At 39.8% G+C, this 72,089-nt stretch overlaps 1 protein-coding gene across 1 annotated transcript; it reads right to left on the reverse strand.

Moving 5' to 3' along the window:
* Window positions 1–4,441: 4,441 nt before the first annotated feature.
* On the reverse strand, window positions 4,442–58,935 carry arhgef39 (Rho guanine nucleotide exchange factor (GEF) 39). Its single transcript, XM_066669146.1, has 12 exons — window positions 58,856–58,935; window positions 52,600–52,782; window positions 50,806–50,900; window positions 44,788–44,908; window positions 39,877–39,995; window positions 29,152–29,222; window positions 23,228–23,356; window positions 18,200–18,429; window positions 11,983–12,071; window positions 6,767–6,896; window positions 6,119–6,246; window positions 4,442–5,402 (listed from the first exon to the last, which is right to left on the reverse strand). The coding sequence occupies exons 2-12, from the start codon at window positions 52,747–52,749 to the stop codon at window positions 5,363–5,365; spliced, it is 1,302 nt and encodes a 433-aa protein (XP_066525243.1). The 5' UTR covers window positions 52,750–52,782; window positions 58,856–58,935; the 3' UTR covers window positions 4,442–5,362.
* Between the last annotated feature and the right edge of the window lie 13,154 nt (window positions 58,936–72,089).

A 72,089-nucleotide genomic window follows, 5' to 3' on the forward strand; every position in this document is an offset into this window, starting at 1 on the left:
GGTGACCACAGCCAGTTGAGTGTTGTGTACAGGCAGAATGCCCTAAACTTCCACTTGCAAAACTTTAACAATGAGTAGTTTCAATTAAAAGCAAAGGTGAGGTGATAAACATGCTTGCGTTCCAACTTTGAGAGTGTTGCAGACATAAATATAAACGGATTTGCAAATTTAACAAACAGACATAAGTTTGTCATCAGGAAAGCTAAAAATTGTTTTTGTTCTTTTGTCAGTGAAAAAGAAGTTCGAGTAAAATAACACTTTTCTGGATATGAGGTTTGCACATCTTAAACATCCTGCTTAACGTGAGTTTTAATCTGTGTTTATGGGTACCTTTCATTTACTGAATTTTCTGTCGAACGTTCCCAGGCCACTGTGTACAAGTCAATTTAAATACGACATAATTTGCAGAGACCAGAAAATCAGGAGCAAAATATGGAAAAAAAAATGGTCTGAAGATGGCCCGTAAATCAAGACCCAAAGACCTACCAAAACTTTCCTCATAAGATAAACACAAAGGTAGGCCATTAACAAGCACCTCTTGCTTTAGATGTGGAAATAATTACCAGGTAATTCATCAATTTTCAACTGGAGGAAAAAAAAATAAAACAATCAGTGTAACATTCAGACTATGGCCTGAAAGTATGTTCAGCTGCAAAGAAGAAATAGACAAAAATCATTTGCAAAAAAAGAAACGAATCTGCTGGTGTTCTCAAAAAATCAGAACCCAGAAATCACTAAGTGTTCGGGATTACGAAACAGAAGACACATTTAAGCTTCTAAAACTGAGCTTTGGAGGTGTGGAACATTATCTCTTCAGATTTATTTTTAAAACTAGAGTCCGTTATAAGCCACGGACACTGGAATAGTTTGTAGAGGTGCCGTAGGACTGTTCTTTCCGTTATGTGGTGCTGCCACCTCATGGTCAATATAATTAGGACAACAACGTAATTTAATTCAAAGTAGATGCCCTTTTTAAGAAGTGAGTTCAGCTAGTTTAAGGCAAACCCCCCGTGTAAACACACAGCTTGTGAAATCTCTTGGCTGGAACACTATTCAGTATCTTTGGGGCAACATTAGTACCTAATTAGTACCTCACTAATATTTATTCGGCTGAATACTGTTGAAACCTGACAGCAACATTTCCAGCATCTAGTCGTAAGGTGTCCCAAGATTAGCCACTGCTGCAGCAAACAATATATTTTGCTTTCTGTGTAAGACAGTTGCACCATGGGAACTTCCAGATTGTAATTCGCCAACACCTGCAAACAAAAGCAAGCTGTATATGTCTACTGTCGGCTTCGCTTACCACAAATGAGAGCTAACAGGTGTGGAAGAGTTTGAGGATATAAAACACTAAAGCAAACAAAACATGTTTGTCGAGGGAAATTGATCTAACAGTAGGATATTGCAGTCAAACAAACACTACACACCTCAAAAGACTAAGATCAACATCACAAAGACATTATTATTGTCTTTACATTGACACACATCCAAATAACCCGCTTCAATGGAAAATAACAGCCTTCTGTAATTTCAGGATAAAAACTCAACCAGGAACAGTCCTGCACCTTCACATTCAGTCAGTATTCACAGCTCTATGAATATGAAATTACTCCCTGCCTTTATCCACACTTACCCCTCTGTCTGCTATTCCAGAACCTCAGTCCACAAGTTGGCAGCATTGGTTCCTTGGGTTTATGACATAAGAGACCCTGGGTGTCTGAATTTGCCTGTTTGAGGCAGAAATGTTTCAAATCAGAAATGCTCACCCTGCCATTAAGCACTTATTTCTCTCATGAGACGTCTACGCCCGCAGCCCTGCACCTTTTAGTGTTTTCCCCACTCCCAACAAACCTGAACCAGTTAATAAGTTTAAGAAAATATAATAGAATAAGGACCTGCATGTGCTACTTCAGGGCGGCACGGTGGTGCAGAAGGTAGTGTCTCAGTCACACAGCCCCAGGGGCCTGGAGGTTGTGGGTTCGATTCCCGCTCCGGGTGACTGTCTGTGAGGAGTTGGTGTGTTCTCCCCGTGTCCGCGTGGGTTTCCTCCGGGTACTCCGGTTTCCTCCCACAGTCCAAAAACACACGTTGCAAGTGGATTGGTGACTCGAAAGTGGCCGTAGGTGTGAGTGAATGTGTGTGTGTCTGTGCTGCCCTGTGAAGGACTGGCGTCCCCTCCAGGGTGTATTCCCGCCTTGCGCCCGATGATTCCAGGTAGGCTCTGGACCCCCGCGACCCTAAATTGGATAAGCGGTTACAGATAATGGATGGAATGGATGTGCTACTTCAGATTAAAGGGATGGTTCATCATCTGTTTACAGTCTCAATTATATATTTTTAAAACTGAAATAATGAAAGTAACTGTATTTAAAAAAAATAAAACAAAAACAGTTCTTCAGTCAAATATTCAGAAAATATGAGAACACCTACTGTCACTGTGACTCTAAACAAGGAACACCAGTGTAAAGACTGGATGGTAAATATCAGAAAGTGTTCATTAAAGGTTTTGTTGGCAAATAAAATAACTTCAACCTGCTTGCTGCTGTAGCATCGAGGTACATATACAGATATAAACAACAGCTATGACTTCCTTCTCAAAAGCGATGATGACAATACAGAGATGACGACTTTGGATTGGTGGAAAAAGACCAGGAACTGCTGTTTTCTTGAAGGACCAATAAATAAGTAACCCCCCCCCAAATCTACACAATTCATGTGAAAGGCCTACCATTCAAAAAGCAGATTTTCACCAAAAGCTTCCATTGAGTGTGTTGCAGACATAAGTATAAACGAATTTGCAAATTTAACCAACAGACATATGGTGCATGGTGTAAACGACAGTGATTGGTCATCAATGTCCTAGAAGAAATGAGTCATGGATGTCTATGACTTATGATACATGGCTAAAAGTTTGTTAACACACGTTTATCCAGGATTTCTACTAGGATAAAGATTATGAATAACAAAGTCTAAGGTAACAAGGGTTTACCATAGATACCGGGACATTGTTATGATGATTTGATAGCATTCATTAGCATAAATCAGTGAGGGATAGTACTGATATTAGATGATTAGTTCTGGATCATAAGCAACAATCCAGCTCATCCCATAATTATTGGTTGACGTTCCATCACTCAAGAGAATGCAGAACCACTGCGTCACAGCCCAGTGCCGGGGGTGATTTATGTTCCTTAAGCTGATGTCTGGAATTGGGCAGTGAACTTTGGCTCATCTGCTTCTATTCTACTGACTATGCTTTTCTGTGGCGTTAGTAAGGGCAGTGAGCGTAGGGTCGAATACACTGTTACCCCGGCAACAGTGGGTTCTCGACAAATAGCTGAAGTCTACATAGACATACAGTGTATAATGAAAAACATAATAGTGTATGGTGTAAATCAGACTCCGAGGTTCGAAGCCTGCCTGAAGTACCTGCTTTGACCAAAAGAGGGCACTCTTGCACATGTAATGCATCTCAAGACACAAACTGATTCTTTTACGGAAGAATGCGGTTTCTGGGTCACGTGGAGTAAACAGGACCACACTGTATACCTACAACACGGTAACAAGGTGAACTCCCCCCACCATCTTAAGTCAATATAAACAGCTTAGCAGTGTGCAAAATTTGAAATAGTTTTTATTGTTGAGTATAACCAACCAAATAATCAAACCAGCATGGTAAAGCATTAGCCAGGAATTAACAATGATTTTTTTGGTCATTTTTAATACCACTAATCATTAACCAAGTCATCACATCAAGAGAAGTCTGTGAACTCTCCCCATTATTAACTAGTGTAACAATCATCATTAGCTATAAGACTCCTAATACAAAATGGAAGGAGTGTGCATTAAAAACAGGGGAGTACGTTAAAAACAGCAGCATGTTATAAACATTAATATGAGAAAACACATAGGATGTAAAATTTATGTTGGAAAATCATAAGCAGCAATGCATTTGGAGTATTATCATCATAATTAAATGAGTAACAAAATTAGCCAAGCTTGCTCATAACAAATCAGTAGCAATTATCAGAGACCACCCCATTCCAGTAGTAAAATAAAGAATATTAGTATCTTCACATACATATTGCACTATATGTCCCACACTACACTGTAAATACATGATATACTGCTTGGTGTTATATAGTTACGTGAATGTAGAGTTGACGTATTAGTTTGCCATAAGAAAATAAGAGAGAAAAAAAAAGTTAACTGAATACACATTGATAGGCGAAAAACATTAACATTACAGCTGGACAAATGAATATTTATCGTAGAAATAAGGATGCACTTATAGGGACACTGTAGTTCTGCAATTACAGAGTGTAGTCTATTTGTTGCCCTGCAGACATTATGAGTCCCCTTTCTCCCTGTTTTCAATGGTCAGTACCCCCACAGGGCAGCTATAATTAGGGTGGTGGATCATTCTTAGTGACACTGATGTGGTGGTGGCATGTTAGTGTGTTTTGTGCTGGTATGAGTGGATCAGACACAGCAGTGCTGCTGGAGATTTTAAAAGCCCTCAGTGTCACTACTGGACACCTGTATGCAGTGCCCTGTGTCCACTGATGAAGGGCTAAAGGATGACCAATACCAGCTGTGCAGCAACAGATCAGTACTGTTTCTGACTTTACATCTACAAGGTGAAACATCAAGGAGGGTGTGTCTAAGAGTGGGCAGTGTGTGGACATACTGTTTAAAAACTCCTGTGTCTGATCCACTTGTACCAACGCAACACACACTAACACACCACTACCACATCGGTGTCACTGAGAGTGAACCATTACCCAAATAATATTTGCAATGTGGTGGTCCTGGTCATGGAAGAACAGGGTGAAAGGGGACTAACAATGTATGCAGAGTAACTGACGGACTACAATCTGTAATTGCCAAACTGCAAAGTGCACCTATATGGCAAGTGGAGCTGATAAAATTGACACAGAGTGTAGAAAAAAAGATGATGACTTTAATTTTATGGATGATCAGTGTAAATGTTACGTTATATGCAATTTTTAAGGTTTAATGTTTTCGGCACTTAAACGAGTCATGTCACTATGATTGAACACACTATACTTGAAGAACCACATACTAGAAATAATGGGTTAAATAAGGGTTAAAGAACCCTTAGTTTGGTTTCTGTTCTTTGGCATTCTGAAAAAGATCTAAAATAATAATAATAATAATAATACATTTCAGAGGAAATCACTCTTAAAATGTCACAAATAAGCCCCTGCTTTTTTCATGTAAAATGAAGGGCAGTTGTAACGTTACGCATTTTGCCATGCCTCAGCTTAATCCCCAGCTCTTTCACTTTCAGTCTAGAGCCTCTTGCGGTAAATGATGAAGCAGTTTCTCAATCCCCTCAAAGAATGACACAACTCGAGCCGGAGGACTCCTGGCATCTGTTTCAAAGGTGAAAGATTCATGACAGATTATGCTCCAAGAAGCCTTACATCAGACATGATGGGCAAAGAAGAAGATGAAGGAAATGGTACAATTAAGAGCACTGTATTATGTGCAAAAGATAAATACATTTAAAGAAAATAAAAATAAATTAAAAAAGTAAGTGATACTAAAGTAATAATCAAAATAGTTATTGGAGAGATGTCTGTATGAATAATACAACTCAACTTGTTTCTAGACAGGCTAAATTTTTCAAGCCTTATTTGTTTGTGTTTACCTGGCATTTAATGTTGATTACATTCAAGATATAATACATTTTTTTAATAATTAACAGTTATATATATATATATATATATTTGAAAAAGCGCAACGTTTATGATGATGAGTCTGTTATAATGTGCATTTTGTTAAAGCGAAGTGAATCCTCCTGCCGATATCTCTTACAGAACTAAGCCTGACAAACACATGTTTGCCAAAATAATGTTATCATATATTTTTTAAAAGATTTTCTTGATCATCTTTTGCTTATGGACCACTATGGCATTTGTTGTTATCAGTTAATGTCTTTTTCTTTTTAAGAAGGACGATTATTATCTCCACCACTTGATTTATCACCACTATAATAAACAGATTGCTGGATTAATAAAATAACATATCTTAATAATAGGAATATAACTCCAAAAGTTAATATGACACTTGAAAAGCAAATGTTTACCTTTCAGTAGGAGCCTCAGATAGCTTTAACTTCTTGGAGGAGCTGGCAGCACTGTCTCCAGCCAGGGGTCTGGAGGTGCTGCTGCAAGGTCTCTCACTGCTTTCTGGCATCTCCTCTCCCACCTGCACCTGTCACACATACACATGTCCAAAAGTTAATAGACACTCCGAAATTAGTGACTTTAAGGTGCACTCTTAATTGTGTTCAAACAGTTTGTTTACTCCCTATGGAAAAGTATTTATTGACATGGGATGCTCTGAAACAGCTGCACATGAGACTAATATCACTGTGCTCAAGCCCAAGTGTCTGTCAGAGGGATAAAATGCCAGCCAGCACTGCTGTGGACCCAGTATTTTTGGGACGAACTGAAAAGTCTTTTGTGATCCAGGGCTAATCATCCAAAGTCAGAACAAGACCACACTATATGCCATAGATTCCTCAGAGTTACTGTCCAAATATCTAACTGACTGCTTATTAATATTTTTATTTACAGAAGGAATGTTGGTTGAGATGTGTACACAGTTTATTGGCCAACACAGGCTACATTTTAACTAATAACAGAGGAATCTATTGAAAAAGTAGCTTTAAAATACAGCATAGATTTCCAAAAAGTCTCTGGCAGAGTGTGTTGAAGTGGGTGACACTGACCATTGCCCTCTTCCGTCCGTGGGCTTGTGAAGTGACTGCCGGACTCTGCTGACCATCCGAGGCAGAGCGGAGGGGCTGACGGAGGAGTTCTTCTCTCCTGTGTACCACTGTGTTCTTTGACTTCAACTGACTGCCAGGAGGGTGACACAAAGAGAGTCATTTAGTGTTGTGCAAAGTATAGGAAGCTCATTGCTTTATTATTAAACACTGCAACATGACAATTAGTTCAATGCTATTTCAGTGCAGATTCCTAATCTATAAATCAGACTAATACAACAGTATAGGAAATTGTATGCAATGAGCACGGATATAGAGAAGAGCTAAAACATATAACCAGACCTCTATTCAAAACATAAAACCTCTATTTAAAATATTTAAGAACAGACTTCTATTTGGGATCAGGCATTTTTAAAATCCATTCAACGTGAAGAGGCAAAGCAAATCCCCAAATTAGACTTACATTTTCAGATACCACTATCTTCCCATTATCAACATCACATATATGACATGCATGTTCACTGGTGGCTTTAGATAGTAAATAACATGGCTATACTTCTGCTGTATACTTCACAATGCTTGATCGTTTCCATGAATGTATGCTTCACTACAATGAAGCTTTCTGTGAAACATTAAAATTACATAGATATTTATGGAAAATCATATTAGACTCTCAGGATCGAAATCAAAATTCTTATCTTATCCTCCAGAAAGGACAATGTAAGTTCTTCTCATAGTCTGTGTAAACATGTTTGTGGGTATCCAGGGAACGTTCTGGATGTGGAGGAGTAAATGTAAGTGTGTGTGTGTGGTGTGTGTGTGTGTGTACATGGAGTGTTTGGGATCTGCAGGAGTGTTTGGGTACATGAACAAACTAGGGTAAGTGTTTGAGATGTGGAAAAAAAATGTGTGTAAGTGTTAGCAAGGAGAAATGTTTGGCATGTGTAGGAGTGTGTGCAAGTGTGTGTGTGGGTTTGTACAGAGGATGGCTGGGAGTATGTTCGACCCTGGGGTCTCTCTGCTATGTTTCCTCATCCTGGCACTGTATCAGTGTCCTGCGATCAGTGTTCAGTTTTCTCTTAAGGCTGCACTGCATCAGCTTTTTCCACTTTAAGTGACAAAAATCACTGATCTAAGAATGGGGCTGTGTGTGTGTGTGTGTGTTCATGTAAAGTGGGGTCCACAGGACCACTTCTGAAAATACAATATATATTCTATTATTGTTAATTTTATTACAATAATTTTCATTGCAAATGATATTATCACAGTACAAACAATTGAGTAATATATAAATTTGAAACGTGATTTCAGAATTCCTTGTTATCTGTTGTGTCCTTTATGCTTTAACTGCTTTAACTCCACAAGTTTCTGCAAAAAAAAAAAAAAAAAAAAACCCAGCGTCTCTGAATATGGGGTTGAGTGGAAGATACATATTTATTTATTAACTTTGACCTATTTGTCCTTAAAGGACTAGTGGCCTAACATTTCTGTTTTTTAAAGATCCTAAATATATATATATAAAAAAAACATTTTTAAATGTGGATTCAGACCTTAAAACTCTACTGTATTCGCGTGTTAGAATCTGTATCAGGCTTAAAATCATCTCCAATATCAACACTTCTTCAGATCTTCAGACCATTGCTTGGACTAATTAATATATAAAATGGTATATCCTTAATTAGACTTTTGCTCTATCAGCTATAGCTATCAAAAGCCACCAGGGTCACAGCTTCTCTAAGCCTGCTCCGAGTCAATAATCAGTGATATTAAAGATTAATGGTATGCAATAACTAGATATAAGCAGAAGGATCGGATTTCCCAACTGCTAGCAATAACAACAACAACCTTATCCTACATTAACAGCAGACATCCGATAGCTGCGGATGAAAGGAAACGATTTTATTTGGATTACTGATAATCACTGAGAGTATGGATTCAGAAAGGCAATAGCCAGCTATGTGATATGGATCAGAGGCATGGTTCTTGAACAGAAAATTGAGTAAGTGACAATAAGAAAACAACAGCAGATTAGTCTGTCATGTTTTCCCGGAGCAGATCTGTATATTGATAAATGCTAAAAATGACCAATCCCAAGACTGAGTGCAACAAGTTTTTCTTGTGGCCTGATATATCTCTTCATTAGAGCAGCTGTATCACAAAGTCATTTAGAAGGATTCCGCTTATTGTAACCTGAAATCTTACTTGACTACTTTTTCAACAGGTCATTAGCTCTGTGTTTCTCCATCTCTTTTTCTTGACCATTTTTAATGTCTGGACTCTGGTCTTCCAGAATTTAGACCAATGACTTTCACTGAAGTGGTGATTGCCAACAGGCTGAATCTGTGAGGTCTGCAAGCCAAATAAAGCACTAATGAGGGGACCTTTAACTTCAAGACAACTTTGTAAAATATGCTGATATTAATATCTGTACATGGACGGTGTAGGATTGAATTTATAACAATTGACTTTCTAAAACCTACTATTAGGGGCCATACAATTTTGTTGTTTCATACATTATGACCTAATTGCAACGTAGGCAATACTATAGAACTAATGTTCTGACAACAGAACAACGCCCCCCTGTGTGTTCATTGAGAAGCTCCACATTTTTTATTTTATTATTATTATTTTTTTTTTCATAGTACGTTTGAGCGAGAAATTGACAGCCGTTTGTATGTGGGTTCAGTTTAACTTGTCTGTAGGTTTTTATTCACAGTCTGAATTACCACAGAACTCATTGGTAACGTGAGCTTTCGTTCTGTGTTTAACTTTATGTCGTTAGCGGTTTCTCAAATTTGAAGCCAGTTCCACCTTAAGCAATAACTGCATAAATAAGTCAATATTACCCACCTATGGAGCAGAAATAGAGCAATATCCTCATCTCTGTTCACGCTTTTTAAAGTTCGGAGGTGTCTCCACTGTCTGAGCAGCCTGAGCCTTTTAGAGCCCCTTTTTCCAGCGTGTAAACAGAACGGAGAGCTACCAAATGGTGAGAAAACTTTCTCTGAAACATTCATTCATTTATTATCTGTAACCACTTATCCAATTCATGGTCGCGGTGGGTCCAGAGCCTACCTGGAATCATTGGGCGCAAGGCGGGAATACACCCTGGAGGGGGCGCCAGTCCTTCACAGGGGAACACAGACACACACACATTCACTCACACCTACGGACACTTTTGAGTCGCCAATCCACCTACCAACGTGTTTTTTTTTGGACTGTGGGAGGAAACCGGAGCACCCGGAGGAAACCCACACGGACACGGGGAAAACACACCAACTCCTCACAGACAGTCACCCGGAGCGGGAATCGAACCCACAACCTCCAGGTCCCTGGAGCTGTGTGACTGCAACACTACCTGCTGCACCACCGTACCGCCCTTCTCTGAAACATTTTCTTTTGTATTAAAAACCCAAATATCGTCTTTAAGTAGATTATTCTGAAGTAAGAACCTCGTTCACAGGGGAAGGAAAAAAACAAACAAAAACAAAAGAAGCTGTATTACTGCCCCTAACTTTACAGTCCAGATTGATTATTTTTCATATGTTTTTTTTTGGTTTCAGGCTGCAGCAGCACCACAATATACACGTGGGTGTTTTTGTGTTGATTCAGAATTTTGCAGGGGATACAAGGGCTCTGTTATTCTCAGATTTGGTGCACACTTGAGTAAGGGTGGAGTGTTCACAACTGTCACAGCACACCAAACTAAAGAAAAAAAATTTGACAGGTACATGCCTAATAAGGTACAGTCATATGCAAGTTTAGACACCCCTGCTGACACCTAAATTACATGTCTTGTTGGAAATAGATTCTTACACTACAGGGAAGAAACTTAAATTTTCTGCATATTTAAACAGACTGGTCAAAATACAGCAGAAAATATAGCTTTAGCACAGGTCAGCCTCATTGTGGGCATTACAATGTGCAGAAGTGTGTTCTATGAAGATGTGCACTTGAGCTTCTCAAATTTTGTTGGAATAAACCCTCCTGTCTCAAAACTGGGCAGCATTTTAGAAAAATAAACATTCTGCACTTAAAGGAACTCATAGGTTACGATTTTATTTAATAATAAAAAAAAAAGATTATAAAATTCAGAAGATTCTTCACCATTCGCTAGCTCTAAAGTGTTAGTGTAAACGAAATCAGTGCAATGTGTTTACAAAGCCCCTGTGTCTGTAAATGAATGGAAAAAAAAATAAATAAAGGCTTGGTACATTCAGTTAGTTTTTTTTCCTCTCCCTCTCTCTGCTCATGGCAGAGGCATCTGGAGTGATTTTAGACAAGAGACAGAACCCCAAAGGGTGAAAAGCATGAACCAAAATGAGAATTGTTCTATTCCTGCTCCATATGTGGGTGATATTGACTAATTTGTGCTGTTTTGGATCACTTAAGGTGGAAAGGTCTCCAAACTCAGGAGACAGCTAACTGTGATACTGAAAGTGCTAAACAACGTGAGTTACAAATGAGTGGTAATTCAAATAGTGAATAAAAACTTACAGGTAAGTCAAACAGGCAAGTCTTTATTTTCCCGCAAACATACCATCCCACCTTAAAAGACGCAGAGCTTAGAGCTGCATTTCCCCACAACTGTAGAGGTTCCCTTTAGGTTAAATGCAAGTTAATGTAACACGTCTAAAAATACCTCAGAGCATTTCTACTGACACAGAAATGTTAGCAAATTTGATATAACATTTTGTTCCAACAGTGACGACTTGTCCAATGCCACTTGACCAGGGCTGCACAAACTTTTGCATACAACTGTAGGTGTGGAAGTGTCCTTAAACTGGGCATCTCTCTCTGTCTCTCTCTTTCTCACACACACCTCCTCCAGGTCGCCTCTGACCTCGGCCACCACAAGCTGTCCGGCTCAGTGGCTAATTGCGCTCCCCTGGGCTTGCGGGTTGGGCAGAGGGCCAGCAGTGAGGAGCTCCCCTGCTGTGAGAACTGCGTTACACTGACAGCCTCTGTTCCCCCGTCATTCTGACAGGCCTATAAACTAATTAGCCTAACCATGAGAGCTGGGCCTTCTCCCCTGTGAGGGGCTGGCCCTGCTGCTAACCTCCCTGTGCCCTGCGTCCTTTGGAAACAGAAGAAGAGGTTGAAGCTAAGCTAACCGTGACCCGACTCCTCTATAGGCTGTTGCTGCTGGGGAGGGAGGCAGCTTTGAGGCTTACAATTAAAGCAGACAGTGTGAAGGAATGGACAAAGGAGGCGCGTACCTGATGGCCAGGCAAAGGCTCCGGTACCAATCGTTAATGTCCTCCTGATCGCTGGACATGAGAAGGAGCTTGGCTCTGGCGAAGGTCAACTGGAAGACATAAAAGAAAGTGAAGAGAGAAACATGAGAAATAGATAGTGGCTGTAATAGAGAGAGGGAGAGAGATGCTGAGATGCAGGCAGTGGAGACAGTGTCATTTTAAGCTGCCTATAGAGCATCCCCCCCCCCCTCCCGCCCCAGGTATATGCCGGTCAGTGACCTGCTCATCTTTCTGCTTGTCTGTCCGCCAGACTTTGTCAAAACTCTTGCTTCATTACAGCAATCGTTCACCAGAGGGCAGCCCTGAATCACTAACACTGAGGAAAACACAGCGAGCGTGACTGGTGGTAAACGGAAGTGTGTGTGTGTATACACATCACCTACATGAGCTGTGGATTTGGAATGTGGACAGAAATCCAAGGCAATCCATTAACAAATGTACTTCTCAGTCAAACACAAGTTTGGGTCTTGACACAGAGTGCACGGCATGACCCTCTTTCCATTAATCTTTCAACATATTCACAATTAAATTATGACTTAAAGACCTTCAAACAGAGTGTGTTAGGATTGTCATTCTCAACTGTAAACAATTTACTCAGGTGCAGTAGTGTCATGTTTGTGATTGGAACCAGATGCCCAAACCCTAAAAGTTACCTCACAGAAAGTTTTTACATAACATGGTTACAATGCCTTATTACTAAGACACTGTTGTTAAGGAATTAAGATCTGGGTTTGCACAACAATACATTTTTTAACAGACATTCAAGCCAGACAAATACATGAAGGGTACTGTAAAGTATAATGGTCTTCAGAAAAGTTGAGACACTTAAAGAGGCAGAGAGAGAGAGAGAGAGAGAGAGAGAGACCTCTAGACAAAATAGCACACATTTGTGCCATTTTACACTACCCAGAGATCATTTTGCAGCATCCCACACTCGAGAAAGAAGTTTCTCTAGTTCTCGCTTCCTTCCGCTCCTCCTGCTATCAGCTGGCTCATCCTCAGAGTCAACAGTAATTACCATCACTCATCCCTGCTGAGGAGACTTTACCAAGAGATTACGCATGTCAAACAACACAATGGGCACCGTCCAAGCCCAAACAAAAAGGCATGGGCTTTATCCCTGAATAATTACAACCGGAACCCATTAGAGCGGATTATAATTGGGGGGCCTGGAAAATATTAAATGACCTTTCACATTTACCTGGGGCCATCGGAATAGAGGAAACAGCGGTGGTTACCGGCGGCATATCAATAATCAGCTCTAATCTTTATTACCGGCCAGGAACAGAATCCTAACGACCAGAAAAGAGAGAGAGAGAGAGAGAGAGAGAGAGAGAGAGTGTGTTGGAAGCACTAATGGATACCTGGTGAAAATAATGGCGTCCTCGTTAGATTTTAAGGGGGAGGATTGGTGGTGGTGTGGGGTGTTTCTTATTATACATTAAATGGATTAAGATTTCAAATGTGCCATCATCAAAAGTATTATCTAATTACAGAGTTCAGTGAGCGAAGGCCTGAGCCGGTGAGGAGCGCCGTATTAGGGGGCCGCCACATGGGGGACGGTAGGGCTTGATTTATGCACAAATAGATCCCGCTTCTATTGCCACGCTGTAATTAGGGATTTGTCAGGAAATCTGACCCTCTTAGGTAGAAATTACTTTGTATAATATGAACGGCGGTGCACGGATCCTTCTCGCCGCACATAATTTCACTTGATTATTTATACATCAAAAGGAATCTGTCATGGATGCAGAATAATATTCAAGGGGAAATGGGAAGGAGGGAGGAGTGTGGAGGGGTGGGGGCGCAGCACTCTAAAAGAAAGAAGGGAAAAGAAAGGGTGGAGCATAGATGAGGGAAAGAGAATAGAGGGAGGGGAATGAAATTCTTCAAATAACAAACATTCTCTCATCTAAACACATGGAGAAGGGCAAAAAAAAAATGTGCGTGGCAGAAATTTTCATAGTGCCTGCTTTCCTTTTTTTTTGGGCTCCATAATGCTCAGTACCTCTTTCTCTTTCTACTACTTCTTTCAAACTTTGCATATAGATTGCCATGGCATTTCCAGCTGTCAAATTTAATTTGGCTTTAATTCTTCATGGCATGGATGAGGAGGGGCCTGAGAGTGCTGACAGTCTTTTTCCTCTCAGCTCCAGGTAGGAAGGGGGGAGTGCACCGAGGATCAATAATGTGTCCTTATGAGAAATTACGCCTAATGCTATTGAGTATGCATTTGAGCCCTCAGTGGGATAACAAGCTAATGAAATGCCATTTCTTGCCATTAGATAACGTGCAGCAGCAGCAGTAGTTCTGGCAGGAACACAGGCAGCAGGGACAGAGGAAAGGAGAGGAGAGGAGAGAATGGAAGAGAGAGTGGTGACACTGTTTGAGGAAGATGTATTTGCTGGTAGGTAGGAAGAGATGGCTCTCTGGTCTAATCTGATGGAGTAGTGAAAGAGCATTCTCTTTCTACCTCACAATGAATGCTTAAGCTGTCCATCAGCAAGCTTTAAGAGATGCCAAAACCATACAGCACAACAACAACACAGCACATGGGCCTGATGGGTCTCCAGCACCACTTTGAGAGGCCCCACTAGAGCAAAGAAGTCTTTAACTTTCATTATGTAGTGTACTGTGTGATAAATCAGAGACAACCCTTCATTTCACAGATTTAAAAAAAACACAGGAAAATACTTAACGGACAATCCATTTAAATGTAAGCATTGTGTGTGTTCACTGCTACCTTTAGAACTCCTAAGTAGCATTTTCTGCATCTTACACTCCACATAATATGTTTTATCTCTGTCTTGTTCTCAGCAATAACTTCACCACAGCTACACTACCTTTCAGACCCACATCACCCAGTTGTCTTTTCAACCCCTAAATTTGCCCCAACTATTAACCTTTTATTGGTTCTTATGTGGAATTACTTGTCACTGTACAATGTACAATGAAATGTGTCTTCCATATTTAACACATCTGTGGCAGTGAAGACACACACACACACACACACACACACACACACACACTAGTGCACTAGGGGCTGTGAACACCAAGCCAAAGCAGCGGGCAGGCATCCCCGGTTTTGTGATTCAGTGCCTTGCTCAAGGGCACTTTAGCCATGGATGTTCCTGCCAGTCCTGGGGTTCGAACCAGCAACCCTCCGGTAACAAGCCGGTTCCCTAACCATTAGGCCAAGTCTGCCCCATAATTTATATGCTGCATGGTTTTGAGCAGTCCCATTTTCACCGTATCTTTAAAATACACTTTCATATTTAATTCCAATGTAAAACATTTCACAAGGCACCTGAGCTGTGTGTAGGTAGTTTCTTGTGTCAATGTCTTTTTGAAGGAGAATAATGTCAGTGACTTCTCTGGGAACAACTTTGACTGTGAGGACAGCTGTAAAGATCGAGATGGAAAAGTTAAAGTGGCAGTAGATGCACAAAAGATTGCACAAAATACTCATTTGACATGCTTAGTTTTGGGGGCTTTTCTTGAATTTTAGTTTAATATACACCAATGAGGTCAAAACATTACAGCAACTAAAAGGTAAAGGGAATAACAGTGATTAACCCATTACAATGACACTGAAAGCACTGAGATGTATTTGAGATAGCTAGAGGGTAACTCACTCAATGTAAAATGTAAAAAAGAGGTGCAGATACGCACTGAGCCTTATGTCAGTACTCTGTGTGCTCATGGATACAGACTGAACAGAGCAGTATTATTGGAAAGCGTGGGGGCAGCGTAGCTGAAAGTTCAAGCAAAACAAAACCACTGATAAAATATAAAATAAGTGGGGAAAAAAAATCTGTCCACATTCAGACAATTATTTAATGGCCTCACAGTCCACCACCGTTTACACCACTGCCTCTTTTGCTTTTTTTTCCCTAGCACATTACCAGCACCTCTTCCACCGGTGCCATGTTGTTGTTTTTACAAACTTTTCACACTGAACTGCCGCCCTCTATTGAATGCATTTTTTAAAATCCACTCCAATGTTAAAGCCACATGACCATGTGCTGGCAGTGCAGGTTACAATGTTTGAAACGGATGTACTCAATTATGTAAGTAAAGGGTGCATAAATGAGCCTTTATGTACATGGATTTAATGTTATATCTGGCTGGTGTGTGTTTTCTGTTTTTTTCTGACATAAGATGTATAGCTTTACTGAAAGAGGACATATGAAAAACAAATACAAATCACATTTTTCAGTATATTTGCACATTAGTTTGGGGATCTGGGGCCTACCAACCCACAATCTATAAATCTGTAAGCAAGAAAACATAGGATACATCTAGTCATTCTAAATGTTGTGCTGCTCCTTAAGTAGAGTTTTCCCCTAATTCTAGAGTTTTATGAAGTTTCTCTAATCACAGCACTGGACCTGTGTTTGTGCGAGAGACATGTGTACTGATTAAATATGGGGAAAAAAACAAGAGCAGAGAAAAGAGAACCCAGGAAAAGTAGCTTTAAACCAGAGCTTCTGCTCCTCACTCCTGGGTGCCTCATGTTGAAGACAACCGTGGCTCATTCTCACTTAAAGGAACAGGCGTTGAAAATTTGTTCAGACGTGGGAGAAAGGTGCGATGTTGTTTGACACTTGTGATATTTTGCATGTCACAAATGTATCCTTAAGATGCCAGGAAACTCTGTAATTTTTGGGCAATTACATATAATGTGCCCTTTAATAGTAGTTGTCTGGAATGTAAATACACAAATGTGTGTATTTGTTAAAACACTACTGTATATACATTTATTCAAACTGTAGTCGATTTCTATTAGTCCATTCATGACTATTTTTCAAATAGCAGAAAAAATTGCACCAATAATGAAAGATAGTATCCATAAATGTTATACATATTGATCATGAAAAATAACTCCAAGTGTCATTGTTGCAAAGCACATTAGCACCCCCTTGTGGAGCAGTCTCTAAATGTATACAAGAATTAGCTCCCCGTGTTGCAATACTGAGTGAATATACATAAGAGTGGAGGAGTGTCTTCACGTGTGATTGAGTGAATTACAAGGTAGTCAGACATGATAATCTTTGTCTAAAATTATAAAAAGGAACCAAACAATAAGAACCCATACAGTTAAATAACAAATCAAGATTAGTAAATATTAGCCTGCACCACAAGGAAAAGTGGTGAATAATCAGTTGTGATAAGTTTACAAAATATTATAATTCAAAAGGGAGAGGAGAACACAAGAAAAACCCATCCCTGTATGAATATTGATAGGCGGGAATGTTGACTAAACATAGCTGCAAAAGCTGTTTTGGTCGTGAGTGTGATGGTGTGCATCACATTCGGCTGAATGTTTCATGACAGCACAGAGATCGTTTAGATGTAATTTGTCACTCAGCAGCAACAGAGGCCTGGAAACAGATCAAGCAGTGAAGAGGCACATTAAAGCTTGAACCCTATGTGGCACCAGGGCAATTAGCGAGAGCAGAAAAATGATACATGGTGCATTTTCTCTAACTTGGGGAGAATCCTTCAGTAATCTTTTAACACTAAGTGTAATGACCAGCTGAGAATTGAGAATTGAGAATTTGAAGCTAGGCCCTATTTATATGAGCCTTATGAGTCTTGTGCCCTGTTCTTAGCAGCATATAACAATTACTGGATAACTGTGCTCTTATCAGATGTACAATTTAGGATATATTTTTATCTGATGAAACTATTGTATTGGTAATACCTTGAACAATAATGTATAACGTCTTTATTTTTATGTGTGTGTAATCCTCTAATTATGTACCAGCACAAACATGTTTGTGGTGTACCCATGTTTTAATTGACCACTAGTTAGTATTCATACTTAAAATGTACTTCTTCCAAATACAGGTGATGCTCCACTGATATGATAATATGGAGAACAGATCCTCTGTTGTTGCTAGGCTGTGCTCAGAACTGCCTTAATTGCACTACGTAACTTTTGTGGTAAACCACCTCCAACCCTTCATTCCAGGAATGTGCTGTTAAAATTAACAACACTCTGCAGCTGTAGAGGGAGCCCAGGAGCAAAAATACCAAATCTTACCTAGTGTCCCAATAAGTCCACTTTTGTTGTTTAAATAAATTATGAACCTGCTTTTAAATGCTTTACGTTGTCAACAACCAATTGACTGTTAATCACTTTTACTAATTTCAAGAATGGTTTTTCACTCACACTGATGAGGCCTCCCTGGCTTTTGGTGTGGCCGAAGACTTTGTCAGCAGTACACTCTCTAAGGGGGAAGATTCGCTGGCAGTAGAGCTTGTCGGCATTGGTCGGATGCATGGGGCTGTATGGCTTAGCCTGGACCAAGATGTCGGAGAAGAGGAAAAACATCTTTGGTTTGGTCTCCTTTCCTTTAGGAGGTACTGTTTTCAGCCAGCCTTCACGAATATACCACCGACCTGAGGAAAAGGGAGAGGAGATTAGTTTTATTTTATTTTATTATTTTATTACACACAAACAAAAAAGATAATGTCCAGCAATAATCTGATTTCTGCTTTGCAAAAGCCAATAATATAATAAAGACGTGACATAAACTTCCTTTTTGCAGCGTTTTTGTAATGGATCCATTTAACCTGCAAAAACAATATTAGACAGTGCTGCCCTTCTCACGGAATTCTCTATTGATGCTGAGATAGAACATTTTTTTTATTATTTTTTTAAATGTAGTGTGTCCCCTTATGCTAAAGACAGAGACATGTGATACTAAATTAATTTTCAGATACTGAATGGTAAAGAGAACTTTGAAAAATGCTTTGCAGATCGCTCTCCACGCCTGTTATGTCCATGCACTGAGAAATCAGATTCCTCAGTTGAATTCCAGTGCTCTTAAACAGATCCCTTAACCTGATTTCTAGGCCCTACTCCGATCTCATAAATCTCAGTACCATTTACACGATCACTTGAATAATCGAAACCCTGATTAAGAATGAATAATTACATGAATGTTAACACACTCATTTTGATCTTCAGCGTCATGGTTTTCTATGGAGAAACTGTGAGTGAACAAGCTGAACATATATTTGTCCATATTTGCTGCACCTTAATGCAGCTGAGTCACCCTTTTTGGCTTTACCTTGAAACAGTGAAAAGTCTTCTTTTAATAACGTTTACATCCAAAACATAGTTCCAGATGTACAAAATGACAGGCGTTCATGAAGCCAAAAAAGAAAATACTACCGGCACTAGTACTGTGACTGGCAGGTATATGATGGCTACTAAATTAGATGCTGACATTTGGAAAGATAAGATGAATTTTCAGCCTTGCCACCGATTCCTTAATTGCCCCGGTGCACCTTGTGATTGCTGCTCCAGCGCCAGCCATAGCACAGGGTTCAAAATGGACACTCTGAGCAAAAGACAAGCTTTCTATGATTAGCAGTGGGGCTGAGCAAGGGTCAAATTGCTTTTAAAATGCCACGGGTTTAATATGTAACAATGAGGACATGGCACGCGATACTCCCAGGTGGCACGTGCAGATTGGGTTTGATGGCTCTTGTAAATTGGTTAAATCCATTTAAACTGGGCAAACTCTACTTGCTCCACAATAAATGGTCATTTGGTTTAAGCCTTAAAAGTCAGTTACTGGCAAAAATAAATGCACGGCTACAGAAAAATTCTTATGAATTCGTGGATTTTACGTTTTCAAGAAACTGTATCTGTGCTTATAGGTAGCACATATCTTACTATAGGAATTTGGTGTGTATATATATATATATATATCCATATTTTTGTCATTTCTTTGCATGAATCAAGGACACTAATGGCACGGTCCCACTGGATGGTACCTACTCCATTTGACTTCCCCCCCAATAAAGAAAATTTGAAAATACCTGTAAGTGGGGGGTACTCCTTTTTAAGTTACTGCTCATGGTCCCAAGTAAATTATGGACTGTGTAACCTTGCTGGTGCTGGTTGGTTAGAGAAACTTGTCAGTCATGACAAAATGCAGACACCAAGCACAAAAATCTCTACACTACAGTAAATATCACATTTGTTTTTGTCCGACTCTTTATCTGACAACGTCTGGTAAAATTATGCCACGGTCTTTTGAAGAGGTACAAACTTTCCTTGGATTGGTGGCCGACACTGAACCTTGTTCAGTCTAAAAAACACCCCCTGCCCCCCTTCTGTTTTAACTGTATCAGTGAGAGAGTTCTGAGAAAAGATCCTACAGAGTAAGTTTGGAGTGCAACCCTCCACCAGGACACCTGGTTATACTACAAACTGCATCTAGGCTAATGTCCCTCTCCTCTCCTAACATTACTGCAGTGAATCCAACCAGCCAGTCAGTTTTAAAGAAGTCTGTAGGACCCCGCATGAGTCAAACTCCAGGACTAAGTTAGGTGACACCTGATGTTGTGAATAATAAAAGTATAAGCATGCAGAGGTGTCTTCCTTTTTCCATAAACACTAAAGCACATGGACTAAATAAAGCAAATACACTCTCCTGTCATTCATGCTTTTTCTGTACCCCCCATCACCCTTTTTCAACCATGCTTTGGACTGACACGTTCAAGGAGGCTCTGTCTGCTCCATCAAGAGGTACGTGGTTCAAAGAGTAGGAACTTGGAGCTCCCCTCTCCGTGTCGTATGCTTTCAACTCCCCTGTCAAAGAGCACCTCTGCCCAGCTACAAAGGGCCCAGCAGTTTTCTGGGTGCTAAAGGTTGCACTACAAAGGCGCCAGGGTGCTCCTGATGTGACCAGGCCAAAGACCAGGAGACACATGAAAGCCTGTCTCTCTATGAGGGGGACTGGATGACACCGAGCATGATCATTGTTAATTTGAAGAGGGGGACTTTGTTTGATAGGTTATACTTTCATGTCAGGAATCTACAAAGCCTTCAGCGGAAAAGCTTTTCAAAGCCCTCCAGCCCGCTCTTAAGTTGCACTGAAATTCTTCCCTGCTAAAACATACACCCAAAATTACGAAGTGCATTAGACTTATGGGGAAAGCAAGATTGTCCTGAGATACACTCGTCCAAAGTTGTTGGACACCCCTGGATAAATGACCTGCTTGGTTAATTTTCTAACTTAAATTAAGCTAATACACCCACTACAATGAACTGATCATTTCAGCAACATTTAATACCCAATTTCTGTTTAACATATAAAATATTTTATATATATATATATTGCACCTTGTTCCTTGGTTGCAAAATGTTCCTCTTGGTGCTGACCACAGCCCCTCAACAGACAATTCCTTGGTCGTCTCCATCAAGACAAAAGCAAGTATTGTCACTGAAGATGATACATGTTTTCAGGCTTTTTTTTGTTTGTTTGTTTGTTTTTTGTTGTTGTTTAAACATGGTCTTACTTGTTTTACCATTCAGTGGGTGTGTGTAATGAATGTTAAATAAATTAACATTAAGAATATCAGCTAACCTAGCTGCCAAACCGAGTGCAACTTTGAAAGTTTGGGAGCACTTCTGCTATCATTGAGTCAATGTGCAACATTTGTGCCAGAAATGTCACTATGAAATGGGGAAATGCGAATTTAAGATTTCATCTAGCTACCGTTCATCTATCAAAGCCCACCTGCCTCCACCAGCACAAAGTCATGGAGCAGCTTCAAAAGGAACAGTTCGGCCTGATTCCAGGTGATAGTTAGGAATGTAGCACTAGAATCCGGATTAAGTAATTTAGTAATCTGATGGTGTAATATCAAATATCGCAGTGTTGAATTGTAAACAATTACACAGCACTTATAAAAAACTTATAATTTATATTACATACGTTACTTGACTTCAAAGAAACCTGCCCAGGAAACTTGCTATACTTACAACATAAACATGCCTTGTTCTTCCATTACTTGACACGTGTTAATTTTGTGAAACATGTGGATGCTGCTTGAGTGGGTGAAGTCTAAGAACAACATCATATTTAGTGTTTTAACAAATAAATCAAGTTTGTTTTGTCAATTCATTGCAATCCACTTAATTTTTACCATTAAAAACGATTTTGCACCAATGCAATCAACTCAGAATTCCATATTTTCCTTTTAAAACAAATATATTAACACCGCAAGCAATTATAAACAATGCACTGCAAAAATAAATGACTCGTTGCACCACTGAATACATGGTAATCATCTCAGATCTGTCGCTCTCTCTGTTTTTATGTAGAGAGGACTGAGGTGAGCCAGGGCATGTGGACAGCAGTGGTGGCGGCAGAGGCCCCACTCAGGAGTCCCAGGAAACAGACAGACTGTCTGGCGTATCGATGTCCCATTGATTCAAGCTTTGCGTCTAAGAATCACTCTCGCCCTTATCTCCATGCTCGCCACTTAATATTGTTGAGCGGCTCCGATGCCTCTCAGCAAGCATCAGTCTCTCTTAGCCACTTCAGAACGAATGATGGGGAAGGTGCACACACTGGGGTAGGTTCGGCTGTCTGAAGAAAGAAGAAAGAGCAGGAAAAGAGGTAGAGAGAGAGGAAAAGAAAATACACACTGGACGAGGGCATGAAGCTCAGTGGAAATCCATGGGCCCTGAAAATCCTGCATAACAGGGAGGGCCCTTTTTTATTTTATCCCCCCCCCCCCACTTCCTACATCCAGCTCAGCGTGAAATGGGACCATTGCTCGTTGGGTATTCATCGCCAGCCTCGAACCACCTTTGTGCACGCACACGTACACATACCCGCTCACACATACACACTCCCTTCTTTCTCCCAGCTTGCTTTTCATCTGCCGGTCCACGAGATGAGGAGATGCGCTAATTGGTCCTGGGGGAGATTGGCAGGCCAAGGCATTCACGACAAGGCCCTCTCTCTCACTCTCTCTTTCCCTTTCTCCCTCTTTCTCTAGCTGTCTCTCTTTTGTTACACATGGGCATTCTCCCCTGGGACAAACAACAGAGAAGAAAGGACCTCCACTCCACAAGTAGGGAAGGAGAAGAAAGATGGAGGGAACTGACGGAGGGCACGCTCCGCCTCTCCAATTAGTGCCGAGAGTTGGTCGATACTTTGGTTTAATTCTCTCGTCTCTGACGGAGATTATGCCACGCAAAGACAAACTTGCCTTGCGTCACCTTTATTGATTATGGTGAAACGGACATGCTTGAAGCAGTGGTATGTTCCAACTTACCTTATTTACTTCCCCCCTCTCTGAGAGAGAGAGAGAGAGAGAGAGAGAGAGAGAGAGAGAGAGAGAGAGAGAGAGAGACAGATGAAAGGAATAGCAGATCACAGGCTCTAACCTGGAGCCAGCAGCCTGGTCTTTCGGCCCTTGAGCAGTTTCTGGACCCTGCGCAGCTGCAGGTGGTTCTCATGGCTGCGGGCGTTGTCCTGGACATGCTGGACGACCTCAGAGATGGCCCTCACTGCCCCTGCAGCAGCACGACACACAGAGGGGAAGACAGCAAATGAGCAGCATAAACGACCTGCAAACACAAGGAACTTGGAGACAAACACACACAAATCATCAACTGTTTCTATGCAGATTCAGTGAGATTACTGGAGAAAAGAATAATGAATCTTTATATACTGGAACAATTATGCAGTTTTTGTCATTTTAGCTCTGTATTTCCACACACAACATTTGCAGCTGAAACAATGACAAAGTCTGACACACTACTACGCAAAAGTCAGACATCATCGTTCATTTAAATCATTTCCAGTCAAACTTGTCATTAAAGTTATTCATCTTTGAGGGGATACATTAAAAGAAGTTCAGAATAAGACCCACTTGCATATGGAAGTACAATAAAAAGTAGACTTTTCAAAAATGATTAATAGATACAGAGAAAATTGAAATCCTAACAACTATCCCCATACTTGACGACTTTGTCTTTCAGAGATGAGAAAAGGCTCATCTCATGCTTCAGAACCAAAAAAAGAATCAGTTGTAATCACACAGTGGAAGAATGGACAGAAGACATTTCAGTTTAACAAAAGCTCAACAATATGAGGATGGATAGGTGTCAAGAAGCAGCAAAAAAGGTACATTTGTAAACAAATTTAAAGGTGGAGTTAGTAAAACAATGGCTGCCCCAATATGTAAATGGGGAAATGGCAGTGTATTCCTGAATGTGTTTAGGATTGCTGCAATGGCAAGGAGAATACAGACACCGTCTGATCTTTGGAGGTGAGAAAATCCACCCCTGTGAATGAAACCGAAAGTCTTCCAAATAAATGAAATCAATAATAAAGACAAAGAATATCCCAAATGTTAATATTATATTTAGTTGTTTAGTCTGTGTAAATGTCACGCTTTTTACCTGACACAGAAAAATGAATGACTTTTACTTAAAGGTCATTTAGTAACAGATATTTTCTCCGCAGTCCTAAGAAAAGTAACTGGACTACTGAATGTTCAGATGATTATTTGCTAGCGAAGTGTCACCACATCATTAATTCGCAATAGATATTTAAAAAAATGGTCATTCTGATTTTGCACTGCTTCTTACATCAACTGAAGGGATTCTAGAATTGTTCCATCTCTCTGTCTCTGGTCACAGGGCTGAACAAGTATAGCAAAGAGATCTGAGAAATAATTGCACTTATTTAATATAGAAAAAAAACAAGAGTCGAGAAGAAGACAAACAAGTGAAAATGGCTAAAAACCAGAGCTTATGCTTCTCACACCTGGGCTCTTGTCTTCAACTAAGCTGTGGCTCATTCTTATTTAGTACAGAAGGGAGAGAAAAAGCAGCTAAAACTAGACATTCGGAAGAGGGCTGTTTAGACAGGGGAAGACTGGCGCTGTGTTGTTTGATCATTGTAAGATTATGGACATTTATTAAGACCCCAGGAACTGTGCCATCTTGTGGAGAAAGGGTATCCTAATATAAAGGGTGCCCCTATTATGGGCACACATTAAACTGTGCAAATGTGCAAAATGTTTTAGCCTCCTTAGAGAAGGATTACCAACAACAGAGGACTGGGTGGGGGTTATTTATCCCATAGGGCTTTGGTCAATGAAGTAGAAGAGTTAAAAGTTAAAGTGGCATTTGTGATATGGGACTAGTCATTCCGCAACAATACCTGACCTTACTATTGTTCTAATGACCAAGAACAATGAAAACGTGTTCCTACATCTATTCTAAAGTCTCCTAATGGGAACAGAAGTCATTGCTGCAGCAAGAGAGTGACAAAATTATTAAAATCCTTCATTCCAGAAGAAAATGCTGGAGAAGTTGAAGGTAAACCTGTATAAATGTGATGGCGAGAGGAAAGTGGGGAGAAATGCTCATGATCTAAAGCATTTTATGATAGTTACTATCTGGGGAATGTACAGCTGGAAGTGGAGCTGACTCACTTGTCATAACTGCCAAGGGCAACCGCAGGATGAATTCTGGAGTGTCTCAGATCCAACCAAATTCCTCAAAATTCATCGGACTTTGCTTCACTTTACAGCAGCCAAGGACCTTGAAGACACTACCGAAGCAACTGTGAGGAATTTCAGGGCCGAAATGTACTATGGTCATATCCAGTGGAATCAATTGCTTCAACAGAGCAGCATCATCGCTGAGTTAAAAGCCATCAAAACAACCAAAAAACTGAAAATGATTGCACTGCACATGGCTGACCATCAGCATGGAAGTCGTCCAGCATCTGTCTTGGGTTTACTGTGTTAAAGCGCTTATTGATTGTAGAGAATTCTCCAATGATTCTCCCAACATGATAGTTACGTTTGAAATTATTTGTTCGACTACTTCTGGCCTCTTTAACTGGGAAGTCCATGCAAAATTGTTCTCCTAATAAAGATGCAAAAGTCACAATATGAATTTAAAGTGCAAAATGTTTGGCTAAAGAGTTTCCATACATTTCAGGAGAGTTGTTTTCTGCAGGGATGTTTTCTTCGACACCTTGAAAGTATAGTCTCAATAGTTAAAGTTGACTGCATATTATGATGTCACAATCGAAGTAATCTTAATCACATCCAGCAATGTTGAGGTTTGGGGTGCTGACCCCAACTGCTCAAGTTGCTTGGTTGGCCTCTCTATTTAGGTTCTCCTCCATGTGGCTTCCATATGGTGAACTGGATGGGGCTGGATCACATGACTAAATGTCAGTGGTGTGGTTTTAAAGGGACAGTACATGAACACAGTGGAAGGTATTAACAGAATTTTAAAAATAAATAAATACAATCAATATAGGCATAGAAACTTTGAATATCCATTTGGATAAATTTTACATTAATTGCCCAGCACTAGTCTGACTTTCATTCCTGTAGTGTACAGCAGGGCTGCATAAAACTAAAACATCAGTTTAACATCACAACCATTACAAACACAGGTTCAACCTTTACTCAGGAGTAAATATCAGGATTTTTATTTATTTATTTTATATATGCTTACTTTAAAAGCAAAACTCACACTGTTCTTATTTTCCATGACTTATCTACAAGAGAAATATGTCTGATAAAATATACGCACTGTTAATTTAAGAGGTCTTCGATATACAGATTTTGTTGCGAGTGAGTGACATGCAGTCGTACTGTACATCACAGGCCTGTATGCATTTTGTGGACTGTATAACTGCATAACCCTTGCAGGTTTGTTTTAGGGACCCATCACCATGTTTGATTTTGCCATCAACCCCCTAGAGACAGATGACCCAGAGAGTGTGAATTAACGCATTCAGACTTTGCTGATTGAGTTGGATCTGCCGCAGTGGGGTGTATGTATATGTCTGCGTCTCCCTTAATTAGGCAGAGTGCACACACCCGGTTTCAGCGTATTATTCTACTTTATTTAAAAAATAAAAAATAAAAAAAACACCTATGGGCAAGACCAGGATTGCTTTGCTAATTCACATTCACAGCTAAGTCTTATCACAGCAAAAAATAAAACACTCAGATGGAGGAACCTCCCTTTGTTTTGTCATTTTCCTGAAACAATATCTGAGTTCTGTTGTTTTAAGCATGATTTACAAATTCCACTTACTTTTAAAGGGGACGTATTATGTAAACAACTTTTCCTGTACATTTAAACATTAATTTGGAGCATCCTCATCTGAATGTCATGTCTCCAATCAGAACTGTACCTGCGTTTATGAGAGTGCAGAGTCCTGAGCTTTTGAATAATTAAATAAATAAATAAATAAATAAATAAATAGGCAGGCAATAATGTTTTTTGAAAAAATTATAAATAAATAATTAATAAAAAATTGTAAAGATACAAACAAAGTTCTTCTGTACGATTACTATTTTACACTAGTACTTTATATATTAGGTTGATCTTAATTAGACCACCAGCTGTGGCTGTTATATGGTCTCAGTATGGTACATGGAGCTATTAATTAGCTTGCGCAAAGTATGTTGTGCATAAATACCAAACTATTGTGAAACCAAACAAATATGCAGAGGCCAAGAGTTTCTGTGCTCCAGGTTTCTGAAGCAGCATGTAAGCCAATTGGCCAATTACTGTGCACTGAGCACATTCAATTGTACAGACAATAACACAGTTGAAAACAGCAACAAACAGATGGATACGGATTTTAAACTCCACTCTTTGGCCCCGCTCATAGAGACAGTCACGGCTCCAAATACAGTGCTTGGGGCGGTTTTCTCCATAATAAAATAATCACAGCCTAATTGGGTCACTTATCTTCAGAGGAAGTACACCAGAAACCAAAGACGCCGTATGTTTTGCGGCCTTCGGAACATCTCCTCGGCCCCCTGCGCTTTTAAGAAAACCCGCTCTGTAATTGTGTTTCAACAGAGCCGTGCTTGATGCATTAATAATACAAACCGTCTCATTTCACATTCCACAGACACTTTCTCCCAATCTTTTTTTTTCTTCTTCAAATTATCCATTGAGTTTGCTTAAATAGAACTCTGTCGTAGGAGCCTGAGTATTAAATTTTTTTTTTAATTAACCTTTGACAGTGCTGGAATGGTCAGGGGCAGGGGAGGAAGTGGGGGAGATGTAAGCTTGAATGGTCGTTGGCTGAGAGGCATGCAGAACTAGGTACTGAGCTGAACATATAAGATGGACGGGGAGTGTGAAGTGTTGCTATTACCACAATTAAAGCCACAACATTCCACATGGAACATTGAGAGAGAGAGACAGAGATAGGGAGAGAGAGAGGGAGAGGAGGTGGGGGTGGTTAGGGAAAGAGAGAGAGAAATTATGAAACCTCCACAACAAGGAGAACTGCAAAACAACAAAGCCGACTGCGATTCTCAGTGCTAGTTTGCTTAATCAGATACAGCGTGATTTGTCTGGGGTTGTTTTTAAATAATTCCCTTTACAATACGCCTAGGCTGGGTGCGGAAACTTAAGAAAGGCGAGGGAGCTGAGCTGAGGGGGGGGGGGGGGGGGAAGAAAAAAAAAACACCTCTAATGAGAAGAGGAAGAGCTGGTGGAGGGGCAAATTTGGATACGTACCTTCATCTTAGAATCAGGGGCTGTTTTAATTTGTAAGCAAAAGCAGCACGCAACCAATGAGATTTTAATTGATACACATAAATAATTCCTTGTGTACACTGCCGCTTAAGTTGGATTTGCTGTTTATTTGACGATAGAAATTAGTCATTATCGGGGCTTCTGTTGATGTTGGAGATGTTATTTATTTATATTTCGCACGCTTGATATCCTCTGATCTGGTCCCAATTAATTATGTCAAAATCCACACAGGGAATTTAGACTCACGTTAAGCTTTGCCGTACTTTCATCCTCAGCGAGCGGAGCAGCGCTTGTGACAATAATCACAAATGAACGATGAAAGGAAAGCCCAAAGTTGCTCTGTTTGTCACCCTAACAAAGACAAGGGAAGCTCTTTTCCATTGCCAGCTCAAAAAAAAAAAAACTTCTTCAGAGGCAGATTTGTTTTGCCACAACACGCACCACTCCTGGCACCGTTTCTTTCCTCCAGTGGGCCAAGGTATCCTTGCTTAGCGGCGCAAAAGCACCCTGAAATCACACAAACACTGAGTGATCTTTTGAGGTTTCTATAAAACTGACAAACAAGAATGGAAGGCAAATTTGACATGCATAACAAGTGTGGCTTTAGGTGACGACGATTCTGCGGCTTGATACAGATCTCGACAATAAATAGATGATGAAGAAATTAAAAAAATAAATCTAGGCTGGCTGAACCCATCAACATTTTTGTCACCAAGCTCTAACAGGATAAAGGAGTGTTTGTTGAGCTGAGAGACGGCGGAAGCTCTTACTTGAAAGCTGTTGGAACTCTGGGTTGTCTGGACTGGTGTTCTCTGTCAAGTCCCTCAAGAAATGCTTGTACCTGTGGGGGGGGGGGGGGGAAATAAAAGTCCACAAATAAACAAGCTAAAACAATGGCTTAATGTAGTGGATGTCTAAAAATACACCCTTAAAAAGTAAAGAGAACAACTGAGGCAGTAAAGTCGAGGTGAAGAGGTTGGACAGGCGCCATCAGCACAAGATGAGATTGTTCACACTAAGAGATTGCAAGGTCAAAAACATTTTTTTGTGTAAAGAAGAATAAAAAGAAATCTATTAATTTTAAGCTCGCTTGTCAATATTCAGCACAGAGGCACTGCTTCACTCATCTACAGAACTCTTTTATGCCACTGTATGGCTACAGTTGACAGGAAGAAAAACAGCTGGAAAGAAATAAGGCAAAAGAAAGTGAGAGAGAGTGCGCAAGAGGAAGAGAATGTATTTCCTGTCGTCCACTGCACATAAACAAGTGAATGAATTTGATGGGGTCGAGCTCCACATGTTCAGGAAAAATTAAATATTGATTATTGTGTTATTGCCTCCCTGTCCAAAGGAAAAAGGGTTATTAATGGCAGGCCAAATCAAGGGCCCCATTAAGGAAATGACCCCCATCGTGAGGTGAGGCCAAATTGAGAGGGAGAGAAATTTGGGGGCTATTCATTTCACTGTTTCTGAGGAGCAGATAAAGACAGAGTGAGCCTTAATACTGGAGATTACAGCTCACTTAAATAGAACTCCAACATCAGAAGACATCAAAGGCCTCCTTCAATTGAGATGGCACTTAGAAAAGTTAGGCGCTGTGGCAATGTCAGCACTGACTGTTTGATTCTCCATGGGCTTTGGCACTTTGATTTTCAAGAGATTTCAACTTAACAGAAATGGGTCTTCAGCGATGCAGATTGTTTAGTGTATCCTTCTGTAGAAAGTTTGCAGATGCAGAAGTCAGCTAGAATAAAACCACTCAAACAATTAACCCAATTGTGAGATTATAAAACCAATAACACGTTAAGGATGGTATCGGTGAATAATGTACCTGCTAAAATGTAACTGCAGTCTAACCTCAGGAGTGCTTCTCTTTCTGCTTAATCCCCCGGGGCTCAAAAGTTGAGCTTAAATACTGTGTTTCTGCGAAAGGTGTGCAATGTTGCAAAGCAGGGCCTTTTCTAATTGGAGGAGGGTGATGAGAGAGGAATAACATCGCACTCTGCTCCCTGCAGCCATGTCGGAATAATGTAAACAACGGTGGCAGCCATCACGACGCTGTGTCACACGTTAAACCATGACAAGCACAGGGAGGGGTGGGATGAAGGGGAGGAAGGGAGTAGCACACTTTAAACTCCGCTTCTGAAGTTTTAGGAGAGTAGTTTCTGAGCAGTTTTAAGATACTGAGACTTCAAGGCGAGAGAGAGAGAGAGAGAAATTCTACATTAAGCCCTTTAAGATTCCCCCCCCTCTCTAGCTCTCTCTGGGCTAGGAGCCGAGTTGATACAGCCTTAGTGTGCAGAGTTTCCTGCTAAACCGAAAGGTGAGTGTGTATTTATTCACAACAGTGACTGGAGAATGTCAGTGCAAAGCTTTCCACTTGAAAAGCCAGAGGAGCCAAATCCCACATTGTGCACACACATTTACTGAGGTATTAATTCATGATTATGCACTCTGTACATTTGCTTCCCACAGACAGATTTGCTGAACCTCACCTGAATTCCCGAGCACCTTGACTAGAATGTACAACACAGCTATTTAAAAAAGTGGGGAAAACACAAAGAGTAAAACAACTCACAACCAGATAAATCTACCACAACCAGAGAAACCACAGCTGCAGAGAAATCTAGCATTAGAAGTTCTAAACATAGGCTTCTTTTCCACTGCAGAGCCAGAGGCCATTCCGTATCATTCCACACCACTTCAGACCCGTTAGCCCACTTGCAGTGGGCTATCTTTTTACATTCCGAAATCAGGAGCAGGAAATACACAACATCTCACAACGCTAAATCATTTTTTTTTTTTTTTTTGTTATTTACTTTGTGTGCAAAGCAGCAAAGACTACACACTTGATGGGTCTACAAGGGTTCTTTGTTGAAGGACAGGGTTATATACAGAATCCTGAACACTTGAAGAAACTTTTGCATGATTAAATAGATACTGCTATAGCACCTTTTAGAAAATTATTGTATATGACATCAAAACAGTTCTTCTATTGTTTGATGTCAAGCTTGTATTAATAGAGGAACCGTTTTTGGTGCTATTTTGAACCCTCTCCAAAAATGCTATATGGAGCCATATGTAGCACATTCTCCATTAATCTAAAGGCCATTTAAAGAACCTTTAATCATGCAACAGGTTCTTCAAGTGTTCAGGGTTCTGTATAGAATCCTGTCCTTCAATAAAAACCCTTGTAGACCCATTAAGTGTGTAGTCTGTGCTGCTTTGCACACAAAGTAAATAACAAAAAAATAAATAAAATCTTAGTTCTCCATTTATTTAGCGTGGTGAGATCTATGTAAGACCATTTCCTTTATTAAAGAACCCTTGTAGAACCATCAATTTTATGTGTGGCCAACAGGAGGACTCGTTTGGTCAAGCTACACTCTCAGGGGGGGAAAAAGGTACAGGTACCCGAAAGAGAGGTGAATATTTGCAAACTTTCATTATAGATTTTTGTAAAATAAAAGCATAAATTAAGTCCTGTAGATGAAATGGAGCATATGAAATCAACAACTTATAAATCCACAATTATAATAGAATGAGTTACAATAATGTTCCCCAATTAAATATACAGATTATGTCGCCTAGAGGGTACCACCACAGTGACAGTTTTTCTAACAGCTACTGACATGTTATTTATTTTTTAAATAAGGAGAGATTGTACTTTTTTAACTCACCTGTTAAAAAAAATAAATCACATTACATAACTTCTTGTTTGAGCAGGAAAACAGCTTAAAGACACAAAAAGCTTACCCTCCATGCTTAGTGAAAGAGAGGCCAAAGACTACCATACATTCTGGCAGCTGGAATAGGAAGTGACCGTCCACAAGCCATAAATGTTTTCTGGTAAAACCTTTTGGGCTAGATGGACCTCTACACTCAGAATGCAGGGAAATAAAAGTACTGATTTAACATGGCATAAACAAAAATTTGAGGGGAAAAAAGAAAACCAATTGAGAATGACTAAATTCTAGAGCTTTTGCTGCTCACTCCTAGGTTCTCACAATGAACTAAGCTGTGGCTCATTGTCATTTAAAGGAACAGCCACTGAAATTCTTCGTTCTGAACAGTGCTGTATAAACAGTGGAAGAATGGTACTGGGGTGTTTGGAACAAAGCATTTCACAGATGTTTTTTTTATTAAGAACTGAAGAGAATTGTGTTCTGTGTCAACTTGTGGAAGAGTGGTATACTACATCTCCTTTAAGTGCAGTCCCCTTTAACAATATTAAGGTTTTTTTAATCCACCCCAACTTTCAATGGCAGTTGAATGTTACCCAGAATTCACACAGACATGTCAATGTCATTTAACAAACACCATGTAGTGTTTTTGCCATAAAACTACAGAGTCAAAATCAGAGTGACCTGTAATAGAGAGATGAGTCTCTGTCATTGCTACTCCAGGATCAGCACTGCAGAAACAGCACTATAATTTTGGAGGAGGATAGGAAACCACCCTATTGGCATTTTTTTCTTCTGTCTTGAGCTTGTTGTTAGCTCCCTTACTTTAGTGCACCTTATATACTGAGTACATCACAAGCAAAGTACAATTAACCATCTTTTACACAGTGTACATGAATAGCTATAGCCTTTGTAAATTCAGTGGTAATTCAGGCACATCTACCAAAGTACATCCGCCTCAGTGTGGACAAAAAGAGTGGAGCGTGAAGAATCCATGTATTTTCTAAGCACACACATAAAAGTTAATAGACCTTTGAAGTGTGACCTGGGGTGCACCAAATAAAGAGTGATAGGAATTTACGGCCTAGACGAAGCTTGTCCTTTCCTCGTATTGCTGAAAAGCCAATATGGGACCTGACACACAGTGACAGTGAGCTGTGGTCCACTGGAGAGAAGGACATGAGGTCACCCACCAGGAGAAGACCTTTGCTGCCATCTGAAAAGTAGTTTTGCTAAGCGGTCACTCTCTTAATCTATCCATTCAGGAGGGCGCTGTGACCTTGGAGTGCATTGACAACTGACATTGATTTCCACTGCGAGAGTCTCTCTGTCGTTCTCTCCCTCTCTTTTTCTCCTCTCTCTCTCCCGCCATCAGATGGAGACAGGAACAGACCTCCTCCATTTGCAGTCTGAGATGGCCTCAGCAGACACACAGGTGCCAAGACGACTTTTAAAGAGACACGCAAAAATGCCATCTCCTTCTAACCGTGGCATTAGACATGCGGTGGAAAGAGTGATCCTGTCTGGTAAGTTGACAAGCATAAGCTTGAGAAAAGTAGACCTACTTTTGTGTATGTCATTGGAAGGCTGCTCTTAGCTCTCCGAGCTAACTTTGAGTCATGGAACGTTCTTCATGCCATGATCCCTTTACAGTAGATTATTATGCTGACAGAACACAGAACAAAGCCTTATGCAGGCCTACAAACAGCCTAAATGAACCTTAACAGAACAGGCAAGTATTTCTGAATGTGAAGGAATAGGCGGGTGAAGGGGGTGAAGAGGGGGGGAAATGCTGTATTACTCATTAGGAATCAAAGGAAAACCAAACAAGACCCAATTAAGCCTTCGTCTATTAAGAGGCACTTAAAAAAGAGAAATAATCTCACTTCTTTTTCTTCTTGTCTCATGTTGTAGTAACAAACACATTACAGGCATTATCAGCCACGAATGCCCTTATTAGGGTTTGGTGGGGTTGGGGGGTGGCAGAGGAAATCTAATTAAAGAAGCAGCGTAACAAAAAAGGGAACGGCCTAATGAGCATTATTAAAGCACATTCCAAATAATGTAGATGGAACTTGCTCGTTTAGCCACCCTGTCCCACTCATTAGCACCAAAGCAAAGAGAAGATAACGAGACAATAACATAATCTGAGCCATATTTATAACAGTTCAGATATTCTAATGAAGAGGCACGCTGTGTTAGAAAGCATGGCTGGCCTAGTTACCACCACAGACGCCCCGCCACACTAATGCCTTTGTAATATGCAGATGAAATGAGCTTCATGTTTTTATTCCCCCTCATCTTCTCCTACCCCACCACTCCCCCTCCACCCGCCTGCCCCCAGCAGACGTGGGTCATTCTGTACTTACACACACGTCAATGCAGAAGAAGAGAGAGGAAATATCTGTCTAATTATTTTCCTTTAAATACGTGCATTAAGGATTAAAATTCCTAATTAAGAGACAACAGAAACTGTCAGGCTCCTGCATGGGTTATTGAGCACGGCATAGGCGGTTGCATAATTACTCCGTTTTAATAGCTTCATGAGTATGAGCAATACACTTTGAGGCAGTGAAAGACAGCGCGAGCCTTGCGACTGCACTTGCCCAACTACAGCAATTAAACCGGAATCGGAAAGGAAAACAGAATGTGCATTGTCCAACTTAAAACGGACAGTTTGTACATTATTTGGGATGGGAAATACATGACCTAGTTCTTGCTTCTCTGCATTCAGTATAGATGACCACTGTAAACTACCCTCCCACCCCACACACACAAAAAAAAATATATAACAATTTGTAACAGAAATATTTTAAACAATCAAGATTTTTTCATGCAAATGTTAATTGGTGACAACTGGGAATTAAAAAAAAATTTGTTTGGATTACTGGAGCTATTCTCTTGGCTACAAATCCTAAGGAGTATTTGAACCTCTTCAAAAGACCATGACGTTATTTATGAGCTGCCATTGTGAGACAGGTAAAAACAAATATGACTGCTGCTATAAACTGGAGATTTTACAGATAGTTACTTTGTGATGAAGGTCTGCATTTCATCATAACTGACAAGTCTCTTTGGCCAATCAGTGCTCTGCAAGGTTTATATGTCATGTTTAGTCCATAATTCTGCTGACTTGGAATCGGACATGAGCAAGAACTAAAAAAACTACTAGTTCCAGGAACCAGGAAACAGATTTGGCAACTGGAAAAGCAAAAATACAGGAAATCCAATCACAGCAGAGTAGGTTTCATGCAGTAGAAATGCACCATTAGAGAGCACAATTGGACTTGTTCTCTGAATGGGTAAGATGTCCCTTTTCCTCCTCTCAATACTAGCCAGCACTAGTGTCTATAAGATGGAATAGCAGGTCTGGACAAATAGAACTGTTCTCCAAGTATGCACTAGTGGCATTGTGTCAACAGCAGTTTGAAAAGAAACAGTACTCGGCTTGTGGTTTCTTTCACCTTCCCCATCTTGGTAGCATAGTTCTACCTAACAGACAGAACTGGCAACTATTAAATTAGGGGGGAAAACGGTTCAAATAATGCTTTTATCAAATATATACAGAACCATTATTGGTAAACTCCATTTATTTGTCTTCTCTTTTTAAAATGTGAATAATGGTACCCACTGTCTTCGTTCTCTTGGTTTTCAGGTTTTCTGCACCTGGAATAATTTACCAAACGAAATTAAGATTGAAGACATTGTACCATTTAACACACACAGCTTTAAGGATATGATGAAGTCAACTGAGTCCAGATTGTTGTTGTGTAGATGTTTTACATAAGATGTACTTATCTGAATATGTTTTTGTGTGTATTATTTATTGTAACTGTGTTGCTGCCATATTCGGCCATGTCTCCCTTGTAAAAGAGATCAGTGATCTCAAAGGGTACTAACCTGGTTAAATAAATAAATAATAAATAAATTTAAAAATAAGGAGAACTGTGGCAAAAATCTGTCCACGCGTTATTGGACATAGTAAAGTGAACATTCATGCCATGTAAACAACTTACACAGAAAGAAAACACAAATTGGGGTTCATTAACTCAATCTGCCCTGAACAAACTCAAATACAGGAAGTGCTAGAATGTCCTCATCTCACACCTCTTTAACTCTATAAATTCTCAACGAACTGACAAGAAAAAGCAAGCTGGATTGTTAGGCTGCTTCCAAGAATGTTAATAAATCCTCTCTCTCTCTCTCTCTCTCTCTCTCTCTCTCTCTCTCTCTCTCTCTCTCAGCAGTCATTACATGAAGCAAGCGCTACTTGAGGTCAACATATCAAGGTCGAAGATATGAAGGTAGTGTTATATTTAGGGAATCAATAGCAGTGGTGAGAGCGAATGTATGAAACATAACGCTCGTTAATGAGCTTGAATATTCCCGAACAGTTCTCTGTTTCTTAAGCTTAATGAGTCTGGTAGAACTCCCAGATCTGCAGACATCAAAGAAAGAGGACAGTCGAGGTCATCGGAGGTCTGGGCAGGTAACAAATCTAAAGATGATTCAGGCTGTTATCTGTCAACTTGTGTACAACGCTGGCTGTCGCACATCAAAGTCGAAAAGCAATGCGAGGTTATAGTCACCTCGCCCTTAATGGCAAAGGGAACATGATTAAAGAAGGGAACTGAACAGTTGCTTTCAAATGAGTTCAATCTGCGTTCTTTCAAACATACTTTAAATGGGAGATAAACTAGGAGAATACCTCATGACCTTCAGACATTATATTTCACATGAAGCTCTGACTGTGATGAACTCCAGCATAACAGCCTCAACTCAACGTCTACATAATGGTCTTGGGCTCCATTAGCACAAGGCGTCCCCTGATTTTTCCATGTAAAAAAAAAAAAAAAAAAGGAAAAGAAAAGGAGCTGTGACCCCATGACATAATCAGAACTACAAGCCTCATTGCAAAAGGGAAGGTTCAAGTTCTTCATGGGCCTTTGCCTACATCAATGTTCAAGTAATAAAATTCTGTGATATGGTCCCAAGCATAACACGGTCACGTCTCTGTTCTGTTCACACTGGCAATAGATCTCACCTCTGCTATGGGTCACGGTCATTAACGTCCCAGAGAGGTGAGGCCTCAGTGGTTTGGGAGAAGGGTCAAGAGAGAGAAATTAAGAATGAGAACTACAGAAATCAACACTGGAATGGTTTAGGATTGCCACGATTACTGAACCCGATAAATAAAAATCATTTTCTAGACTAAAATTTACATTCTCAGTGAACCAGCAGTGATTGCAACCAATATGTATTGGGATATTTGTATGATGATATTGCATATTTAAATATGCATTGTTCTGGTGGTCCACCAGGTCTTGCATAGGTGTTCATACTTTCATTTTCTACATAATCCTGCCTTTTCATTTTAAATATGACATTTTTTCTTTCCTTTTGAGGGTGGACTATTGTAAATTTAAGAGTTTAAGTATGCATGCATATGTTTTCGGTAATATTAGGTGTACAAAGCGTTTTTGAGTATGTATGATTAAAATCAAATTCAAAACTGCCATTATTAAAGTAACGTGTAGTATTTAAAATTACACTCGTCAAATCATTAAGAAAACCTAAAAATGAAGAATTAATATGTTGTCTTTATGATAGCCAACATCAAAATCACCATTTATAAATAAACTAAAACAAAACTCACAAGTGCTTTTGGATACAGTATTACCCCCAAGAACAGAACAAATCAATGCACCTGCTTTTGCGGCACTTCTTTCCTTGATGGAACTTAATGGAACTCATAATGAATGTCGTGACAAATAAATTCTTCTCGCTTTTCAAACTACTTCATTATTAGTTCATTCCTTGTTGTCATTTTTAATACGGATAATTATACGTTATCAAAAAGTGAGAGAATAATGTGTTACCAAAACAATATAAAAATATCTCCTAAAATGTGTGTAGTGCAGTGCAGTGTCTGATTTGGCACAGTATTGTAATATTTGTTTATTTCATATCTGCTAAAAGCCTGCTGAAAGTATTTTGCCCTAAAATTTTCCATAAAAATACAATTTTTTTTCTATCTTTGAAAGGTTATGCATGGTCTATTTGTCCATTTGATAAATAAAGAGGGGACAGTGAAGGCAGCAAGAAAGGCAGCATTCTTTTTTGCACCAACAGATGCTGATTAATATAAGTAATGATTTTATTTCCTGCCCGACATCCTGTGGCACGTCTTAAGTAGCTGCGGTGCTCCAGATCGCCCGCAGTGGCTCTCCATCATCCTCCGAGCCGATAAGTGACAACAATTTCCTCCAGAGTCGCCGCTGGAGGTGAGCCTCCTGATTATCTGCACTCACCAAGAATGGAGCCCTTCTGCTACAGCACTTAAGATCATCATACAATTATGTGTCCCCCGTGTGTCCTCGGCCTGCCTGAGGAGGGAGGCAGAATCAATGGGGGACAATGGGAAACACAGTGATCTAGACCTGAGTGGAGGCGGACGGATCAAGAAGGGCCTCTGAACGCACTGATCGAGGGGACGGGGCACAGCAATTCCGAAAGAAATTAGAGGATATCTTCTCATGAGAAACTGAAGAAGAAGGAGAAAAAAAAAAAAAAAAAAAAAAAAAAAAAAACACGTACCAAGAAACTGGATAATGACATGTTCCCTACAAAAGGCCATGCACTACAGCTGTAAAACAAAACAAAAACACATATTACATGTCAGAATTCCTAACTCGCTTCTTAAAACAGAAGGACCGCTACTTCTCTGAACAGAAGAGAATTTTAGTGTGTTATATAGGTGTACCTCACGACAACAGATGGAAAGTGCCAAGAATAAAGTGTCTATGTAGCATTTTACACAGGAGAAAAGACATTCTGTTACACAAGTCGCAGAAATTTAAAGATATAATTATCTCCATTGCAACAGTAGTGTGATGTCTGCTTCTTTCATCTGCGAAGCTACGTTGTACAAAGTAGGAGTGACATGAAAGCCTAATTAAGATCGACTTGAGCAGCTTGATAAAGCAGTGTCACATCATTTTCGCTGGTTCTTAAGCATGTTTCAGCCCATTTCGCACCCTGTTACACTAATTAACGGCTGAGAGCACGACCGCATGAAATTACAGCCAACAAAATCGGCTGCTTAACAAAGGGGATTTTGACAGTTCTTGGACAGTCTAGAGGCTGGCATGAGCATGACATCAAATAATAATTACGTCTGTCATCAAAAAGTCTTCCTACGTTTTTATTATTTATTAATTTTTTTATGGTGCAGGGGCCACTTCGCCAAAGCAAGCAAACAGAAAAGGAGAACTCAAGCATGGAAAGCATAACCCGGTGGTGACAGCTACAAGTGAGTCCCAACGATTCCCAAAATTTTTCTCACTACACATAGTCGGATGAGGGAAAGGGAGCGTTGCAGAGTGATTTGACAGCAAACAAGGAGACTTTAGTCACATCAAAGGAAGCAGACTGGCCAGTGTCAGAAGACACTGATGCATAACCAAAATGCATTACGTTCTCTTCAGAAAATGACTACATATCAGTGGAGCCATCTTGTAGGAGCTGTCGAACGGCCGTAATCTCTCTGCAAAAGCAGATGGTTTAAATGCACTAAAACTACGCTGGCGAACAATCCATTTCATTTGCACGTAATATGGAATTCAATGCCTGAGTTGCTCTGACAACTGACGAGTCAAAACTTTCCGAGCCAGTCTTAGTCTATAGTTGAAGAGCTTGTAAAATGTTCCACAGAACCACAGAGTTTCTTGCTAGCAGGAGATTTGTGCTTGTGTACTATCAGGAAGCTTTGAAGTCAGAATATTTCCCTCTTGTGTGCAGAGTCAAACTTACTGCTGAATACGTTGTAGAGGAAGAGGAAGTAGGTCCTCAAGTTTCATGTTATGGAACTCAGGCCTGGACTCTTGAAGCTTCTTAAATCTTCTGAATGCTTTGTTTTTCTTCAGCTGCACCTGAAAAAAATTTATAAAAGAACGTGAGTTTCCCAAACAAAAATCATTAAAACCTAAAGTCCTTTACAGCAGTGGTAACAAATAGTCAAGCAAGTTAGAAAACATCTAATTTTTTTCAGACCAATTTAGCAGTCAGGGTTTAAATGTATTTATTATCCAGGTTCTTTGTTCACAAAAAGTACAGCACATTATTAAAAACTTAAACATTGAATATGGTTTGCAAAAGTGTTTTTGATTTTTTTAATAGGGAAAATTTCCCCAATTAAACCTTAACATATGTTGGATAGTGTAAGAATAAATAAAACAGCCGCTCTTCTGATTTTAAAATTCATTCAAGTAGTGATTTTAAATATTAATAGCTGAGGTTTATATTTCTGTCAGTTCAAAGAAAGATTAAATTACAGAAAGTTCAAACACTTTGGTGGATGTTTGTAATAAACAGGTTAAACCTTAGCATCACATAAAACGAAAATAGTATATGAAGAAAGTAAATGGGACAGATTATGTGGGGTGAAAAAAACATAAGCACATTAATTAACAATACAACCCAGGCAGTTTTTTGTGGCCTGCCAATCTGAGAAAATGAGCCGTTCTGAATTGTGCCATCAAGTCAAATGTTAAACTGGGGGGAAAAAAAAAAAAAAAAAAAAAAGCAGAACCTGTATGTAGAAATAAGAGTACTGAATAATACAGAAAACAAAGAGAACTGAGAGAAAATGGCTAAAAACTAGAGCTTCTCCTCCTTCTTGGGATCTTGTGCTGAACTAAGCTGTGGCTCATTCTCATTTAAAGGAACAGGAGCTGAAATTGGTCATTCTAAACAGGGCTGTTTATACAGGAGGTGAATGGTGTGCGGTATTTGATCCTTGTAGGATTTTGACTAATGCATGTCATAGACCTTTCATCAAGACCCCATGAAATGATATAACACAAACCCTTATTCATTTGCCAACAATGTATCTGTATCAGTAGGCCAGACACCCTCATGTTCTAATTTAACAAAATCAAACCTGTGTCTGTGGTGTTCAGAGTTTGATTTAGGCCCAAGTTTTATTTGTTTATACCTTCCTCTAAAATACATACAGAATACTAAATGAACCATAATCTTTGAATAGTACACACCCTGTGCAGTGTAATAGGCACAGAGCTGGCCATGCACACCTGCTCAGCTAGCTTTTATGGACGAGGCAGCTGGGTCTCCCTCTGTGAGGGCGACACACACTAAATCACAAGCATGCTGCACATGCTATGAGCTGAATCTTCTTGAATGTTAATGAATGTTTCTTGTCATGTTTTTTTTGTAATTGGGTCATGAAATGTGATTCTTCCAAGCAATATTTAAATGCTGCATAATATAGTCATTATAATAATAACAACAACAATAAGTAGTTACATTAATATAGTGCCTTTCATGTGCATTTAAACCCAAAGAACCATTTACAATATATATATATATATATATATATATATATATATATATATAAAACACAGTTTAACACTTTAAAAAAAGTAGAGGAAAGGTAGGATTTTAGCTAAGATTTAAACACAGAAAAACCTGCCACCCATTGTGGACATAAACCTTGGAACAGCCAGTAGAGCACAATCAGAGGACCTAAGTAAGAGTGGAGGAGCATTGAGCTGTAAGAGAGCAGAATGACAGGATGGAGCTAATACATGCAAGGCCTTATAAGTCAGCAGAAAGATATAGTTAATAACAAATGTGCTATTATTATACTAAATAATATTGCTGATATGTGCAGTTTTTAACTGGAAAGCTATTTTTATATTAGGGTCTGTGACACTTAAGACATTCAAAATGACCATTTAAAATAAATAGGCAGTGTTGTACCTATAAGAGTCTACTAATGTTTGCATTTGTTTGCCTTTACAAACCTGCTCATACATTTTTCCATGCAGAAAACTTCATATGATGAATGCAAGGTTAATAATAAAAAAAAAAAGATATATAAAACAGTCTGTGCACTTCGACACCCGCATAAACCTTTGGCCTTGGACTCAGGGTTATACATATTAAAAAAACATTATAATAATAAGATATTTTCATGTTTTATCGGGTCATCAAATGCCTTATAATGAACCACGTCCTTATTTTTCTATGTATGTAACCTTGGCACTGCAACAGGAATGTAACATGGGGTCCTCGTTTTGGTGCAATACCCTGTCAATTCATTTTTAAAAGCCCATCAGTATGAAAGGCCTTTGTTGTCTGTCCTGTGACATGAGAGTTCATGGACAAAAGTTATTCATTTGAAAAGTTGAGGCATTTTAAAGGTTTCAAATAGAACTCTTTTATGGAGGATTTCTTTTATGACTAAATTATGTTTTAGTTTACAATGAGTTTGCTTAATCTGTATTTACACTTGGGACTGATTTTAGGCTTTTGGATGCTTAAATGCATAATAAAGTGGTTTTCATGCATTTTCGGAATCCACTTCTGCTCAGGGCCGCAGTGGGTGAGGAGCCTGGAACTACAAGATGCAAGGCAGAAACACAAAAGGAAACCCGGAAGGGTTACCGGTCTCAAAGGGCACCACACACTCACACATACATTTACAAACTCACACCTATGAAATTTTTATTTGCACAGCCAATCCACCTACCAACATATGCTTTGAACCGTGGGAGGAAACCCTTGCAGACACAGGAAAACACACCAAACTCCTCACAAACAGTGGTCTGAGGCAGGGCTTGAAATTATATCCCCAGAACCCTGGTGCTCTGTGGCAGTTACACTATGTGTAGGGTCAGCCCATTAATAGAGTGGTCCCCAAAGTGGGGGTGGGGGGCTGGGTGTTGGAGCAAGGAAAATGTTTGAGATACATAATGTAATAATTCCACCGTAAAAGGCCATCTGTCACTTTATTTTGGTTTGTTTGATAAAAAGCTGCAGTTTTGTATAAATTACAGTATTTTAATTAAAATTCCATAGGAGCTTAACAACTTTGGGTATTGCTGCATTAGTATGATTTTGTTGCACTACAAATATGTAGAATGGTGTGAAATACATCATATTTATGAAACAATTAAATACACAAATAATCATGTCATTCTTGCGTACGACAGCAGCATGTCCTGATTAAGCAACTGCTGCTATCGAAACCTTGCTTTAGACCATATTTGGCTTCTTTACAGCTGACAACTGATTTTGCCATATAGGTCTAAACAGCCATCATTTGTCACTGCATTCCATTTTTTGCTGAATCATTTGTCACCAAACTTAACAAGAACCAGACTGTTTTCAGCATTAAAAGAACTCCTCAAAGTATAAACAGGCCATTAGAAAGACAGGAATGGGGCACTGCTATTTTAATCTTTGACTGAGCAACTGTGAGAAAGAGTTTCCAATCTCTATTCATGGTACTCTGGGTAAATAAATAAATTAATATCTAAGCAAATTCAAACTGAGATCATTACCAAAACATTAATAGGCCTATAGTCCAACTACAAATAAGCAGTGCTCCTTCCCTCTGTAAGAGGGCCTTTATTTCTCCAGCACATGCTCACCAGGCAGGTGGTGACACAGTGGAGATCCAGAGGGACAGATTGCCTGTGTCTGAGTCACGCGTCAGGGCAAACATGCCGCTCTGTGTTCCTGCAATTACTGCCATGTAGGCCTGGCGGGGGAAATCAATGCTAACTTACACAGCTCAGTCCCGAATCAATGGGAATCAGTCAATTTGGCGCAGACGTATCCCTCCTCTTAATTAAGACATTAATATCTGCGAAGCTCCAGGCTTCCCACAGATAAATAAGAGCAGATGTTAGCTTCGCCGCGGTTCCGCTGCCGAGAAGCTTTATGGCCGAGGAGAACGCTCCGAACATCCCTCTTCCTAATATACGTTCACTCTAAAACATCCACCCCCAGCCATGGTAGAACATGTTTAATTTGATTTGAGGCCCTCTTTGGAATGGTGCTCATCTACTCGTTCTGAATGTTGAAGTTAGCATTAGCATAGCATGGTGATAATTCTTTAACCACTACCTGATTTGGTCTAACAAGGAATCAGTCAGCCATACACGGGGGTACAGGTGCCTCGCTGAAGGAGGAGCTAATTAGCACAGAGCGAGCGAGAGCGAGACAGAGATTCCCTATTGCACTTTTTTTGGGCCAATTGACGGAGGCTGCCCACTTAAGTCAGGCCTAATGAGACGGGAGTGCTGGACTTAATGGTACCGCTGGGCTTTGCCTGTGAGAGATCTGTTTGCACAGGGTGTCATCCACTAGCCTTAATCAGGTAGGTGACTCCATTTTTTAAGGGCTCCAGACGTCAATCATTTTGAGTGGCGATCTTTGAGTTACTGACCCAACAATGACTTTCTTTTTTCTTCACCATCCCCCTCCCCCACCCCAAAAGTTGGACACAACAATATTGTACAATAGAAAAGAGAGAGAAAAGAGATTGTGTCATACTACACAACGGCTTAATAGGTGTAGACTAATTAGAGCCGGGGCATGATACACTGTCAATCCTGCACATTACCATAGATCTATAATGAATACATATTCATGAATTCTTACTGACAGGCATGACCGCAAGGCGATGACCTCTATCCAGATTTCTAATCAAAAGGCAAAATACGAATGCTAACTCAGAGTGGGGCCTGGCCTGGTGATGGACAGAATTTAGCTTCAAAGCCACATGTGGGAAGATTCCCAAACTCAGTTTAAGGGTACCAGCGAGAAATAGGTTACTATACACCATAGTAACTATAATGAACTACGTAGTTGCCTTACATTTTAAGACTCACTTAGTGTTTACATTTAACTTACCATCAGAGACTTCTTTGCAGTCTGGATGTTGTCAGCATAGGTAGTGTAGTACTGAAGGTGACAGCAGAACTGCTCAAAGCCATAACCAAACTTTCCCTCCTCCAGATGAGTCAGTAGTGTCCTGGTAGAAGAACACAGAATGTCTTAATACTATCTTAAAAATAATAATAAATAAATTAATAAATTAATAAAAATGACAATTCACACTAACAAAGCTCTAACCCTGAAAACATTTAGAGAGTGTTTTATGAAGCATTGAATGGTTACATTCTAAATTTGCATAAACATACAAACGTTTTACTCCAAGTCATTTCAGACCATTTCTTTTGGTCCTTTTGACAGCGCGTCTAAAGGACCAAAAGAAATGGTCTGAAATGCTCTTACCTTCAATACTACACTGCACAGGTACTAGAAATATACACTGTGTTCACAAACTTGTAGGCACTCTTTATGATTAGATAGATAGATAGATAGATAGATAGATACTTTATTGATCCCCAGGGGAAATTAAAGAAAGTATTAGATTAGTATATTTTGCTATAAAAAAAAAATAAAGCACATATTGTGGACAAAATATTTAAATGTGCTTACATAGTTGACACAATCTTTACAGAAGATCTATGAAATAGATCCGGATACTCTGGAGTAGCTGCATATGAGCCTAGTCACTTTGCCCAATGCCAGGTGTCGGCTAGAGAGACATAACGCCCCTCGGAATTAGAGCTGCATTATCTGGGGTGCTGGAGTCGCATCCAATAACCGTGGGATGAGTTGAAGTGGCTTTTGTGATCCAAAGCTAAGATTCATCATCAGTACTTCACCTCATTAATGCTATTGGATTCTAACAGAAATGCCGCATCATCTAGTGGTAAGCCTTCCCAGAATTGTAGAAGCTGTTACTGCAGCAAAGAGGGATAATCTTTGAATTTCGGAGCAAAAATTGAATGATGTTCTCAAACTTCTGGCCTATGTGGTTTCATATGTGAAGAGCTGGAACATTAGTGTTGGTAAATATAGCTGCTCTGTGGCAGCCTCTGCTGCCGTGCAGCCCCAATGAAGCAGTAACTGTGACTCTATTTTGGGAATTGAGGCACTTTGTGAAAATAATGAGAGGCTAAAGTTCAGAGGTAGAGGTGTTCCGCAAGCATAACTGTTTGCCATTTGCTCTTGTGAGGTGTCATCCGAGGCCTTTCCCTGTGGGGTGACAGTTGTTTGAGGCCGAGGCACTGGGGCTAGTGCCCAAGGGCAACAGCGTGGCACTTTCTACAGTAAACGCGCTTACTGCAAATCCAGGAACAAAACGTGCTCAAGTGGAATGCAGGCACAGACGCCCGGGCTGTCACGCACATTACAGCAGCACGGACGCGATTCAAGGGTGAGGGTGTTGACACTTGTGAGGTAGCTTATTATCCCAACTTGGAGGAAGGTAGCACACACACACACACACAACAGCATACACACACACACACTCTAATGATGTTCCCTGAGACTTAACATTCTTACACGCTGAAAGAAGGAGCACTTTGCGGTTGAAGTTGATTTAAATAGATTTTAATGAAGTTGCAAACCAAGGTAGCCTCTGTTCGTAATCAGGAGATGCTGGAGCAGCCGAGAGAGTTCTAACAAGGGCAAAGGGCGAGAAAAACTGTGTTTCCTATTTCCCCCCTCCCCCCTCCCCCACTCTCACAGCCAGAGGCTATTATAATAAATATGAAATTACGAATTACATTTTTTATGCTCTTTTTTAGGGCAATTAAATTCTCCGGCCGTCAGAAAGACGACAAAGATAACATTAGCATTCCTCCTGCGTCACTTTAATCCACATTAATTCTTAGCAGTTGCGACATCTGGGGTGGGCACAGACTCCGCTAAACAATGGGGGCCTATGTGGCTTCATTTGTGGAGAGTTGGAACAGAGGAATACTAATTATTGTCGCTGGGTAGTTAGCACAATGCAAACACACGCAAGGAGAAAGCCACAGAGGAGAAAACAGTACAATTTAGAAGCCCAATCAGTGCAGAGAGCAGCACAGCATGCCTTTCCTCCCCTCCGCCAGTGACAAGGACCCACTTCCTTCTTATGGGATATTATTTGATCTATTTCCACACCACATTTACTCTCATTAAAATGGTGGGAGGAAAAAACACAGGCACACTCGTTCAGAATATTTATCTTTCAAATGTGTTTTTGATTTTGTGCTACTTACTCAACAAAGTGACAGCACTTTCAAGTTGGTTATCATGGTTTGTTAGAGTGCAGGCTGGGATAATTGGAATGCTCCTACCACAGCCTGATCCCCTCATTGGATAAACAGAACAATGATGAATGGCACCAGTGGATCAGTATATCAGGTTTACCCCCCCCCACACCACCCCTTTTTGTTTATTTTGTTCAGCAACGTTTAGCAAATCGGGAATTCATTAAATCTTCGCTAGCCCAGGAGTATCAGAAGTGTACAAACAACTACAAACAAAATTCACGAAATATCAAAATCCCGAATGTTGTTATTTTAACCGAAGCCATTCTGGCCTCAACGCAGTTGATAGACAGCACATTTGTATATTTGCATTTGTCATATTTTTCTTTTAACAAAGAGATTGATGGTTAGAATTGCATGGAATTTCTAAAGTATTCGTATAAAAAGGTGGACTTACTAGTAATACATAGGTTTTAAAGTGTTTTTGTGCAACATATAATAGTAATTAAAAATTGTTACTATTGTTACTTTATACCAAGTGTTGTGTACTTTTTAAAATGACAATTTTTTTTTTTCAGAAAACAATGTATTAATAGGCTACATTCACCATCATTAACATCAAATTGACCATCTTTAAATCGTCTAAACCAAAGCTCACGTACATTTGGATACAATATTTTCCACAAGAACAGAAGAATTCAAGGCACATGTTTTTGCAACACCTTTTCCTTGATGGAACTCATAATGAATGCAGCAATTAATACGTTTTTCTCAGTTGTCAAACTACTTAATATATAGGTTAGTTTTTGTTCAATAAAATGACTGTTGACGATACCAAGTTAGCATAAAGCTACCGACAACATTTAATCACTAACTACGCTTTAAACTCGCTAGCTAAATAAATCACCACTCGTCTGATTAGTTCATGAGCTACTCTGTGACTTTTAGAATGAATTTGGGGGTTATTAAATATGGTCAGTCGAATATCAAATAAAGTGAAATATAATCTCAATTCCTGACAGCTGGCCTAAATAATCAGAACATTCAGTTGTTCTTTACTATTTTTTTCTTTTAGTATTTGGTAGCTTTCTCGTTTGTTAACCCTGAACACTTAAATATTCATCTACTAAAACAGCTAAGAGCTTCCCTAGAAACAACAATAAGTATCTGAAGTCTGTAAAATGGTGATTAGGCTGCCCTAATAATATTAAATCTCATTCACAGTGAATCTTACTTCCATGATTGTGAACAACTTCAGTCTAAAATTAAACCCATCTAAAGCCCATTCCAGAAAAGCCAAGATTCACCACTGACATCAAATGTCCAATATTAAGCGTAAGCAAGCGCATCTAAAAAAGACTAGCTAATAACTAAGGGTTCGGAGTATTGGAGCACTCTATTCGTTTTAATCAGTCAACCACTACTGTCTGTTCAGGGATCTAAATTGAGAGGCTGCCATTACTGCTCACCCGGCGATTCAATAACCGATTCTAATGATGATATATGGTAACTGAGTACCAATTTATCCAATACATCAGGCTCTGAAATTCAGCCCTCCATCTTCATTCAGCTCTGCAGCCGGAGCATCCCGTCAGTCTGGCACTGATGGGAGCCTCAGGGACCCCTAGTGATTCATTATTCAGACTGTAAATATAATTCTCAATCAACAAGGCCGGGATGAAGCCCTCGCAGGCTGTCACTCCTTCCTCTCTGCCCGTTGTTTGGAAGGCTGGAAATGTACACAGTCAGCCGCCCAGTCCAATCACGTTAGATCTCGAGCCAATTTAGGCAGGGTGCTGATGAAATCCTGTTACTGGGTTGCGGCCGTTAAAAAAACCAACCAAACAAAAAAAAAAAAAAAAAAAACAAAAAAAAAAAAAAAAACAAACACCTGTCCAAACATGTAACGCAAATACACCTACATTGATCGTGCTGTTAAATATCAAATGCCGGTCAGCAACCAGCAGAGGTAATCTCACTAGTGCGGCCCCCGAGGTCTTAATAAAGCTTTTTTTTTTTTTTTTTTAATAAAAATAAACAAATAAAATAAGAAAAACACAAACTGGAGGCTTGTTTGCTCTCCGGCTATTGCACATTAGGAGAGGGATTGAGTTGCTTGCGCATCGCTTTCAGATGCTCTAAATCGTCAGTAAATCAAAAACACAACGTGTTCCAAGAGAGCTCCACGCCACGTGTAGCCTTTACAGAGCACTCAGAGAAAATCCACCGTTAACGGCGGTGGGCTCCTTGACACTTGTTGAGTTAATTTGCTGTTAGTTTGTTCTATCCACACTGGAAGATCAATGCTGAGACTGGACTTCAAGCTTGTTTTTTTTCCCTTTCCTGTTGTGTTATTTCATCTTCGCCCGCATACTTCTCTCGAGCCTTGCCTTTTCGTTTGTGTTGGCTGTCGAGAAGCAAAGCTCCCACAAGCAGAGAATCCAGAAGGCCTGCGGACCAGTCACAACTAGGCTTTATAAATTAGTACAAACAACAAGCTGTTCCCTGAATCCAGTCCACAGCAAATACAGGAGGTTTAAGAAAAGGACAGGAGAGGAACAGTATGTTTAATGAAAAAGAAAGAAAAATGGTCAAAATTAATTGTTTGGGTTTTTTTTTTTGACCAAAACAAAAAGAATTAAAACGGCTTATATAAAAGGACAAAAGACAATTTTATTGGTAATGAATATATTCACAAATATATTCATAGTTTGATTAGCAGCACTGTAAAATGTCAGCCGCATGGATCTACTTCAGAGTTTCGAGTGATATTACACAAAAGCGGCTCTTAATCTCGGTTTATTCCGAGTATCAAGAGGAGGAACAATACACAAGAGCTTCTCCACTCCTCTATTACTCCACCTGATGCACAGAATGCAGCAAAACAAAAATTCCATAGTGCGCTCTTGACAAGGCGGGATAGCATAGCCTTCAACTCTTATAGCAGAACATAGGGACCCCCGATTACAAGTGGATATTTGGCACACTGGCTATTGGCTACCATGCAGTTTTTACTTAAAAGTCACCAACTGTTTCCTGCTGCAGAAGAAGCTGCAAATACACACTGTCCTACATGGTTTTAAAGGAATGCTAGGTGGTATTTGGCCGGCTTCATAATCACGGACCTATAATAGAGAGAAGAGAGCCTCCGTTGTTTCCAGGCTAGGCTCAGCACTGCAGAAACTGCACTATGAGGGTCGTAAACATGCCCCCCTTCCCCACTGCCTCCCCTTGATTTCAGGACAGTGTTGGAAAAATGAACTACACTCTGCAATTGTATGAGAGCCGAGGAGTAAAAATACCAAATCTAACAGTGTTTCTTCAAGAAGGTATTTTTTATCTAAAATGCTCATGTACTTTTTGATTATTTCTGTGTTGGTTTTCATTACAGTGTTTCTTTAATATTGGTTCCCTCCAAGAATTCTCATCACAGTGCATCACTGATAAAATGGGATTCTATTCCAAGACATCAGCATTTACGAAAACTTGCCATCATCAGCTTGCGATTCTCAGAAGAGATGAGTGCCCATCATTAAAAGGCAGAAAGGTGGCGATAGCAGGAATGGCAGGGTAGAATGGTGCTTTTAGGAGAAAGTGCAGCCATAAGCCTAAATGCAGGACACTCATTGATTCCTGATCCCACTTGAGAGAATAACAAGATAAGACTTAGCAGGCAATCGCCAAGTTCTCAAAGTTCATTCTTATGTCAGACCCCAATTAATACTCCCAACCCTCTCGTCCTCTTTAAGCGGTATCACATACACCATTCTCCCCCTCCCCAGAGCAGCAATATCCAGTTAATTATTGAAAGGATACTTACTGGTTTACTAAATGAATGGATTTAATTGAACTGAAGATGCTCTCTCTAATGTCCTGCCTCAGGGTTCCTTTGGCCTTCAGAATCTCCACAAAGTACTAGAGGGGAGAGGGGGGGGAGGGGGCGGAAGGAGGAGAAAATTAAATCTTTCGTCGCCGGTCTTTCATAACTCTTCATCTTGCTGAGTGTCACCTTACACACAGCGCGCCCTTGAGACATGGAGGAAAGCATTTTTACATCAGTGGCATCTCAATTACTTTTAACAGGTTAGGAGCAGAGCTAATTCAACATGACCTGAGGGCGGAAGAAAACATGAAGGAGAATATGTAGATTCTCATAAAAAAAAAAAAAAGAAATGGAAAAAAAGTGTGTGGGTTTTAATAATCAGCCACTTAACTAACATAGCACATTTCAAAACAATAAGAACAATGTAGTGGTTCACAGTGTTGGCTCTCTGGGTTGAAACACTAACTGTTATGACGCAGGCTGTTTCTATGTGCGTGGGTGAGCCTTGGCCAGAGAGTCAGAAAGGCAGCAGGCAGTGTTAGACCACACAATGTGGCTCCAAATACAGAAACAGCTGCAGTGCTCTTAAGTCATTTAGTAATAAAATGAGTTTGGCAAATTGAATACGCTTAAGGCCTTCAGTGAGTTATAAAGCGAAGACTGGAAACGTGTGACGGCGGCATGAAAAAAAAAAAAGCTACAATAAGACCTTCGGTCTCAGACAAATGCGTCTCTCACAGAGGCCAATTAGAATAACAAGTAACCACTATGAAATATTTGTGGGTGGAGCTCTACAAAACTCTTAGCTGTTAAGTGGATTATTGCCTGGCATCTCTTCACATGAAAGTTTTTAAGTGCCATAACATGTCTTCAGGTTAGGTTTGGATGCATTTTACATTTTTTACTGATGGTGTTTATGTTCAGGCTGATCAGTTCAGCCAGATGCTGCAATAAATGTGAGTAATTGTCAGCCTCCTAGCTCAGTTGTCTCCATAAACGATGAGCATGAAATCATTAAAATACTCAGAAATAAGCAATTGTCCACACATTAGAGCTGACTGTTCATTAGAATACAAAAGAAACCACATGCACTATTTAATTTATTCAACTCCTCGTCAAATTGGCCATTAAATACAAGTAATCTTTTTTCGGGAGATGTTTCCGAGGACATTAGGCATACAGAAGGGGAAAAAGCCTACCTGCAGTTCAAAGATGATTAAAAAGTACAGAAAATACCAGCCTCCATGAAGCACCAAAGCAGGACAGGTAACAACCAATTACAATTTGGCTTCAGATGTGAAAAACCGGTACTGGTATTTCTATGAAACTTAGTACTTTGTGAAGACCAATCAATAGCATGCGTCTGAAAGAACGTGTAGCTATCAAAAAGCCTTTCCCGAGACAGGAAAATCAACAAAAAGGGGGGATATTACCAATTCAAAGCAAGGAGCTGCTGTTGTTCTCAGAGTAACACACTTGATAAATCAGAGCCCAGAGAGAAGTCAGGAATTATGGAAAAAAACTGAAAGTTAATAAAAGCCATTATGAAGGCAAAGCACAGACACAATAAATATTGAAAAAAAATATTCCATTATATTTTACTGCCGAGGCTTCTGTGTAAAATATATTGCTTGTATTTAATGGCCATTTTTAATATCAGACTATTATACCAGTACATTTTAGTAGTTGAAGACCATAACGTTGACCTGTCTTTCTTCATAAAGCACAGCGGATAATCAAGATGCATAACTCATTTTGTGTGCATACTAAATTAAGAGTAGCTGAACTCACAGTAGTGACCAGGTCCAGCTGCTCGCAGTACTTCTGTTCAGTCTGGACCAGTTCACGGCCAGTGCGATTCCTCTTCCTCTCCCAGCGCTCTCGCTGCTCCTGGACGCTTCGAGCGCCTGCTGGGACAATCGGGCTGGGAGCATAACTCATGACTGGCCAGGTATGCTGCCTCCAGATGGTTACCTTTGGGGTACATGCATACATACCTACATTAGTTAGGCTCTGAAGTGCATAAAATGACCTTTTTTTCTTCTTGTTGTTGTTGAGGTTTAGTAACCCTAGCCAACATTTTATAATTACACTTTATTTAATGTTATGTTAATGTCATACACATCATTTATCACTTGAGCAAATAACAGTTACATACTGCATACTCATAAAATGGTCATATTTATCTGCTTGCTCACCCACATCACTTTAAGTGTATAGGTGCATCAAATAAAAACATTATATCATTAAAAAGTTCACTGTGGTGCAGCAGGGAGTGTCGCAGTCACACAGCTCCAGGGACAAGTCCCGCTCCGGGTGACTGTCTGTGATGAGTTTAGTGTGTTCTCCCTGTGTTCATGTGGGTTTCCTCCGGGTGCTCCGGTTCCCTCCCACGGTCCACAAACACACGTTGGTATGTGGATTGGTGACTCAAAAAAGTGTCCCTAGGTGTGAGTATGTGAGTGAATTTGTGTATGTGTGTGTCACCCTGTGAAAGACTGTCGCCCACTCCAGGGTGTGTTCCTGCCTTGCCCCCAGTGATTCTGGGTAGACTTTGGACCCACCGTGACCTGAAAGTATTCAGCCCAAATGATACGAAGTAATGTTGGTGCTCACACTGCGCATGAGACACAACCCCATATGGATAGTACAGGATACTGTGTATCAGAAGTAGAAGGTAGGCTACAATTTGCATGTACTTTGAAATGTCCAAAACAATGAGATTTTCTTTGTATTTGTCACAGTGTATTTTATGACAAATAAGGCCATGTCTGATCATGCCCTCAATAAATCAGCTTGTGAGACTGCTCAAATTGCAAGACATATTTCCTACCTTCCTCCCAAAGTTACATAGCACATTTCCTGCAGTGCTGAGCATGGAGAAGTAACGTCAGAATCTCTATTCTCCTTTTACAGTGGAGCATTGTAATGACTTTGAAGCTGTAATTGTGAGGTAAATATATCATCTAGTGTTCTTTAATCCTGTAATTTAGTCAGCAACTACCCAATGTAGTTTAAAACTAAAATATTTTTTAAAAATAGATAAATTATGGAAAAATTTATACATATACAAAAGCTTTAAACATTGTTTTAAATGAAGTTTCCGTTATTAATCATCTACCACAATTTTGACCTAAAATATGGGAAAACAACGCGGTGAGCAAACATCTTACCTACTACAACACCACAAGTAAGCATGTCTCAACCAGCTAGAATGCCCCGACCGAATTCATGATAACAAACAAACCATATGTAGGCCATAAGCTGAGCCTGAGCGTCCAATTAAGGCAAAAACAACTACACACACACATACACACTCACTAACACTACAGCACTCTCTTGATCTATGACCCAATGTTCACTTGCTCTCGCTCTCTCTCTCTCTCTCATAGTTCTTCCATCAGTTTCTCTGCCTCACTTTCTCTCTTTCCCCTGCCTGCAGTGTGGTCCCCCAGCTCTAGGGTGTCCTCCCTGCACTGCCTCATTAGTGTCAGCTCTAATGGAGCATCAGGGCCGGAGAGAGGGACGAGACCACCACTTTAACAGCAATTAACCCTTGTGCTGTCCCCGGGGAGGCTGGCGTCAGCTGCTCTCTAACACACTGTAAACAAGCCACCTCGATCAGTGCCACCAAAGCAGGGGGGAGGCTTACTCGCTTCTCTTAAGAGCCACACAAGATGAGTGCCAGAAAAGCACCTATTAACAGTTTATACCGGCAGCTTGACTGATGGAAAAAGTGGATTAACAGCGTGCCAAAATAGTCTGTTTTTCCTTTTTGTACACATTCAGTGGGCACTAACTTGCATGAGCTGTGTCAGTCACCCCATCACCTGCGCGAAGGCACGGCAAAGAAAAAGCACAAATAACAGAGCTAAAAGCCTGAAGTGATAAGTACACCACGTAGCCTTGGCAATATGTACGTTAAGTAACACCAAGCTACTGTTTTACGAGCAACTTACTGTAAATTGCATCATTCCCCCTTGCACACATAATCATCCAATTTTGAGAGAAATAGCAGCATTTTTGGCCCAGTGAAGCCAATTAAAAGGCAAGAGAAGAGGGCTGGGATCAAGGGCGCACAGTAGGCAAATCGACAGTATTCAAATCGTAAGGAGGGGTAAACTCGTCTCGCTCTGGTTAAAAATGATGACTTTCTGATACTGCGATTAGAGTTTAAGAAAGCATTTCATTATCACTTGGCCTCTCTGCATTTTGTGGGCACAAAAGTTTTCCAGCACCTGAAAATGTAACTGGGAAATCTGAAACTAACTACTAGCCTAAATCTCAGTGCACACAGCCACAGCTTTTCAAATTATGGCTACTTTAAGCGTAGAGCCAGCAGCACAGTTTGCTACCTGGCTTGGAGATCACTAGATCAGTTGAATTTCCACATATTCAGAGCTATTCACTCTTAATAAACCAACAGCGGATTAGACCTAAAACTTTATGCTTTCAATTAGTTTTTGCTGGAGTCCATTGACGGTAACTGTAGAATTAACCTTACCACGGTTACAGCTAACACTGTGACAAGGGAAAAATTATTTTCTAGAACTCTAACATTTCTTCAAAAGCATGCCTTCAGCACAAACACTACTACAGTGCTGTGATCTTCAGCAAACTCAATAAAACCTGTAGTGCCAACTGATCAAAGCTTGATAAGTATGGAGGAGGGTTAGTAGCATCATATGATAATCTTCAGTCGGCCTGATTATGCAGTGGATATGAGGATCCCCTCACTTCAGTCCTTAGTCTAGCTGGTAAAATGAGTGGAATTAGGGAAGCAACACAACTGTCTTGTGATACTCAAACATTCTTGTTAACTGTATAAATGATAAACATGTTTCTATCATTGTGAACACAAATTGTTAATTTATTCAAACGTTCATTTATTTAAAATGTTCATAGACCAAAAACATTGTTAGTTTGTATTTAACACCGTATCTGCCCATAGGGCCACGTTCATGGCAAGAAAGGTAAGCAAGATGTCATTTATTTACTAATACAGTTTTGACTAAAAGCATAGGAATCATTTAAAAAGTAACTTAATGTCCATGAAGCCAAGTTCTGAAACTGTAAAATGTAATACAATGTCTCAAAACACAATGAAGCTTAAGATTTGCAAAATCTTACACAGAACGCCAAAGAAATCCCCAACAGTGGCAGGTCTGGCAAGTCAAAGGTCCACTCGTACTGCACTCATTAGTCTGCTTAGTAGGGAGCAAGTTTTAGCAAACTCTTTAAACATGCAACCTGTCTGGTGCACACTTTGGTAATGTGGGTCTTGCCTAAGAATAAGAAATACACTAAAATGGTTTAAAAAGGGTCTGATGCAATGGTCATGGATTTAAAGTTAGAGTTTTGTTTAGATGGACAATGGACAATTTATATGATAATACATTACAAAAGGCACATTTTACAGTAGTGTGTAAAAGTGTGTGCAACCACTAGGAAAACTTGCAGCAGTGTTGCTCCAGTCGTATATCAAACCCAAAGTTCCGGAATGAAAACAGCCATAATGCAGCAGAGTGGACAAAATGAGTGGACGATATATATATATATATATATATATATACACAAAAAAAAAAAAAACATATCTGCTCACTAGCACAGCAATCTAGTGACAGGTGTGTTTTACACCACTGAGGTGATATTGGATTTATTTTAAGGATTACAAGCTTTTCATTTAATTCCGTCTAAAGTCTGATTCAACAATTCACAGATTCACAAATGAGGCCAAATATATCCAGTTCAGTTTGTAAAAATGTAAATTTTAATAAGCTGTTCTTAATATACAATGTGTTGTTTATGGTTTTTGATTAAAATATTGCAGTATTATTAATTCATTCATTCATTATCTGTAACCGCTTATCCAGTTCAGTGTCGCGGTGGGTCCAGAGCCTACCTGGAATCATTGGGCGCAAGGCGGGAATACACCCTGGAGGGGGCGCCAGTCCGTCACAGGGCAACACACACACTAACTCACACACTCACACCTACGGACACTTTTGAGTCGCCAATCCACCTACCAACATGTGTTTCTGGACTGTGGGAGGAAACTGGAGCACCCAGAGGAAACCCACACGAACACGGGGAAAACACACCAAACTCATCACAGACAGTCACCCGGAGCGGGACTCCATGTCCCTGGAGCTGTGTGACTACGACACTACATGCTGTGCCACCGTGCCAGTGCTAGTAAAACTTTTACATTTAATCTTTGGTTGAAACCTGTTCTTAGTCAGTCAAAATTAACTCACAATGTTGGGAATAGAAGCAGATATCTGATGCATCTAATTCTCCTTTACAGAAAGTGTCTGCATCAAATAGTTATGAATATACTGCCTGATGTCTGAGATACCGTATTCTACAACTGATTTCAAATTCAAACTCCATTACATGAGCGCTTTGGAGAAAAAGCTGTTGAGTATTAACATTGAACCACCTTTTGGAATGTGGAAGGAAACCGAAGCACTCGGAGGAAACCCATGTGGACATGGGGATAACACACAAAACTCCTCAGACAGTCACCCCGAGTGGGACTTGAACTGTTGTTCTTATCATGGATCATAAGAAGAGTATTATCGCTACTGCTCTTCTGTACCTTCAGAGAAACCACCACTGGTCTGTCTGGGTTCACACAATATAAGCTTTTCCTCCATGCTTCACTGGAACATTTCAACACAGAACGAATGTTTAAAATCCTGCATTGTGGAAAATTACTGAGCCAACACAAGCCATCTTCTAATGGGTTAGAGGCATCACGTTGGCTGGATTCATTTGTATAAAGTTTGTCTCGGCTCAACTGTCCACCGCACCACATCACCCAGACTCAATATTCATGGTGACACAGATGTCACTGTCTCCAACTAATTTCCAACGATTTAAATTAGTCTGCTAATGTTCAACATTGGAATAAAGCAGGAATTCTGACCATTTTACCCCAAATGTAGTCTTGCACTTAACTTGGCAAGACTACACTTGACTGACACACAAAAAGACCAATCTAAAGTCTGCCTTTTTCAGTATGAAGTATAGGAGACAGATATAGGAGACTAGCAGAATCCTGACAGTGAGGCCAATTTAACGCACTGAAAGCAAATTGTGGGTGGAGCGTGTGGCTGAGACTACCTCAGATGCAACAGCCCAACCCACACTGTGTTGTCTCTTATTCACTGATTTTTAAAAACATTCCAATTTTATCTAAATTATGATAGTTCCCTTTATACTTCACCTGCTGACTTTGAACAAAACCCATTGGTGTTTTGCTGCACTTTCAGTGGAATGGAAATGTGAAAGGAGACAGTTTTGACTGCTGTGCATTCACACATCATAATATCAACACTGAAACAATACATTGTTCAGTCGTAGCTAATTGTATTTGTGTAGAAATTGTTACAACTGGTTTCCCTCACATCACTGAATCGATTCTCTTCAAGTAATCATTATCAGAACACTCTGAATGACGTAGTTTAAGTGGCAGTGGCTCAATTAAACAGAAATTTCTGTTTGTGTCTGGGAGTGCCTCAAAAAACAGGACTTCTCAGTTAGCTAGCTAAATATCTTAAACCCAAGTTGTGGACTACCTCCCTCAGCTCTTTTCCTATTGGATGGGCTTGACTTTTGGCATAAGGTGTCTAGCTAAACAGAGAAGTCATGCTTTTTGGTGAAGGACTGGTGAATCGATTCGAAGAGTTCATTAAAAGGATTCGGTTTAAAAAACGACTGGTACTCTAATCGAGAGGTACCGCAGGTCGCTGTATTCAAAAGACAAAAGCCGCTAGGGATAAAATTCATATTTATTCCGAGCCCCTATATCCTTCGACGAGACTAGAAGTATTGTAAAATAAACAATTCGCTCGTTTGGAGCAGCTTTGCCGTCTTGGTTTGTTCGGTAACGCTCACACTACATTGTAGTTCGTTTTAAAAATAAACTGTAGTGCTGTTTAAAAACTGACAACCCTGCCCTGCTCACGTGGAAATTACGTAGGCCTGCGAGATGGTGTGTTTGTACTAATTTATATTTACTGTAATATAAACACACACTGACCTGTCTATGGCTGCTTTTCAAACTCAATCCAGGCGCTCTTTTCTCTCTTTCCGCAGTTCCGCCCTGACGTCTATGGCTATTGGCTGGTAGAAGGTAACGTCCTGACGTCACTGGAGGCGTCTTGGTATTTGATTGGCTCTTTAGAGGAACTTCAAGTGTATTCTTTTTTTATCTCATTTGGTGGAATGCACGGCTTAGGAAGGTAAACGTGTCTACATATCATGGTCATTCACCACCACAAGTATGCACCCTTTTCAATTTGCTTCTTTTTGTGCACATTTTAGCATCACCCAAAATATTATTTTGCTACACGTTACTAATTACTTGTCTAAAATGTATTTATGGTAGGACTGTGACTTTCACACAGGTCTGGGGTTGTGGGTTCAAATCTCATTTCAGGTCACAAAAGCACATTTGACGATTTACAGTCCAAAAGCACATTTGATAGGTGGGTTATTCAAAAGGAATCGATTACTGAAAATGAATAAATGAATCAGTCAAAATATATTGGGCACAAGGTAGTAAAATAACAGGGTTCCATTCCATTGCAGAGTATTACACACTCACCTAGTCATTCACACCAGTGGACAATTTTGCATAAAGCCAATTGACTTACCTGGGGGAGGCAGTGTCTGTACAAATATTTCTGCTACCACACAGCTCCAGGGTCCCATCTAAATCTATGTTAAAAAAGGTTATGTAAAACGTTCACAGGTGTGAGTGACTGGGTCAGTGTGTGATGCCCTGCCTTGTCCAATGTGTGATCCTGCCTTGCAATCAATGATTATGGTTGTGTGATATGGCCCTAAAATGATATCACGATATTTCAGGGTAACTTGGGAATAACAATATTCTTGGCAATAGAACAAAACACTGAACTATACTTTTATTAATTTAAAGAACACAATATTGCAACAAAATAAATGTTGTATTAATTATAATTAATTATATTGAGTATATATTAATAATATTAAATGGTTTATTTATAAAATTGTTTATTTGACTACAAATGCAACCGTTTCAAACATTCAGAAGTAACAAAAAAATCTATAAGCATTTGCTTATTTTGTAAACAACAGTAACTTAACAAGATTCTGATTTTGTATTAAAAAATAATGCAGCTTATGAATCTACCACACAATCAAAGTGCAGAAAATTTAGTGTGTGCATATAAACAGCAAAGTTAAATACAAAAATATTTCCTTATAGCACCTGAACACAAAACGAATAGCCTAAATATTCTAAGAAAGCAGTTAGCCCCATCACTTTCTAGCTAACTAAGTTTGCTTACCTTAAACCACACCACTGTCAGAACTGCAGATTCAGTGGTTGCACAAAACCTCTGTACACATTTGTAATTGGACATCATGATTAATTATTATTAACAAGGGAAAAAAATAAAACATGTTCACTTCAGCCACATAAAGAAAACGGCTAGTTTTAACAGTTTTATTTTTAGTTTTGTGGCTAACTTATTAGTTATCCCTGACACACACTTTCATTCAAACTGCAGGAGTATACTTACAGAAGGTTTGTGCCCAATTTTCTTATTCAGCCTTTTTCTATTTTTTGCTTTTCAGCACCTGACAGATACATGTGCTTCATTATCTTGAGCCTCATCTGACATAGCCGTGGCAACATATGTGTCTCTTGCATGATTCTAAAGCCCTACAAAAGCCTGAATAATAGTAAAAGTCCTGAATGGCATCACCTATAACTAGGGGCCCACCATCCTGTATCAGCAAAAGATATTATTTATTGCCAATTAAAACAAAGGGAAAAAAACCAGGGCCACCATTGTGACTCGAAGCCCGTAAGCTTACAGCATAGGACTAGAAATGGCCCTATTTCTTGCTTTAGAACAAGCCATTTATGCTTGATTATCTGCACTCAAATTCACAACGTCATGAAGTGAGCTGTTGCAGTTGGTACAGTGGCACTGTATGGTTTAGATGGCAAAAGTATGGTTTAAATGCATTGTACTTTATTACTGTTATTCGTCTTATACCTCATAATTACATAACTGCTCATATGTTATTGAATTGAATTTCATGTGTAAAACTTAAAAAGGAATAAAGTGAATTATATCACTGTAAGACGTTAAATGATTGACATTCTATCAAAATTGACATTTTTACATCCCTATAGAACAGCAGTTATGTCATAAATGCATAACTAAATACATATTAATACGATTCACAAGGTTTCACACATCACTAATCTGCCTGTCATGTCTTTAAATGCTGAAGTAAATGCTATAGAATAATGTCCTAATCAAATCTTATTACTGATTCTTTATATTAAATTATTAACTCATATTGACCCGAGAACATGACATCATTGTAAACCTGTGGATAAGGTTGTCAAGCTATGTTGTCAACACAGACACATTGAGTAATTTGAGTTAATTATCATTTTAATTTATATATAAAAATGGGTGCAATTTGCCTATGTTTTGTAGCATGACCCAAAACAAAAAAACATAAATAAATAAATAAATAAACAATTGCTACACTTACTATCTGAGAATGCCACACTCCTACATTCCGCAGGAGAGTGGAAAGGGAAGTTATACTCTAGATGATACATCTTAGGAAATGAAGGGAGGAGAAATCATATCTCAGCAAATATTTTTGCTAATTATTACTTGTATGAGGGCAAGATGAAAGAGATGCCCCACGATCAGGCTTGGCACAGTAACAGCCCCTCCCCTCAGATAGAAATTTAGCAGGGGGAACCTGGAACACGAAAGCACAATCATTAGCTTTAACTTCACTCCTCACCATATTTTAACCCCCCACGGAACACACACTCACACACACACAATTACCACACCCCCAAAACACAACCCAAAATCTCTAAATAAAGGAGAAAAAGACCTGCAGCCCACATTAGCGAGAACACTGACATCTAGTGTTGTCTGTGTGGCACTTGAAAGGTGATCAGTCTAAACAGAGCACTCTTTGGAGGAGGAACTTCATGTGATGGAAGTACCTTATTACCTTTACATCCTTCATTATAAAACATATGCTAGAGTTTTGAAAGCGTTTTGCAAATTGATGTCTCTTATCTGAAACAGGCGTTGCTTATTGTGTCTGAAATGTAATTTGTAACTCTATAGAGAGAGTGCTTGCGGTATAGAACTCTGTATAGCACGGAAGAGAAATGGTACAGACTCAGCTTCTGAAGTGCCAGCTGAGATGGTGTCCTTGAGCGATGATAACAAAACTGTGAGCTTTGAGTGAATCTCGGACCATATTAAGAGATGTCAGTGTCAGGAGCAATAACATCATCTTCATCCATAGATATGAGCTCTGTATCTCTCTGCTATCCTTATAACTGCAGCCTGAAACGTACAAAAGAGGAATTCTATCAACTGCTATTTTCAAGCATGTTCAAAAAAAAAAAAAAAACACGGCTCTTTACAAGGTCAGATAAACAGAGGTTGAGGGAAGGGGGAATATCTTGATTTTTTTTTTTTGAAACAGAAAAGAAAAAATAAATCTGAAAATGAAGGTAATATTTCGTAATTCAAGTTAGGGTCCAATGTTAAGAGCTGCAAAGAGAGCTGAAGTGTAAGGCATTGACAGACCAATAAAATGCATCTTTAATGAGAGATTCATTAAAATGTATGATGATATTGGTAGGTCCACTATTTATTTATTTTTTTTCATTCTTTCTTCCCTTATTTATTTATTTAATTGTGTTTCCAGAACATTTGGTATTATAATAATTGGCCCCCAAACAGACCTGTGCAAATTAGGCCCGTTTTGCCTTGGGGCTATTGAGGCATGAGCAGTTGGGAGACACCACAGACAAAGGGTCCTTTTTCACCTGAGGAGAGAGAGAGAGAGAGAGAGAGAGAGAGAGAGAGAGAGAGAGGTGGTGGTAGTGCTGGGGAATGGTATAAGCGTCAATAATCTACACAAGTAAAGCAACTCTCCCAAGGTTTTCCAGCCCCGTGGTGCATTATTCATCCTCACCGTTGCCAGAGGACTCTTAATTGACCCTTGCTCCGTGCAAAAACTTCATGAGATGAAAGAATGCAGCGTTTTGTAATTCAACGTTTTTTGTTTTGTTTTCTTTTTCTTTTTTCCAGAGTCCCCTCACTCCAGTCCGATAGTATTGAATTTCAGCTTATGAATCATTCAGAAGAGTAAGGGAAGCTAACCCTAAGCTTGAAGATGTCATAAGCAAGCATGCTCTAGCTCCAGAAATCATAGAAGCACTCAGCCAAAAAACAAATAGAGCAGCGTCGTTTTTGGCCTTGCCATGTACGGGGCCGTTCTGAAGTGTCAATATTTTTCCTCAGCAAACCAAAGTGTTAAATCATTTTCTATAACTAATGGCATGATCCATTATTATAAGGCTGACTGCTGCCACTTTCCTCTGTAATCAGCCATACTGCTGCTAAAGTATGTAATTGTCCCTGTTAGTCTTAATTACAGGGAATTATAGCACACTGAGGGTATTGTAAGTTATTTCAGTCTCTTGGGTCTGCCACAACTAGGCTGAATATAGCCTGAGTTCATTTTTTTCTGTTCAGTTTAGTCATGACGAATTTCCACTTCCAATTTAGCTTTTCCACTGCATGATACCTACTCTGCTCGACTTGGTTTTACTTGAGTTATTGGCTTTTCCGTTAGGCAGATATAGTACCTAATATCTGCCCGCCCATGGTTACATGATATGTAAGCCATGTAGAGCACTGACTGGCTGGAGAGTCAGTGTCGATAAAATGCAGACCATCAGCATTTCATAACCAGGAGTTTTTGAAATCTCAAGTTGCTTTAGAAATCAAAATTTTATCTTGCTCACAACGGCAGCTCGTAAAATGATGCCGTGGTCTTTTGAAGAGGTTCAAATGCTTCTTGGATTGGTGTCCAACAAAAGACCCCAGCAAAAAGCTGGATGCTGAAACAAGGAACGAAAATCTACAGTATACTTATCTTTTTGAAAAGATGTGCAGAGCTGTGTTCAGTCCAAACAATTACAGCAACATCTGAATACACAATAGAGTAAACAATGCTTAACATTAAAGATGCTATTGTTGTGGTTATTCTTATGCTTTCCAATCCCGCTGTTCCTGTTAGTGATGGTGTTTTCAATGTCACTGGGTACATTTCAGGTGGGAGTACAAAACCAAGGAGGGTCCAGGTCCCAAAACACGAGTAGGCTAAAGAACAAGCAAGGACAGAAAGTGCAATAGGACTCCTGCTATCACACAACAGTTCACATTCACTCTCCTGGACTTGTGGCTACTAATGGTCCCAATTTGTGAGGGCCAGTTGCTTAGTGGTGCCCAATCATCTTTGATTTTGACTTATAAATGTACCTTAATAGAGAAACTGGACTTCAAATGATAGACTTGAAATGGAAACAAAGTTGTGGATAGAGTTTTACCTGCAAATAAACAGAGAAGATTGTGTTTGGGGGTGTGTGGGGGGGGGGGGGGGGGGCTCAAAATGCAAATGGATGGGAGGGAAAACCTCTGCAGAGGCTTTTCAAAAGCAATTTGCTGGAATTGCCTATTGTCTACATTTGGTGGCCTTGATTAAAACTCTCAATCAGCCTCTGCAACCTGCCTCTCCATACTTGTCGATGTTTCGGCACGTTTGAAAACGGTGTGCTCATTAAAGTAAAATGACTGTTTGGCCCTGGGAAAAAAAAATATAATCACATGGAAACAAATAGACACGCACAAAAAAAAAATGGAGTGACTCTTCAGTCGAGGAGGGCCATTGAAAAAAAGCGTAGTGCTTGCAAAACCCAGTGGTTTTCATGGATAATGATAAACTGTCATGGCTGCAATTACCACAACTGCAGGACGGCTGGGTTTTATGCGTGTCAATGAGGTTTGCTCCTAATTGACGATGGGGGACACTAACTCTCTTGAAAGCTGTCATTCAGCCATCAAGCATTAGAATGAGAGTGTATTGAATGTGTGTGTTGTGCACACAACATTTGGGAATTGTCTGGTGCAATGCCTGTGATATGTAGACGTCCATCACCATTGCATTTGTCAGAGACGTCCACTTATGGGAACAGAATTCAGAACTTAAAACTTTTTTTTTAACAGGGACAAAAAAAATAAAAAAATCTTCTCGCTGGAGACACATGCTAAAGTTAAACTCTTATCATGACATTAATGCTCATGCTCCACGTTACCTGTGGGAGGAAGAGCATTTGCGATTGTTTGAAAGTTATGCTTGGATTGTTCACACATTTCTGTGTGTTACCTAGAACTGTCCGCCTCTGGGAAGCTGTTTAAAGGGCTCTAATCCTTCATTTCGTCCTGCCTGTTTGTGACATCTGTTTGTGTTTATGTGGAGAAGTTGATAAGTCGATTCATGAGAGTCCGAACTATTTGAAAACTCACTGTTTGAGTCTTAGGGGTCAGTGTCCATGTTTCTCTATGGTGCAAGTCTGGGACAACTCTCTAGGGCATGACTTTGAAGTTGAGTTTATGTGTGGCAAGTTGTAGTCAGAATGGGTTCAGTCAAGTCACTGGTCAGTGGCTCTGAGGTGTGAGTCTGAATCAAGTTTCTAATGTGTTATTCTGTGCTGTTTTACCACTGGATTGATAATCCAAAGACTCTTGAGTGTAAGTCTGAATTAAGTCTCTAGTGTCCAAGTCTCTAGTGTCAAGAGTTGAATCTCTGCCATGTAAGTCAGAATCGACCCTCTGCCAAGTGAAATTAAGTTGAGTTAATCATGTTAGAGTCCATGTTCAGTGCCATCTCTATTAGACAGTGGAGAGAACTCCAAACATTCAAAAGCAAGAACCAAAATAAAGAACCACTGCTCTATTCCTGCTCCATAGGTGGATAATATTGACTTATTTTTGCTGTTTCAGACACGTTAAACTTCAGCCATGTACAAACAACAGTCGTTATTTTCCCTCAAACATACCAAAAAAGGGTGCCAAAAAGTGTTTGTTTTTTTTTGTTTGTTTGTTTTTTGTTTTTTTTTAAGAATGATTCATTAAAGATTTGGTTTCCCGTAGAACATTTCAAGGGATCCATTTTGGAAATTTAAATGTAAGAAGAGGAAAAAACCTTTTCATATTAACATTTTAAAGCGGTTTTGTGTTACATATCATTTTAATTCAAAATCCTTCTAATCTTTTGTCATTTTATGGTATTAAAAAGGACAATTCATTCATTCATTATCTGTAACCGCTTATCCAGTCCAGGGTCGTGGGGGTCCAGAGCCTACCTGGAATCATTGGGCGCAAGGCAGGAATACACCCCGGAGGGGGCGCCAGTCCTTCACAGAGCAACACACACACATTCACACCTACCTACGGACAAATTTGAGTCGCCAATCCACCTACCAACGTGTGTTTTTGGACTGTGGGAGGAAACCGGAGCACGCGGAGGAAACCCACGCGGACACGGGGAGAACACACCAACTCCTCACAGACAGTCACCCGGAGCGGGAATCGAACCCACAACCTCCAGGCCCCTGGAGCTGTGTGACTGCGACAACTACCTGCTGCACCACCGTGCCGCCCGAAAAAGGACAATTTTCATTTTATTTAAAAATATTCTTAAAATGTATGTATTAATACTTTATTTCACAATCACTTAAATTGACCTTTTTAAATCATCTAAACAAAAACATTCTTTTGAATACAATATTATCCCAACAACAGAACCAGTCAATATACCTGCATTTGTATTGCATTTTCCTTGCCATTTTTAAATGTCTTCATGTTTAGGTTACATTGTGTTGATTAAATTGACAATAATAATTTATACTACTGTGCAACAGTTGAATCTCTGCCATGTAAGTCAGAATCGACCCTCTGCCAAGTGAAATTAAGTTGAGTTAATTATGTTAGAGTCCATGTTCAGTGCCATCTCTATTAGACAGTGGAGAGAACTCCAAACATTCAAAAGCAAGAACCAAAATAAAGAACCACTGCTCTATTCCTGCTCCATAGGTGGATAATATTGACTTATTTTTGCTGTTTCAGACACGTTAAACTTCAGCCATGTACAAACAACAGTCGTTATTTTCCCTCAAACATACCATCTTAAAAGATGCAGAGCTTAGAACTGCATTTCACCACCATCATAGACATTCCCTTCAAGAGCAAGTCTCAATCTTAGGAGTGTGATTATGATTCAAGTCTTAAGGGTGTGGGTCTTAAGCTAATTTCACACCAGATGAATTAAATGCGCCGCAACAAGACACACTTTATACGCTGCTTTATTAATCAGTGTAGCCTTTCACAGCGGCCATGAACATCACATGGCACTGTGGCAGTACAGCACACGTGAATAGCAAACATACACTTTGGGTCTCTTTTTTTGTGTGCAGCAATCTAGCAGTTTCTATGCAGAAACAGTATGGAATTTATTATACTTGATAAATGTACAATCTAGGCCAATACACATGTCAACAAATAGCTGTATTTTAACCTGTAGCAGCATTTCAAGAGACCAAACCAGAACTTTGTACGTAATGAGACCAACATCCTGATGTGGCAGCTGGATCTTTTTCACACTAAAAGCTGTGCTTTAATTTAGACATGACGTTTATATAAGATAATATTGTATTATCCCAAGAATATGAAGAGAAAACAGTAAATGCTTTTACTTTTGTGATGTTGCATCTGTGTGAAATAAGAAGTGTTTGTGGAGTGGTGCGCTGCTTCCAGTGTGAAATCGGCATTTTTCCAGTCTCTGCAATGAGAGTCTGAGCTAAGTCTCAGGGGTGTGCGTCTGATATGAGTCTCGAGTGTAAGTTTTAGTCCAGTCTCTGCAAAGCCTCTAAAGGGCAATTCCAAGTCAAGTCTCATAGTACAAGTACGAACTGAGCCTCAAGTATGTTTTTAAAACTTAGTTTCCATATATGGATTTTACCAGTGTAATATTTATAACAATGTGTATATTCTGTATCTCACTCTTTATCACCAAATGGCAAGGAAAATTTGGCTTTCCAAGACATGGTCCCTTTAAGTCAAAGCAAGATGTTTCTAACACTGTTAGTCCAAGTGAATAAACAACAAGCAAGAAATTCATTTCACTGCAACCTTATTTTTAGCTTTCTTTTATCTAATTCTAATGGGTTTATTCTCAAGAGGTATTTTGTCTTTTATTTCAAAGTGTTTCTATGCAAAGAAGGTCTGTGTGTGCTCTTGTTTCATTTGAACATATTATTAGCACTCTGCTGCTCCTGATACGTCTGTTTCAATTAGCATGATTTGCCTGCTTCAAATGTGACTTAACTACGCAAATGCACTGTTATAATGGGTTATAGTCAGAAGAAACTCATCAAGTATCTCATATGTTAGCAGCTGCTGAAAAGCAACTATGCTTATCTCTGAAGTGAGTGTTTGTTGTTTTGGGAAAATGTCATGTAGAGTACAGCTGAAATTCATTTTAAAGGGCCTATATATTATTTATTTATTTATTTACTTATTGTATTTTAAGTTCCTGGCTTTTAGCCTTCACCTTTTTGACTGTTTCTCCTCACTAATGATGTTTTTAACCATTTCTGGGTTTTGATACCAAAAATAATCTTAATTCTTTTTGCTTGACCAATTCCCAGCCGCTCTTTATGCCATATATATAAATAAGCTGATTTTTCTACTGTGTATTTGTCTGATATATGTAAATGCACTTTTATCTAATTGGCCTGTATTGTGTCTCTACAGTTAACAAGCAGTCTAGACTAAAACACTTTTTAAAACATATAAATCATAAATCTAACTACCGTGAATAGGTGGGGACATCTTGTTCTTGTGACATCAATAAAAAATGTTATATAAATATTCATATGTTTCTATCCAACTTAAAAATTTACAAAAACTACTGTTGTTTGGTCACATGCAATGGTTAATGTTTCCTTTACGTTTGAAATGATAACATGTAGGTTGAGTTCTGGTTAATTAATGGAGAGATCCCAAAAGGCCGTCCTGAGAGAGTTGAATCACAGATGGTTACCATGTATCAAAAGGCTTTGACTGCACCACAGTTTACAATTCTCAGAGCCTGGAGTTGTATCTGAACCTTTTGCTTGCGATAGGACACTTTGTTTTAATAATTCTTTAAGAAACAATAAACTCGCCCACATTAATATTAAAGCTGTTTGTGCATTCTTAATGATATCTCTTTGAGCCGCAGGGTTGCTGAAGAATAATTCTTAACCTCTGTTGTGAAAATATTTAATGTAGAGCGTTTACCTTTAGGTCTTCTTGCACACTGTTTCTTTTGTGTGTGTGTGTGTGTGTTTTTGGGGTGTGTGTGTGTGGGCTCTTGGTTGAAAGTCCTATGTGAGTTTGGTGTGTTCATTTGTACTGCATGTCATTCATTTACATTAACTTATTTATTGAAAAAAAGGGTGCCAAAAAGTGTTTGTTTTTTTTTTTGTTTTGTTTTTTTTGTTTTGTGAAGAATGATTCATTAAAGATTTGGTTTCCCGTAGAACATTTCAAGGGATCCATTTTGGAAATTTAAATGTAAGAAGAGGAAAAAACCTTTTCATATTAACATTTTAAAGCGGTTTTGTGTTACATATCATTTTAATTCAAAATCCTTCTAATCTTTTGTCATTTTATGGTATTAAAAAGGACAATTCATTCATTCATTATCTGTAACCGCTTATCCAGTCCAGGGTCGTGGGGGTCCAGAGCCTACCTGGAATCATTGGGCGCAAGGCAGGAATACACCCCGGAGGGGGCGCCAGTCCTTCACAGAGCAACACACACACATTCACACCTACCTACGGACAAATTTGAGTCGCCAATCCACCTACCAACGTGTGTTTTTGGACTGTGGGAGGAAACCGGAGCACGAGGAGGAAACCCACGCGGACACGGGGAGAACACACCAACTCCTCACAGACAGTCACCCGGAGCGGGAATCGAACCCACAACCTCCAGGCCCCTGGAGCTGTGTGACTGCGACAACTACCTGCTGCACCACCGTGCCGCCCGAAAAAGGACAATTTTCATTTTATTTAAAAATATTCTTAAAATGTATGTATTAATACTTTATTTCACAATCACTTAAATTGACCTTTTTAAATCATCTAAACAAAAACATTCTTTTGAATACAATATTATCCCAACAACAGAACCAGTCAATATACCTGCATTTGTATTGCATTTTCCTTGCCATTTTTAAATGTCTTCATGTTTAGGTTACATTGTGTTGATTAAATTGACAATAATAATTTATACTACTGTGCAACAGTTGTCATAAAATGATAAAAGCAGAATCCTGTTTGAATTTTGAAATACAATTATACATCACATGACACAGGTTTAAATATGTGTTTACCTAATATTAAAGTTGTGAAGTTCCGTAAAACTCTGTAAGTGCCAGAGAAGTCGTGTTGACTGTTGCGCACAAACACACAGCTTGCATATCTCCCTAGAAAAGCATTGATCTGTAGAATGAGAGTTCTTGGGCAGCAGCACATAAACATGAGGTCACCATACCTCACTGATAAGTGTTGGCTAGAGGAGCTTAAACACCCTAGAACAAGGTTGTGTTGCAGTGGAACTGTTCTCTGGAGTGATGGAGCACCGTCCAGCACCTTTGGGAAGAGTGGGAAGAATGTTACTGTTCCAGAGCTAATCTTCCAACATCAGTACTTGACAGTACCTGATGCTCTTGTGGCTCACAGCAGTGCTCCAATATGTAGTGTGAAGCCTTCCGAACAGGCCATTACTGCTGCAAAGAGGGAACAAGCTCTCAGCTGAAGAAATAACATTGAGCAAGCAGATGCCTAAAAACTTCATTAAATTTTAAGGAATGTTAATGCTCGAAACCAGTTAAAAATGTTCCAATAACCTTGGAAGAGTAGAGTTAACCAGGTACTGTCTTTAGTCTCATCTCTTAGATGATTTCCTCAAAGTAGCTAGTAGCTAGGATTGATTGGCAGTTGTGTTCAGTGAGTGAAATGTAATGAGAAGACGGTTGCGTAGGGGGTCAGCCTAGTTATTGTCATGAACCGTGTTTACGGCATTATGCCTCTGCTTCCTTTTCCTCCGAAGCACAGCCAGAAACAAGGTGCCTCCTTTTTCCTAATGATTTTTCCCAGGCTCCAACCACCTCTCCATGGCTAATTCCCCCAATGGGCGCCGTGTCTTTAAACTCAGCAGAAAGCCTATTTACCCGCAAATTAAAGCGCAGCATCGGTGTTGTGCCGGGGATCCAGTGCGTTCGGCAAAAAACAGGGCAATTACTTGGAAAGACTGCACCTTGGGAATAGTGTTCATCGCAGGAGAGTGGGTGCGAGACTCAAGCTCAAACTCGGAGCTTTAAGAGAGAGAGAGAGAGAGACGCTGCAGTATGCAGAAAAACTTTCTCCCTAAAGTCAAAAGCATGCACATCCCCAAATGCAGAGTACAGAAGGGGTAGGCACTAAGCTTATTTTGGAGGGGGGAGGGGGGTATACGAAGCCCTTGCAGGTTCATTACATCATAGGCGTGGAGCACAGCTTCTCGCAGCGCTTCAGTTCCGGATACTGAGGATGGCCAGATTCCGCTGGGGATTTCTTTGTTGTCTTTGTTTTGGGTGTACATCGGTGGGCTCCTGGGACAGGATGAGGAAGAGAGAATTGGAGGATCGAGGGGGGAAATGGTGGATAGGGAAACAGCGCAAGCCTCATCTTTATGAGTTTCATGATTTTTCGTACTTTCACCTCCCCCACCCCAACCCCCCACCAACCCAACTCCCCACCAACCCAACTCCTACTATTGGTGTTCCATGCAAAAAGGATCTTCAGGAAGAAGCTTCCCGCTCATGCTCCCTTTGGAACAGCCGGCCTTGGGGAGGACTCTAGATTGGAGACTCTGGCAGGGATACCAGTCTCTCAGGGAAAGGGTTTGTTGAAAGCAGAAACTTTGCTGATTGATCCTGAAGTCATTTTGAGTGCTTTCAGCATTATTTACCATAAATCAATCGGGTGTATATGGGTATAGTTTGTGAATTGCAGTAGTTCCAAACTTTCTTAGATATGGACCCATTTGATTCTTGCTGCAAACTTTTCTTGTAAGAGTATAATTTCTTTTGGGATTGCCTCGAGATTAAAAGAATATACCATTAAAAAACTTTCCTTCTAAAAATTGTTACTCTTGGAGCAAAACCTTTAAACATTTAACAAAAGCTAAAGTAGTCCTGCATTTATTCTGGACTATTTCTTGTGGTTTGTTTATCAGATAATTTTAATACGGTATAAAATACTGCGGCCATCCAGTTCAGGGGCGTCAGAC

This window comes from Hoplias malabaricus, chromosome 4 (genome assembly GCF_029633855.1).
Source record: "Hoplias malabaricus isolate fHopMal1 chromosome 4, fHopMal1.hap1, whole genome shotgun sequence".
Lineage (NCBI taxonomy): Eukaryota > Metazoa > Chordata > Actinopteri > Characiformes > Erythrinidae > Hoplias > Hoplias malabaricus.

Excerpts from the sequence above, each read along its gene's own strand:
- arhgef39 (XM_066669146.1), bottom strand. The coding sequence starts at position 52,749 with ATGAGTTATGCTCCCAGCCCGATTGTCCCAGCAGGCGCTCGAAGCGTC. Across the intron at positions 18,430-23,227 it reads GACCAGGCTGCTGGCTCCAG|GTCGGTGGTATATTCGTGAA; the intron begins GTTAGAGCCTGT and ends CCTTTTCCTCAG. Across the intron at positions 5,403-6,118 it reads TCTGAGGCTCCTACTGAAAG|ATGCCAGGAGTCCTCCGGCT; the intron begins GTAAACATTTGC and ends CCTTTGAAACAG.